Here is a 72,089-nt window from a genome sequence, read left to right as displayed (position 1 = left end):
TCAAAAAGTCGTTTTTTGATGCTTATTGCTTTTAAATTGACTAACTCGAATCTACGGGCGTAGACTCTAAAGGTGGTTGGGGGGTTGGTGAAAGTAAATGAATCTCATTAATCCATGCAGATGTGGCACCAAGTGGACTCAGTAACGAGTATGTGTTTGACTCATAAGCTTAATTGGCATATGACGACACAGAGTTACCTCCTAAAATAGGTAAATGTACATTTTAAAACGGTGAAACACAAGCTCGTGTCCTTAAAATATGAAAAATAGTCACGAAGGACCTTTTTAAACCAATATACTAAACATTGTTGGGCTACCGTGAAAATAACCCTTAATTTTATTCATGAATAACCCGCAGGTAGAGGTCATTGAGACAATTGAGATAATATAATTTTAAAAGATGTTTACATTATCATATAATTCAAAACAAACAATTTATATATCAACTTATTATAATATTTATTATATAATAGCTAACAACTACATCATTGATGTATTTAAAAAAACATATATTTGTAAAGATTTCAAATATATTGTTTTATTTTGCACAACGCGCAGAAATTCGTCTAGTTTAATATAAAGCTGCAACTAATAGTCCTAATCCTTACATCATAAAATACAACAGATAAACTTAAAACTTACAACTTGTAAACAATAATGACCAAGAACAAAACTCAAATACAAACTAATCATATTAGATTTCTTTTGATAGTTGCTAAATGAGAAAGTACTAACTGGGAATGATCTGTCAACGTAATAAATTCTGACCGAGTAAGAAACCATGTTTGATTTTACATCTAATTGAATGTGTTAACTGATGAAAAATTACTATTTTACCTTGCTGCTCCATATAGTGATGGATGGAGTTGTTGAATAATTATAAAAACATATAAATTGTCAATACAAAATGTAAATTACAAACAAATCATTTAAAATTTCAAATAAAGATTGTCATCTGTCATATTAAATTTATTTTTATAGAATCATGTATATTTGCGGTTTTGTTTTTCAGTTTCACCCAAGCAAGATACTTTAATTTGTTATAGTCAAAGTGGTTTCTCATTTGCCTAAGATCAACCTCTTTACCGTGTTCATTTATCAATTTTCCGCGTATTGTCTTTCATGTACTTGCTTTAAGCCCATAACCCCCTCACGACTGTTAGTGGTTAGTTCGTGGATACATGCATCAAGAAAGGTTTTGTCCTCGCACTCGTTCCAAACTAACATCCTAAAACATAAATATTCAATAATTTATCAAGATATCAATATCAACAGCTAAAGTTATGTATGAATTCAATTAAATGACTAGCAAATCAATGCAGTAAATGAGTGAGATAACACAACAACTAGCTTAACAATAACAAATCAATTAGCTTAACAATAACATATATTGATTAGAAAATCAATTAGGTCTCATATTTACAATTTCAGTTATGAATAGAATACCCATTAACAATCAATTATTCCATAAGTTTAGATGTTGTGATTTTCGTAATCTATTATTCTTTTCAGTTTAGGTAATATGACTTGGAACAAATCTCATGTTAGAGCAAATCAATTCTTACCCATATTTAAAAATGTCATAATGCAAAACTAATTTACCTAGATTTAACAATAAAAAAAACATTAAAGCATCAACATATCAAAAAAAATCGAAAAATCTTCATTAACAACAAACATCAACATAGCAGAAACAAATCAGAACAAAAAAATAGCAAACACAAGTGAAAGATGAGAAGATCACCGTACCTGATGAGTGATAAGAAGAAGGGTGTCGATCGGAGTGGGGGTGTGTGTGTTGGGGGGGGGGGGGGGGGGGGGAGGGTGGCGGCTCAAATCGTCAGTCTCAAACTTAGCTTATATCGTCGTTGTCGCTGAAATTGGATGAGAAGGTATATTTTTGGAGGCACTAAAAAGGAAAGGTAAGGTAAGGGAATATTAGGAAACGCTTCTCAGTCAACCGACTGTCCTTAGCTTTCCCACTCATATCTCTCTTACCAAGGCAAGCATCCAAATTCGAATTAACAAACAACTTCAGTTGACGGAGTCAACCAAAAAACGTGTGACCCGTTTTGTCAGACGCATATCAAACAGCCCCTTAGTTGGTCAACATGCTAGAAAAATATATTTTTGCCAACAATCCCTCTATACTTGTATGTCGGTGATATGTTCTCATTCATACTAAAGAGAAAACAATTTCCGGGTCGACTTAGGTTTTTAATGACAATCAACAAATATCAAGGATAAAAATTCCACACGTGAGTGTTTATCTATCGGATTCAATATTATCTTATGACTAACTTTATGTGACATTGCCCAAAGGCACATCACGCGACAATACAAAAGTATTAATAAAGCCCGTCAAAAAAGTCAATCTTGATGGAGTCTACACGTCAAACATGATGTATAAAGAAGTTTTACGTGATTAATAAGGTAGGAAAACCAACTAATTATTTTAGGGATATTAAAACATGTCTCAAATATAAGAATATGACATTTCTCTTTTACAAATCGATCAATCCATTATTTTCGTGATATGTTCGATGTTGTCTATCTTTTTAAATCCTCTATTCTAATAAATAGGTAGAATTTATACACGTGACAGTCAAATCCACCCCCCCCCCCCCCCCCCCCCCCCAACCCAATTGAAATTTCCCACTCTTTTACATAATGTGAATTTTCGGTTATGCCCCTCATTAAACACGTCCGTTCCTTTATTCTTGCATTCAATTCAATTAGTCAATTTCCTGCAATTATTAAAAAAAGGAAGGTAAATAATCATAATTTTATTAAATACGATAAATAAATCTATCAAATATTTGATGCTTATCAATTCCTTAATTACCGTAACTTACCTAATCTTATTTTTTTAAATACATTATCACGATTTTTTTTCATTCACAGCGAATCCAAATTCCAGAGCAAAAGAGAAAGCAAAATCAAATATTCAATTCAGTTCGCCGTCTATTCTTCTTCAAGGTATCTGTTTCATTCATCTTAATCTTCCTTCTACTGCTTTTTTTTTTTATCAATTTCTTTGTATATGTATATGTTAGCGTGTCTATATGTCATGTTTGTGTGTGTACCTTTTTTCTTTTTTTAATGAATGGAGTATTCTGTTATTTGCTCGCATGCTTATGAGTTCCAAGAAAGTGGTATTCGTTTTGATTGTAATGTTATTATTTAAACAAATAATTAAGATGATATAACATGATCAAAGCATATATCAATTAAGTCGCATACATGGGTTATATAATGACTGATTTCAAGGCTTCCTAATCGAAATATGTGAATGTGTATGTAACTGTTACTTTATGTATATAACATGCTTATCAAACTTCATTTGAATACAAGGTCAGTCTGTGTCATTATTCATTACACAACAATTTTATTCCTCAAGTTTTTTTCTTTGTATATGTATTTGTTAGCATGTTTATATGTAAATGTTTGTGTGTGTACCTTTTTTCTTTTTTTAATGAATGGAGTCTTCTATTGTTTGCTTGCATGCTTCTTAGTTCCAAGAAAGTGGTATTCGTTTTGATTGTAATGATAATATTTAAACAAATGATTAAGATGATATAACATGATCAAAGCATATATCAATTAAGTCGCATACATGGGTTATATAATGACAAATTTCAAGGCTTCCTAATCGTAATATGTGAATGTGTATGTAACTGTTACTGTATGTATATAACATGCTTATCAAACTTAATTTTAATACAAGGGCAGTCTTGTCATTATTCATTACACAACAATTTTTTTCCCTCAAAATGAATGAATATATAAACAAGGATCAAAATTGTTAGCATATATATATATATATATATATATATATATATATATATATATATATATATATATATATATATATATATATTTTGTATTATTCTTAATAGCAACTAATAACAATGTCCCATGTACTAATAAGATTGTCACATTGAACCTTTGTAGGATTTGCATTAAATTTGTGACATCAGGTACACATATAGTTCATTATTAGAATCCTACTTCTAAAAAAATAACTTTTTCAATTTCTTGATTTTTTAATTTAAGTTGCAAATTTCCTACTATAAATCAATATAATTGTTTTCATTTTTGTTTGTGTGTATATGTTTCTGTTTGTGTGTATATGTATTAATTAAGTCTGCAACTAATACTAATTATTTTATTATAAAAAAAGTTAATACTAATTATTTTTCTTAATGGTTTAAACGGTATCCGCAAAATTTTTATAATATATTGTTATTTTCTTATTTCTTATGCTATCAATTGTTTGCAGGAAATAAATATAGGTAATAAAGTATACTTAAAAGACATTGAAAGTTTTGCTAACGATTCACATCTCAAACTACGGGTTTTAAAGATGTGGAATTTCATAAAGAATAATATGGTTTTATCGATTGAAATGATCGTCATGGACGAGGAGGTTTGTTATATATATATATATATATATATATATATATATATATATATATATATATATATATATATATATATATATATATTTTAAAACTACTAAATATTACATATGTTTCAATCAATAAAAATATCTTTTTTAATTTGATTTAACAGGGTATATAATACCAGTCTCGTGTATTCAACCAAAATTTTTCCAGATTTGGTAATCTTTTAAAGGAAGATTAAAGTTACATCATTTTAAAACCCAACATGGCGGTTGTGAGAAATGGTTTTAGTGTTATCGATCAGAAACAAATCATAACTTTGGATTGGAAAACTATTTTAAAAAAATATGAGGATTTTTCAGGTGCAGTTAATGGTTTTGTATTTGTTGATTTTAATTCTATCATCGAACAAAGTTGCCCAAGTGATTCATTCTTTGGTTAGTTGTTTAATTTTATTCATTCACTTTTATAATTTGTGTAATTTATTATACATGTTACTATGTTAGTATTTAACTTAATATTATTTATTATATTTTATTAAACTTGTGTAGATGTTATTTCCATTGTTGTTCAAACAAAAACTTGATTTTTACAGCATATTAGTGAATTGCATTCTTCATACCTTCCTCTTCGATATCCAATGCTATTTCCATATGGGGATGATGATTACAGTGTTGACATTCTTCATAGAGGTGTGACATTTACGACCAACAACAAACGGACGAAATGTACAATGAGAGAATATTTCGCAAAGATCATTCGTTCTCGCTCATTCTTAATTCAAAAAGGTTGTTTCAACAGTTTCTGGTAGATGCCTATACTATGACGGAAACGGAGAGATTGCATTACATATGTAGGCAACAACATGTTCTTAGATGCGAGTCTTATGAGAATTTACGTAACCAAAAAGCTCAAGGAACCACTAATATCTCCAGTGTCGGCCAGCGTGTCATGTTACCTTCATCCTTTACTGGTGGCGCACGATATATGTTGCAAAACTATTTGGATGCCATGTTACTATGTAAATGGTTTGGATATCCATATTTTTTTCATAACCTTTACATGTAATTCCAAATTGCCATAGATTAAAAGGCTTCTTAAGGATACTTCACTTCAACCAGAAGACAGACTTGATATATTATGTAGGTTGTTCAAGATCAAGCTCGATGCATTAATTAAAGACTTAAGGGAGAATCAAATTTTCGGCAAAGTTCAAGCATGTAATTAAAATCATATTTTTTTCATTATTGATAAAACATTACTTTTATTATAGTATATTTTTATTGTCTAATCATATTTTGTTTTTTTGCCAAATATTTTGCAGATGTTTATACCATTGAATTTCAAAAGCGAGGTTTGCCGCATAGTCATATATGTTTATTTATGCATTCTGACAACAAGTTACCTACTGTTGAATTTATCGATCTGATAATTTCCGTCGAGATACCAGACAAAATTAAAGAGCAAGAATTGTATTCACTTGTCAATGAGTTCATGATTCATGGTCTATGTGGAGCTGAAAATATCAATTGTCCATGCATGGTGGATAAGAAGTGCTCTAAAAGCTTTCCAAAACAATTATGTAATCATTCATCTGTTGATCAAAATGGATTTCCATTATATAGGAGAAGAAATGATGGTCATTTTGTAGAAAAGTCGGGTGTCAAGTTGGATAATAGAAATGTTGTTACATACAACAAATATCTATTAAAAAGATATCAGACACATATTAATGTTGAATTATACAATTAGGGATCTTTGTGACATCCCCAAAATCTCGGTCAGAAAAGACCGATTTCATTTATGTTTTTTAAACATTTCAGAGTAAATCTTTTTAATTTTAAAAGAGATGCGGAATTTGTTCCCAAAAACAAAACATGATAAAATAGATATCTATCAAAACATTTCATATAGAAATATGATTTTATTTCATAATCAAAAGTCGGGATGTCATGTTCTGATACAGATCATAAAGCATAAACGATAACATTACAAGTCATTCAACAAATATATACATATACAGACTTGTAAACAAAACAACTTGATGATTCACCCATCTTAAGCTCTTGCACCACTTCCTGTAATACAAATAAACTGAGTGGGTCAGGCTTGGGAGCCTGGTGAGCATATAGGGTTTTCAACCCACAATAATTATATTTAATTTCAATAATCCACAATAAACCCGATTACACATTCCCGTTATCCTCACTTTACGTCCCTAAAATAACATCTATTATAAGGAGCCTAATTCGGGATTTTCATCCGGACGGACATTACTGCAGAGGGGCTTCCTCAACAGTAAGTGCCCTAAAGGCAACCATGTGGGGGATAGAGTACACCGGTGAACACGTCGTTCACAACACCTACAGGTAATGAGCCTGCTAGTGTTCCACAGGACAGTCTAGAATAGTCTGTGGTCGTCATCCATACTCTGCTGAATGACTAGAATAACACCAATAACACCGAGGCCTCTCATCTGTTTATTTCACACCAATTATCTACCCATGTTCTACCCAACATATTAGTAGATAAAAATATACATTTTTATACATTGTTTAAAAACCTGTATAGCATGCTTTAATCAATACAGATTTCACATAACATATGAGGCATACACACATAACACATATTTCATAGAGAATATATCAGATCTATGAGATAGAAAAGAGTGAATATACATTCACACATATAACAACAAAATATATACACATAGCATGTATTTTATATAGAATACTTCATAATATTGCGTTGGAATGAAAATGACTACACACTCACATCCCGTATTCTTAAATACGTTTAACGATTACTTGTATAATATCGCGTATTGAAAAGGGACTATACATTCACTTGATCGGAAGACGATCGGGCAGCACTACGGCTTGCAGAAGTAGTGTTTCTCCGTAGATCTGGAAGATCTTCACAAAAAACCGGGCTCCTCGCGGGCAGGGCTTCGGCTCAGAAGTAACGCTCTTCGGGATCCTCGGGACTTCGGATCTTACTTCGGGGCTCGGGAATAATACCGGGGCTTCGGAATATGATTGGCACGCAAATCGAGGCAAAAACTAGAGAGAAAGTAAGAAAAATCGCAAGGAAAATGGCTGATCTCGAGTTCTATTTATAGGCTGCTGGGTATGGGATTACGCTGGGCGTACTCGGGTTACGCTGGGCATACTTTGACGTCACTGCGTGCGTCGACTGGTGGCACTCGAGTATTGGTCAGACAAGTTGCATCCGACTGAGTACGCTGGGCATACTCAAATTACGCTCGGCGTAATTTGACTCGTCAACTTCTAAATTGCGTAACTTTCACATACGAGCTCCGTTTTCGACGTTCTTTATATTCACGGGTAGGTCACACCATACTTTACAACTTTCATTTAGACTCCATCGGCTAATTTTGACTTTATTTTTATTATTTATTTTTAGAAGGCTGGGACAAAAAAACTTCGTTATAAATTCATAACTTCTTCGTCTGACGTCCGTTCTCGCCTAACTTTTCATCGTTTCGCTACTAACAACGAGATCTTCGATTCTCGTTTAGATTGTTTCGACTAAAAACCGCTCGATCTCAAATTGAGTATTCGGGCTGCATACTACCCAGTCGAAACTTCAGAAAATCATAAGTTCCTCATACGAAGTCAGATTTGGGCGTTCTATATATATATTCGGAAACCTCGTTTCGGCCACTACAACTTTATGCAAAGATATCGGGCATATCTAATACTTTAATTTTGACTCTTATTTTATTCTTAGTTCATTAAATTAAAATAATTAAGAAAATAAATACATAAATCACATAATTCACATAATTCACAAATAATACATTTTTATTATTTCAAATTGGGTTACAAAGGTTAACCTAGACTATTACATTGCTAAAAATGGCAAGCCCAGAAACACGGGCGTTACAATCTTCTATAAAGTATCTGTTTAAATACATAAACAAGGGTCCTGATAGAGCTACAGTTGTTATTGTACCAATAAACAATGAATGTGAAAATAATGATGTGGTCGATGAAATAGCTGAATATTACATTTGTAGATATTTATCTGCATGTGAAGCATCATGGCGAATATTTAAATATGGTGTTCATTGCAGGTATCCTACTGTGGTTAGACTACATTTTCATCTTCCTAATCAACAACAGATTGTATATGGCGAAGACGATGATATCGACGATGTTCTGGACAAACCTTCTGTTGCTGCTTCATAGTTCACATCTTGGATGGAGTGTAATGTAATTAATAGTGAAGCACGAGATCTTACATATGTTGAATTTCCTACAAAGTTTGTTTGGGTATTAAATGGTAGGTTTTGGAAGCGAAGGAAAGTAGGAAAAGTCATTGGTAGAATTCATTCGGTTTCACCTAATCTTGGTAAAACTTATTTTTTAAGGATTCTTTTAAATAAAGTTAAAGGTCCAACATCATTTGATGAAATTCGCATGGTAAACCGTCAAACATTTGCTTCTTTTAGAGATGCTTGTTTTGCACTCGAGCTATTAGATGATGACAAGGAATACATCAATGAAATTAAAGAAGCAAGTCATTCTGGAACTGGTTTTTATCTACGCTTCTTATTTGCCACATTGTTGATGTGTTATAATATGTCTAAACCAGAGGCCATTTGGGAAAAATACATTGGAATATTTGGTGGATGAAATTCTATATAACCAACAATAAAGGTTCAAATCCCCGGGTATTTCAATTATTTTCTTCGTTTCGATTTAAAATAATTTATTTTTCTTATCAACACCCATTAAATAATTATTATAAATATTATTAAATATTGTATTTTATATTTTGAAATTAATTTAAAATGTATGGTGCAGACTTATCACTCAGTGAAGATGAAGTTAAGAACTTAACTTTGTTCGAAATAGAACAAATTTTACTTCGAAATAACTCCACTTTCAAAAAATTTACAAATATGCCTTACCCAAATGTTGAATTAGCTTCTTCTTCGAACAATCGACTTATCATTGAAGAGCCAGATTACGACATTCCCGTTATAAAAAATGACTTTGATTGTATGTTTTTTGCATTAACAAATGAGCAACGTAACATTTTCCTTAACATCATGAGTGTTGTTAAAGAAAATAAAGGAGGTGTTTTCTTCATTTATGGTTATGGTGGAACGGGTAAAACTTTTCTCTGGAAGACAATATCAGCAACAATTAGATCTAACGGTAATATTGTTTTAAATGTTACTCCAAGCGGTATTGCTTCGTTATTATTGCCCGATGGTAGAACAACACACTCTCGATTTATACTTCCATTTGAACTTATAGAGGATTCTTTTTGTAAAATAAATCCCGATGGTGAGTTGGCTAGCTTATTAAGAAAAACGTCTTTGATAATTTGGGATGAAGTACCTATGATCCATAAGCATGCATTTGAAGCTTGAGATCGAACTTTGAAAGATGTATTAAGGTGTGGAAATTCTAGCATCTCAAATATTCCTTTTGGAGGGAGAGTTATTGTCTTTGGAGGAGATTTAAGACAGATTCTACATGTTGTTTCGGGTGGCGGCAGACAAAACATTGTTAACGCTTCTTTGAGTTGTTCATATTTATGGCAACATTGCAGAGTGTATAGATTAACCAAAAACATGAGGCTAAAATAAGAGATTTTACAAATTGGTTATTGGATATAGAAGACGGCAAACTCGGTGGTCCGAACGACGGCGAAACGATTATCGATATTTTGGATGATATTCTCATTAATGATCCAGATAATCCTATAGGTTCATTAATTAAGTTTGTATATCCTTCAATTTTGGAGAAGTATAGCAGTATAAATTATTTCCAAAAAAAGAGCGATACTTGCTCCAAAGAATGAAGTTGTTCAGGAAATAAACGACCGTTTGCTTAAAAAGTTACCAGGAGATGAGGTTGAATATCTAAGTTCACATAGCATATGTGAGTCCGAATTTTTCCATGACCAGTTTGATGCAAATTTATACTCTCCTGATGTATTAAATGGTCTTAAAGTATTCGGTCTACCAAATCATAAGTTACTTTTAAAAATTGGTGTTCCAGTAATGTTACTGAGAAATATTGATCAGAAAACGACTTATATAATGTCACAAGACTACAGGTGATATCATTGGGCAAACGTGTTATCAAGGCACGTATAATAACTAGAACTAATATTGGAAACCATACTTTTATTCCAAGAATATCTTTAACTCCATTAGAAAAAAAATCCCTTCAAATTGACAAGAAGACAGTTTCCTTTGGCGGTATGTTTTGCAATGACTATTAATAAGAATTAAGGACAATCATTATCGAATGTTGGTTTCTTTCTCAAAGATCCGGTTTTTTTTCACATGGGCAATTGTATGTTGCATTATGTAGAGTTCAAAGCAGAGAGGGATTGAAATTATTAATTTTAAATAAAAATGGTAGACTCACAAATAAAACTTCTAATGTCGTTTATAAGGAAGTTTTTCGCAATCTATAACCACCTTTTTTTGTAGCATCTTTTACTCATTTTTAGCAAAGCACATTTCATCCATCATAATAATTTATTTATTTATAATTACGTATTGTTTTTTATGTTAATTTCATTACAAACATCTTTTTTTTTGTTTTGTATGAAATCAATTTCAATGTTTTTTTTTGGTTTTTTTTTAAAGTTACTTAAACGTATGTTGCATTATATAAAGTAATGACTTTTATGAAATATGTGGATTTACATTTGTAATTAAATATTTAAAGTTTACAAATTTATTAAAAATAGAAAACATGTCCTAACAAAAACATCAACATTGAACGGATTTCAAGGTTACAGACAGTAAACCTAAAAAACTAACACATAACACAGTAAATCAATTTAAAATTTTGAAAAAAACAGGCGAAAACAGCAACATTTTTTATTAATGTAACATGCAATCGCCATGAACGATAAAGCAAAAGTAAAAAATAAGGGTTTTAAAAATCTCAATTTGTAGTTAAACACTTACCATTTATTATGTAATTAAATACTTACAAATAAAAACGTTTTAAAAAAATACAATATAAGTCTTCTAACTTAATGATATATTACTACCTCCGTTTCAATTCGATAGTCCATTTTTGACTTTTGAAATTTTTTTTCTTTAATTTTGACCTTAAATATTTTTGTTTTTGATAGTTAAAACTTGATGCAAAATATATGAATGGGTTGTATTTTAAATGTTTTTTCATTGTTATAAGTTTTATCAAATAATATATGACACAAATAAAAATATGTACGGTCCAAGTTCAAGAAAAAAGACTTTAAAAGTCAAAAGTGAACTATCAATTTGGGACGGAGGGAGTATTTATTACATACTTAAACTAGATGTAAAATCCGTGTATTACACGGATTGATTAAACAAAAGATTAAATATTAAAATGTAAACGTTAAATATTTTTTAAATAAAATTTTGAAATAATGAATGAAGAAACTTATTAATTATAATTACTATCACATTTATTATATTTAATATTTTACATATATATAAATATAGAACTATTATGTGGATTTTTAATATAAATTGAAAAAATCAACAATTAACATGTGGATATTATTTATTTCAAAAATATAATAAAATAAAAAATGTCAAAACTAATAAGAGTTTGACAAGTGTCAAAATGAATCCTCATTTATTATAGTATTTAACATTAACACCTGTGGGTTCCACCGGTGAAAAACACATCTTCTTGAATGTAACGATGCAATTCTACAACACTGAGTTGTATATTAAAGTATTTTGTATGTGGTATGCATATATGTTTATCGAATCAAATGGTTATACATATAAAACCAAAACTTGAATCGGAAAAACTTTTATCGAACAAAAAACGGCGCAAATACCGCGGAAATGAACTGATCAACCGAAGGGAACCAAAAAAAAAAAAAAAAACTTTACAAAACCGACCCGATACTACTTTTGCTCTGGTCTAAATTTGAATATGGGCCACATTAACGAAGTAAGCAACGAATATGGACTAATGAAATGAAGTCTTGATTGATAAAATCCAAAACGTAGAACGAACGAGGCCCAGTATAAACGCATTACGACTTACAATTTACGGCCTTCGAAGCCCAGTCTTTTAGGGTTTACAAGATTGCATTTCATATAAGAGCATCTTTTGCTTCTTTACGTCTCCTTCACTAGGGTTTCAGGGTCTTCATTCCTTTGCCGACGTCTCTCAATCTCCAAGATGGTATGTCCTCATTTGCTCTTTCTTAATATTTCGTTTTCTTTTTTACGATTAAATGGAAGATTGTTGTTTGTTGAATCTCTAATATGATATATTTTATTCTCTCGGTTCCTTCTCAACATTAATGATATCCTGATTTCAATCGCATCGAGGCATATGAATGTGAAATAGTTTAAACCGGATAATCAAGCCGCAGTTAAACATTATATGCATCCAACTATCCATACTGTTATTGATTTAGGACAACCACTGTCGCTGTTTAGTTTTTGGCTCTCCAATTGCTGATGAACCATTCGATTGTGTTGTCCGACTTAAAATCGACCTTTTTCTTATTTAATTCAATGAACCTGGGCATAATCTTTTACTATATGTTGCTAATATAACAGAAAAAATGTATTTTTTATTCTTATTTTATCACAAACTATGCATATAAAATTCAAAGTGAAACTGTTTCACTTGTTTTAAGGTGAATCATTATGTTTCAATGTTTAGATTGCTAGACTATAGTTATTCTGGATGTTATTTTGCTTACTCTGTTGTTTTATATCGCAGCCTAAGCAAATTCACGAGATTAAGGACTTCCTTCTGACTGCAAGAAGGAAGGATGCACGATCTGTGAAAATCAAGAGAAGCAAGGATGTTGTCAAGTTCAAGGTTAGGTGCTCAAAGTATCTATACACTTTGTGTGTATTTGATGCCGAGAAGGCCAATAAGTTGAAACAATCACTTCCCCCAGGTTTGTATACCTTTTTACAACTCTCTGCAACTTTTAGTGGTCTGTTTATGTTGATTTCCATTTTAATGGATACTAGTACTTATTGATTGCATTTCTGCTGCAGGTTTGAGCGTACAGGATCTTTGAATTAAATCTTTTCTTGGTTAGTTGATTTGATTTCAGGATCTGAGTTTTGCTTTATGGAAAGGATTTTTGGTTGAAATTATATTTCTGGATGTTATTCAATTGTTAGTTATGGCTTCTTGTATGAACTTATCACCGTTTTGGTCCTCTGGTTATGAGACTTTTTATTCTGGAACTGGTTACCTGTTGTTATTTCGTCACATTGAGTATGATCTAATTATGAATGGGCAAAAGGTTTTGGATCAAAACTTATGAGAATGATATGGCATTTTAGGTCAATTATTAAAAAAGTAATCACAATTATTTTTCAACAGCCAAGGGATTTTGTTCGCATGTCTCTAAAATTTAATGATATTTCTAATAAGGATTGATTTACAAATAATTCTAATCGATCCACAAAACCGATGATAAAATATGTTTTGTTGTTTTTGGTCGATCATATACATTTTGCATTGACGTATCCATCTTGACGTCTCATTACATTTGTTAAAATCTTTACCTAGAATGAACATTTAAGAATTTATATTATATTAACTTTAATAAAATTGATAACGCCTCTTTATTCTTCAACGTGTTTTCATGATTTCAAACCCATCATAAACAAACGCACGTACTGACATGATTTTTTGGGGTTCTTGAAAACTTTAAAATCTGGAAAAAAAATGAGCCTGGAATCTAATGAAGAAACCTGCAATAAAACTCTAGTTCAGGTGAACAATATTCAATTGTATGTGGGTGTTCTTGAACACAAACGGAGGAAATTGAACACAAACCAAAAGTCGATGTATAAATAAGATGGCAGTGTGAGTGCGTGCCCTTGAAATTGTTTTTTGATCTGAATTTTTTTTCTAAATTGTTTGGATCTTTGAAGATGTGTGTGTAAACCAAAGTGTTTATTAAAATCGTTCCCAAATGAAGATGAATAACTTACACACACATTTATGAGCTTTTAAAACAAACCCATATATTCATCTACATTTGGCTGAGAAACTTCCTAGATAAGTAGATAACTCATGTTGACCGGAAACTCACCGGAAAAAGTGATCGGAGATTCTTTGGAAACCATTAGTAATTGGTAATGATGATATTTTTTGAACACCTAATACAAGTTCGATGGTAAATATGGTGCAAAATAAACGACTTATTATAAAGCCTCTTAAACTTGGTTGGTAACATCTCCAACTAAATTTTAATAACTTTAAAATCACAATGCATTCTTCTTTCAACTATGTAAATAATAATAATAACCAAATGATAATATTTTCAAGAATTCTAAAAAACGCACAATGGGAGCAAGACACGACTTCATTGTTCTGAAAACCCTTATGTCATTGACGATGTCATTATGTGTGACGTGTGCAAAGGCGAATCAACACTCACCTCATGTTTGTCGGTGATGTTATATTTTTAGGAGAATGGTCTGATGTCAATTTCATTAATTTGAATAAGCTTCTTAGATGCTTATTTATTGTCTTTCATTTTGAGAGTCAACCTTCTTGAAAGTGAAGTTTTTGGAATTGGGGTTGAGGAGTTGGAGATTAATCATCTTGCTAACATTTTACATTGTGAACCCATGTTTTTTCCTTTTATTTGTCTTGGTATATGAAGCTTTCTAAGCATTGGAATCCAGTTGAGAAATTTAAGTCTAAATTGTCCATTTGGAAAGCAAATAAATTTTCTTTAGTTGGGAGAATTACGCTCATCAAATCCGTTTTGGGAGTCTCCCCTTTTATTAGTTTTCTCTCTTCAAATCTCCTAAGAAAGTTATTGATTTATTGGAAGGTATCAGGAAAAAGTTCATTTGGGGAGGTAGGTAGGAGAAATAAAAATTAATCGGGTTGTTTGGGATATGGTGAGAAAACCTAATGTGGTCTTGGAGTGGTAAGCCTTAGATCTTTAAATATTGATCTTCTTGCTAAATGGTGGTGACATTTGGAAGTTGATTAGTTGAACGAAATCCCTTTTGGTCTTCTAATATTAAAGCTTTACATAATCTTATTTGCATTGAGTGGAAGCCTTTTAACTAGTGTGGTATATTGGGTACTTTGGTTTCTATTTATCAAATAAATAGAGAGCTCGAAGAATGGGATTTTTCACCCACATGAGTCCTTTTCGAATGGTAGGGAGACAACTTTTCAAGGGTAGTGAAATAGATTTCCGAGGAGGGGTAGAGAGACAAAAGAGCTTGGAAATTTAGTTCATGGTGTAGTTGATATCAAGTTGTCCATGACAACATATACATGGTTGTGAAAGATGATAGTTCGGGGTGATGTTTGATAAAATCCTTAAAATGCTTACGAATGATAAATTTGCATGTATTGTTTTCAATGGATTTCAATGGGGAAATAGATTACTTATTTTATTCTATTTATCATTTTTTATTTAATATTTTCTCATATCGCGTATTATAGTTAGTTTGTCTTTACAAATATGTTTTCTAACTTTTTTTTATTTATGCGTTTCATGCATGTAAGGTTGTAAGAAGTCATTTTTTAAAGGATAGTGAAATATATTTCCGAGGAAGGGTAAGGGTAGTTCATGGTGTAGTTGATATCAAGTTGTCCATGACAACATATACGTGGTTGTGAGGGGTGATAGTTCGGGGTGATTTTCGATTACATCCATAAAGATGCTTACGAATGATAAATTTGCATGTATTGTTTTCAATGGGGGAAATGGATTACGTATTTTATTTAATTTAATATTTTTTCATATCACATATTATAGTTAGTTTGTCTTCACAAATATGTTTTCTAACTTTTTTTTATTTATGTGTTTCATGCATGCAAGGTTGTAAAAAGTCATTTTTTACGTATTTGTTTTTACAAAATTGTAAAAATTGTATTGATTTTGCAAAAGAAAAATTATAAAAAACATTTGGACTCCCACTTATCTATTCTTTACAAATCGGAAAAGGATAAGCAAACTGCCAACGCTCTATCCAGGATTTATGAGGAAAACAAGCTAAATTTCATGATCTATTTCTCCCAACACATCGAAAGTCTCATTTTTTTATTATAAAATTACGTTTTTCATAACATTAGACAATTTAACTGTAAAACTTTCTTCAGAAAAATTACGTTTTTGAAAAAAATACAATTTGGTGTTTTTATAATTTTATAAAACAAATATGTAAAAAATGAGTTTCTACAATGTTGCATGCATTAAAATGAATAAATATAAAAAGTTATAAATTGGATTTGTAAACAAAATTTAAAAAAACATAAAAACATATATAACATGACATAGGTGAACATGTGTAAAAAAGTTATGTAAATTCTAAAAAAATTATACAAAATAAAATAATATATTGGCTTAATTTAATATTAATATAAATTTATTGGTCAAATATTTATAACCAAAGAGTTTTTAGCCCAACGGTATTTAGTGTTGGATTCACTTCTTGAGATCAAAAGTTCAAGTCTATCTTAGCAATTGCAAATTTTGGAATGCATTCTGTTATCATTTTCAATTGGACAATGGATCAATATTTTTGATTTCCGTTGGAAATTAGGAATAGATTGAATGTGTATAAGACCCGTTTTATTAGCAGGATTTATCATTACTTTAGCAGCTTGGCCTGTTACTCGGGATTCTCGATTATTCCATTTATTGAGGTTAGCAATTACAAATTTAGTATATAATTTGTCGTTTAAAAAAATGTCAAATATTTATAAAAAGAGCGATGTGTGCATTCGTAAAACTTTATTACCCTTATAAGTTTAATGGTTGTTGGAAAAGTTATCAAACCAGATAAGTTTTAATTATTAGAGATTATAATGGTATTTTTAAAATTTATAAATGACTTTTATGATAAATGTAGAGAAATATCCAGAAAAGTCCTAAAATTTTAGTATAATTTATGAAAAAGTCCCGAACTAATTTTTGTTTATAGAAAAATATAGAATATTTGCTAAAACTTCGAAAAAACCCTTTTTGGCCGGTTTTATAGATTTAGCCGATATTTTGTTCTTTTTCGTTAGTTTGCTCAAAATATTAGGACTTTTCTGAAAATTACCCGATAACCAAAATATTGGGATTTTTTTGAAATTTACTATGGAATTAATGGATATTATTATTAACAAATCATTTATCAACATAAAAAAATATTTTTTATTATAAACAAAGGAAATACATTTGTTGCTAATTTCTAGGAATAGAATGGTCGATTATGTACTTCTCTATTATTTGTTGATCGCTTCAAAGTCTCTATGTTATTCCTATGTATCGTTGTGGATGTCATAATGAGAAGTACTCTGTTAGGCATGACCAATATAAGAGTTAATCATATTTATTGATACACAATCAATAAATGTCTACTTACTATTAGACATGATGCTATATGATCACATGTTATTAAAAATTATCATTACACGAACATATAGATATTTCATTATGTTCTTTAACCTAACTACCACCTAACCTCAAAACATTACCCGATAACAACCATAAAATTACACGCATCTATCGAGAGTGAAAAGTAAATTTCGAATGACATTTTAAATAGATAATCACCTCTTCACTTGTTTCCATATAAATTATCATTCATGGTTCACTTTTCACATTTTATAGATGTGTGTTAGCCGATGGATGTTAACATGTGAGGTATGAATGTTGGTTGGTAGTTAGGTTAAACAACATAAGAGGAGCACCGACATTAGATGAATGCTAACTAAGTACATCTCACCATCATACCCACAACAACGCATAGGAAAAATATAGTGAGTTTGAGTGGTCAGGAAGCAATAGAGGAATACTTAGACCACCAATTTATTCATAGAAATTAACAACAAATGTATTTCCTTTTTTTTTATAATAAAAATATTTTTTATGTTTAAAAATGATTTGTTAATAAAAATATCCATTAATTTCATGGTAATTTTCAAAAAAGTCTCAATATTTTGGTTATCAAGTAATTTTTGGAAAAGTCCCAAAATTTTGAGTAAACTAACGAAAAATGACAGAATACCGGCAAAATCTGCGAAACCGGCCGAAAAATGTTTTTTCAAAGTTTTAACCGGTATTTTTTCCTAAATTAGACTAAAATTTTAAGATTTTTTTTTATGATTTCTCATCTCATAAATATACGAAGAAAAACAATCAAATAAAATTAAAAATGTTAGTCGGTTATCTTTGTCATTTTTCTATTTATGAATAGAAATGAAAAAGGAAAAAGAAATTTCTTCGCTCCATAACGTGTGGCCAAAAATGGTGATCCAACACTAGAAGCGAAAGACCTTTCCTTCTCTCCCTCCTCAAAATGCCTTCCACTTTTGTTCCCCAAATCATTCTGATTTCTGAACCATCGCTCAAATGGCTCTCCTGCTCCAACACCCATCACTCTTCCACACCACTTCGTTTCTCTCCACATACAAAACCCCTTTGATCACCCTCTCGCAGACCCCAAAATCAATAGCCTCCAGGAAACCCAGAAACTGGGCAGTGAAGTGTACTACGGTGGCCGCGCCCGAAATCGGAAGTGGCAGCAACGAAGATGTTCTTGTTGTCGAGGAGAAAGGAAGGGTTAATGTGGTGGATTATGATTGGACAGAGGAATGGTACCCACTGTATCTAGCTAAGAACATACCAGAAGATGCGCCTTTGGGTTTGACAGTTTTCGATAAACAAGTTGTGTTGTATCGCGATGGTAAAGGCGAGCTTCAATGTTACGAGGATCGCTGTCCTCATAGGTAACTCAAAAAACTCTACTCTAACTGAATTTGCTCTCATTTGCTTATAGCAATTCATTGCGATTTATGATTAGGGTTTAGTATACTCCTGTGATATAATCCAATTTTGCTCAATTGGGGTCAGTTTTATGAGTTCTTTTCTCTTAGAAATGCGTACTAATCAGGGTGTGTTTGGATACGTGTTGCTCATAATCACATAGTGATAAAGCTAAGTAGATAATTTTGTGGTACCTTAATATCTAGTCTATCATCTCTCTAAATACAAAAATCCACAATAACTTTCCCAGTAATGCAACATTAACTTCTTGCATTCAATAACTCTAGTGATTGATCATGAGTGCTACTGCTTCAGGTTAGCAAAACTTTCTGAAGGCCAGTTGGTTGACGGAAGACTAGAATGTCTGTACCATGGGTGGCAGTTTGAAGGTGATGGAAAATGTGTCAAAATTCCTCAGGTATTTTTTATTTTTATTTTTATTTGTTTTTTAAATAATAATTTAGGGTTTAATGCAAGAAATAACAACAAACTTTCATTGATTTGTGTCTTATAATATTCTACAGTAATTTCATCCTATCACAACATTGTACTTTGAAAACTCTACCCAATTATAACAATGTCATCCAAATACAAAACAATGTTTACAGTATAAATTTATAATAGGGTATAGATAGTTCAAGTACAATGTCCTAATAAGAAAAAAAATGAAAGTAGAATGTTATAATTGGTGGATTTTTCAGAGTAAGATGTCTAAATAAGAAAAAGAATATTCAAAGTACAATGTTGTAATGGAAATTATGGAACGAAATGAAAGTAAGATGCTATAATATACAAATAAATGAAGTATATTGATGTTTCTTGCATTTAGCCTTCTAACTTTATGTCTGAATGCAAGAAATAGCATCGTGATTTCACTTATTAGTTATTTGTATTCGAATCTTCTTACTTTCTTTTACTTACATTAAAATATTGTACTTTATAATATTTACCATTTACACAATTATAGCATTATACTTTTACTTTTATCTTATTAGGATATTATAGTTTGAAAAAGCTACTCAGTTATAGCATTGAAAATCACTTTCGGGATGACAACATTGCTATTATTGGGTAGATTTGACAAAGTACAATGTTGTAATAGGAAGAAATGAAAATATGATGCCATAATAAACAAATAAATAAAAGTACGTTGCTAATTATTACATTTACAACAAACCTTAGATGTATCATTATATTTATCCGTCATTAATCCACAATCACATGCTACATGCATACAGCTTCCCGCAGATGCAAAAATCCCTCGGTCAGCATGCACCAAGACATACGAGGTAAAAGACTCCCAAGGTGTCGTGTGGATATGGATGTCACACAAAACCCCACCAAATCCCACCAAAATCCCGTGGTTTGAAAACTTCGCCCGACCCGGATTCCGTGATTTCTCAACCACTCATGAGCTTCCATATGATCACTCCATTCTTCTAGAAAACCTAATGGACCCCGCCCATGTCCCCATCTCACACGATCGAACCGATTGGAGCGCCAAACGTGAAGACGCCCAACCGCTTCGTTTCAAAGTAACTGAACGAACCGACCGCGGGTTCGCCGGTTGGTGGGGCCGCGAAGCGGACAATTCCACCCCGAACTTTCTAAAATTCGAGGCCCCGTGTAATCTACAAAATAACCGGGAAATCATCGATAAAGACGGTGTGACAAATTATTTCTCCGGGCTTTTTTTATGTCGGCCTACGGGGCAAGGAAAATCGATGCTTATTGTTAGATTCGGAAGCACGAAAAGATCGCCATTAGCGAATCTTTTCCCCGAATGGTATTTCCATCAAAATGCGGGTAAAGTATTTGAACAAGATATGGGATTTTTATCGTCTCAAAATGAGATTTTGATGAGAGAGAAAAAACCGACCAAGGAACTTTATATTAATTTAAGATCCTCGGATACATGGGTGGCTGAGTATAGAAAATGGATGGATAAAGCTGGGCACGGGATGCCGTATCATTTCGGTCATAGTACGATTTCGATGCCGGAAGTGGCGGCGGTGGTGGAGCATGCTCCGGCGGGGCTGGTGGCGAGTATTGCCGCTTCGTCTCCGGCGAAGGGCGGAATTGGAACAAAACATGCACCGAATCTTGCGAATAGGTATTTTCGGCATGTTGTTCATTGTAAAGAGTGTCGGAGTGTGGTGAAGGCTTTTGAAGCGTGGAAGAATGGGTTGTCGGTGGTGGCTGCTGTGGCGGTGACTTTTGCGATTTTGGTGTCTGGGCGGCAGTGGAAGGCTGCTCTGTTGCTGGCGACGGCGGTTTCTGTGGCGGGAGCTTACGCGTGCTCGACTGTTGTGGCGATGAACACGACCAATTTCATTAGAACTCATCGGAGATTGTAGAAATAAGAAAATTTGTTCAATTATACTTGTAATGTTGTTGTACAAAGATTCATAGCGATAGCTCCATGAAAGGGTCGGAGTGAAATTGAGTGTTGGTTTATCGATAGAAGTGTGCTACATTCATGAATCATGATCCCAATTTCAATACCAACAAATGGTTCTCACTATCCAAATTGTTTTCTATAATTGTTGCCTGTTTTTAGGTTGTATGTATGATTACTCTGAAAGGTCTAAAAGATAAAGATGATGTTTTTGGCAATGTATGAATTAGTATGAAGACTCAAAAAAATGAAAATGAGACTAATTTTTAGAAGACAAAAATCTAAACATGGTTTTGTTTTTCTAAATTTTCTTTATTAATTAGCTATATTTTTTTAAGAATTAAATAAAAAAGCTCATACAGTATATACCTTGATGAATTAAGTACTGTTTCCGTAAAAAATAAAAATCAGTGTATTTTGGATTATAAATATAAGAAACATGATATGTGGGTTAAAGATGCAAACTGACGAATAGTACAACGAAAACATTTGTAAATATTACAAGTTCCAATAATTTTCGGGACTTTCAAAACCCTTGGCGGCGTCGCATCTTCCCGCTCCCATTCGAGAACACACACAGACACATAGGGGTGATCCAGTCGCCGCCGCCGCCATTCTCTCTCTCGCCGCCGTCATTCGTCCGCCTCTGACCAGTGACCGCCATACAGGTATTGTGTTATCACACCTCCTCGATTAGTGTCTTTTTTATTATTCTGATCGCGTAACAGAAATTGGGAGAAACCCTTGAATTTTTCAAGGTTTATTTTCTGGTTTCTCTTTAAGTGTTTAACGGATTCGGATTTTGTTGGACTTCTTCAAGCTGCATCGATTTTGTTTTGCGATTAATTATCGATATAATCACTTGAGTTGTTGGAATTGTTCACTCCCCCTATCGATCTTCAAGTAATAGACCACCTTTTCATTCGTAGTATGGCATAGCATTTTACAATTGAAATTCAACACTATTCTCATTCGTATACAACTTTCCATTTTCCTGATCAGGTACAAGTTTGAAATGGGGCACCAACTCCACCATCACCACCAAGCCGTGGATGGTCTGGTGAACCTGTTTACCAAGGCCAACAACGACCTCATTATAGTCCAAAACCGCCTAGAGAAGGAGTTTCGAGAAACATATCCTGATAACGTACCCCCCCTTCCCTCCCTATTTGCTAATGCTATTTGTTGTTTTGAAACGATTTAATTGTATAATTACTCTATCGAATATTCAATTTCTGCAGGCAAATCCCATGAAGCTTGTGTCTAGGATCAAGAAGATCCAAGAAGAATTGCCCTCCCTAAAAGAGCAATGCCGTGAGTTACTCTCAGCCAAGCAGGTTAGCTGAAAAACAAATCTAGCTGAGTTTCTGGTTTGTTCAGATCATGAGATATATCATTTCTGTTGATTGTGATGTAGGATTTAATTGATAAAGCAAGGACAACTATCGTTGGGAACAGAGCATCATTGCAGAGGTTGCAATCTTCCATGGGCATCCCTGTCACTAGTGATTCTGACGATCCTTCTTTTACAAATTTTAATCAGGTGATTTTTGATGTCTAAATTTTCCTTGTTTCTTGGCATGGATACATTTCAGTTATGAACAAAATGTAAAATAGTTGCGAAATTTTTAACTATCCAGTTTACTCCTCTGTTGCAAATTGAAGAGTGCATAGTTATTTTATGACATTTTCCCTAAAAACAAAGAGGGAAATAAGAAGATTGTTATCTGTATTAAGTTTCCATGGTTGTGAGTTTTCCAAATGGTGCTTCTAGATTCTACACCATTTGCCAGTGAACAACCTATATTTATGATGGCAAGAAAGATATCCCATGACTGGCTGCAACATAGTGATGGTAAAATTTTAGGTGGATTTAGTTTTTTTTTTTTTTTTTTCCCCTAAACTTTCAAAACCAAAAGTTACTAGTAAAAATTATGTTTTTCAATGAAAATACTTAAAAGTCCATCTAAAATCTTCCCAACCTGTTATGCTTATGTGTGGTTTGGTCATTGGGGCTTATGCTCTATATTCATACCATGCTACATTTGTCTCATTTATATTCTTTTGAGGATCTTGAACTGTGTTCTCCCATGGAGTATTAGGAGATTGTAGTTTGAAAAATCTACCTAATAGGAAAAATGGAAGTAGGATGCTATTGTAAATAAATTAATGAAAGTGTGCTGTTATTTCTTGCATTGAACATTTTATTTACCCTTATTATACTTAATGTGATAAACAGGTTATTGATGAATGGGCAGTACAAGTGAGATCTAGAACAGGTAATGATCTATATGCTCAGATGAAGTTAAATTCATATCTTGCTCCTTTCAATCCAAAACAAGAGCTACTGGTTTTAACTTCAAAAGTGATTTTTTTTTTTGTCCTGTGAAATTGGAATAATCTTCCCTGATATATGTTAGAAGTATTGCAGGAGATGAGGGACATGAAGGTTCTGAGGATATTAACAAGATGCTATTCTCAGCAATTGTTCAAGGTAACTAAACCACTGATCATGATTCATGAATCTGTGTTTTAGGTTGAGTCCCAATTGGATGATAATCAGAAAGTTTGTTAAAAGCATTGCTTCAAGCTCTTTAACAATATGTGTTTGAGTCGTGTAAACTAAAAGATGACTACTCACCCAACAAAATCTAGAAATGATGATGCATGGGTTTGTATATAACTAGCGAGAGTTCTGAATTCTTTCCTTGAAACATTGAATGAGGATCTGTGAAGCTTCATATATGATCAGAGTTTTTGTATTTTGTATTATAGATTGGATCTGTTTATCTTTTATTTAATAAGGTTAATGAGTTCATCACTTAATATCAATGACTATGTATGTTTTTTTTTTTGAGAAAAAGACAAACAACTAAGCTTTTACCAAGATTTAAGCTTACTTCAAGGGTCTTCAATAAATAACCATCAATTTTGCACATCTTGCCTGTTAAATTGGCATGGTATACCTGTGTAATCACAATCACCATAAAATAACAATGTTGGAAAAAACTTGTTCTAAAGCATTTTGTGTAATGAATTTTGAAAAACCTTTTTCGTAGTAAAAAAACGAGCTTTATGTTGCTAAAAAAATGGTAGATTGAGATATTTTACCAAAAAAATATGAAGTAAAAATGAATGAAAAAAATGCATTATATAGGTGATCAATAAGGGGTAGACTAGATTCATTCTGCAGCCCATATAGTCATTTCGCATAAAACACCTCCGAAATTCATGTCTAATTCTAAAAAACCTTAATATTTCGCCTGATTCTTAAAAAAAAACTGGTGGATTAGATTCATTAAAGCCTAAAGCCTGCATAGTGTACTTCGTAATTGTTTTATCCCTAAAATTAAGTTTACATACAAAGTAAATTAGTTTTAAACTAATCATGGAATATGTCATAATTTTATTTAAAAGATTGATAAAATATAGAGTAAATAAAAAGTTATAATCAAGATGCAATATTAAGTTAGACTAGGGGTGACAATTTATGACACGACACGACAGAAATACACGACACAAAACGAAATTAGAACGAAATTGAATTTCGATTTCGTGTCTGTGTCTTGTTCATGTTAAGTATAAAAAACACGATGACATTTCATGTTCGTGTTTAAAATTAGACACGAAATAAGACATGATTTACCATTTATTTGTCGTGTTTGTCGTATTATATTTGATTAAATATGATTAAGTATTAATTAAATAAAATAGTTTTTAGTTTATGTTATATTTGTCGTGTTGTGTCGTATTTGTCGTTTTTTAATTCGTTCGTTTTCGTGTTAGTTCAAAAGGCACGACATTGTGTCGTGTCGTGTTCATGTTACCTAAAACTTTGTCTTCTTGTTTCGTGTCAGATAGAAACACGGAACAAATACATGATTTGTCACCCCTACGTTAGACCTTCCAGAATACCAACGATGAAGGGGCCCATGGTCTACGTGACCACGAGCATTGTTCGTGCACACCACCCCGGTCATTCGTGGTCGGGCGTTTTCGTAGTCCTCCGTGTTGCCTTCGACGGTCGATCATGACCAATAAAACTCATTTTTTCTCTTTTAGCCGTTCAACGATTAAAAAATTGAATTTATTAATTTTTAATATATATATATATATATATATATATATATATATATATATATATATATATATATATATTAAAAAATAAATTAATTTGCGTACAGGCCAAATGTCATTTCATGACATTTGAGAAACCACAGGGACCATTTTTGAAATTTGTTTGAAAAAATAAATTAATTTGCGTACAGGCCAAATGATGCTTATGTTGGGCGTAGTTGCACGTACGCTCATCGTAATCCCCTGTTATCCCATTAAGTGCTTAATACTCTACTCCAAAAGCTACAAACACCGATCTAAGTCCTTTTTAACGTCTTAAACCATAAAGTTGCTTACTTGACGGCTTTGCATGACCTTCATAAGCTCAAACTCCAAAAATGATAATGTACTTCCAAGGAAATAGTCTTAAATCATGCATGAGCCCATTAAGACTTCCAAGATGACAACTTTCTGCCTTAGGGACTCATTTAACACTGAGAGTGGCAACTCAAAGCCTAAGAATCGGATTTCAACCATAAAGTTCCATCCTTGAGACCAAAATGAACTAAAACTCACAATGGTAGATCTACATGAAAGAGTTGACAAGGTTGAGACTTTATACCTCCAAAAGTTTGCAAAGTTGATGAAGGTTCTGGATCTAGAAGCTTGACTCCAACCATAGCTTGATCACCAAGTTCCTTCTTCTTCAAGGTCCAAACATAACAAGTCATAACCCAACTAGATCCACATGAGAAAGCCACCAAGATCCAAACTTTATACTTTCTGAAGTTTGATCAATATGATTAGAGCTTGGATCCACAAGCTTCAAGCCAAGCAATGCTTCCTCAAGGAACTCCTTCTTCCACAATAAGCACCAAAAACACACTAAATCACCAAAAAGCTCAAGAATCACTCAAATTGAGGCTAATGGTCGATTTCTAGGGTTTAGAGGGATGGAGGCTGAAGATATTAGGGTTAGGTTAAGAGATAAGGAGCTTAAATAGGGTCCAAGACCCTAAAATAGGGTTCTGATCTGACTGGAGTACGCCCAACGTACATATGGTACGCCCAGCGTACTCCTGGGAACCTTCGCGACCATCCTGGTCAGTACGCCCAACGTACTACCCTCTTTAATAGTACTCCCCGCGTACTCGGCTAAGCCTGAATTCCGAAGGTCATAACTTCTTCGTTACAAGCCCGATTCCGATGATCCTTATATCCACGGAAAGGTGACGAGAAGCTCTACACATCTATCAACTCATATATTCCTTTAGACCTTCCGAACAAAAATTCATTTTCCACAAAAGCCCGAACTAACACTATACCGAAATACCCCTAAGCTCCAAAACACAAACTGAACACCCGAATCACTTCCAATACGTCACCCGCACCCACATGGGTCTAGATTTTACCTTCTCTAGAGCCATACTCCTTATGATGACCAACCTTCGGCACAACCTCAAACTAGAAGTCAATTCGGAACAGAGCATTATATATGGGTCTTTTTTCCCTGGATAAACCGTTTAAAATGTAATAAAAAACAAATTAATATGTTTTTTGAACTACAAATACATACTTTTATGTATTTAAAAATACACATATCAATAACAAAACTTGTTCAATCATAAACGTGTTTATATATAATATTAAAAAACTATAAATACAACATTTAATTAAATATTTTTTTCGTATATAAACACGATTTTTTTTGCATGAACAAGTATATTATGAAAAAAAATACTTAGGGTAAAAGTGTACAAAAATTATATATCTAAGGGTAAAAACGTAAAAAACTGTAAATTTAAGGGTTTTTTGCGAAGTTAATATAATGGTAACCTAGAAAACCTGTTATCACCATTAAAAAGGTAAATCCAAACATTTTTTGGAAAATGTGAGGGTAAAAACGGACATAAAATCCAATTTTAGGTAAAACCGATAAAACCCTAAAAAGCTGAGGGTTTTTATGTCATTAACCCTTGTTTGTTTTCTTTTTTATTCTAGCCTTTTCTTTAAGCAATGTAGTGTTTTTAAATTAATTTAATGTTTTTTTATTGAATGAAGAAATAAAAAATTATATGGTTTTACTGTATTTTCGAATTAAAAAATAAATAAATAAATGATATGGAACGGAGTGTCATAATTTTAACGGTTGAATGAGAAGATCATATGACATCCATCATTATATTTTAGTGGTTACATTATATTTTAGTGGTTAGTTGTGGATATTTTCTACCAAGTTAAAACAAACTTCTAATATAACTATGACATTCTTTAATAACTTTTGAAAGATTTAAAAATTAAGCCGATTCATAACGAAGCTTAAATAATAATAATAAAAGAAAAGACTATTATAAAGACAATTTACAATAACGTGCGACAAATTTGAACGAAACTAACTTCTTAAACTCAAACCGTTAAACATCAACAATCTTGTATTCTTCAATACTGAATAAAGAAAAAACCTTCAAGTAATTGCAGGAATTCTAATGATGGAAAACTAATCACTGGCCGGCGGCAGATGGTTGAATCCTGTCGACAGAAACCCAAAACGGTCCGCAGGCTCGGGTAGCCAGCTCCGGATAACCTTCTGCAACAAGCATATCCCCCAATAGGCCTATCGGCGACGGAGAGTAGTCGGAGTTCGAAGGCGGCAGTGGGCGGAGATGAAAATTCAGATAGAAGACATGAGTGTCGCTTGACTGCTGCCGGGTTCTTAATTGCATATAATAACGATTCGACTGTTGCACCGGGAAGACATGGCGGCAGAGGGGGCAGGTGTTGTTTATTGAGAACCATGGGAGGATACACTTACGGTGGAAGAGGTGGTGGCAGTTTGGTAGCCGGATAAGCTTATCTTGGCAGATGAAATCGTCCGTGCAGATGGCACAGGTGGTGGTCGGAAGTGCTTTTAGAAGGGAACAGCGGGCGATAATTTTCGGTAAACGACGGATGAAGTCGGTGGAGGCTGGCGACATATTGGTTCTGATTTATGTAATATTCCCAAGTTTACTTGGACAGAGCGCGATGGTTTATCGTGAGGCTTGAGACTTACACTTTGGAAGATGGAGAACGATTATTTATGTAGCGAAAGTTGGAGGATTAAAAAGGAAAGTAACAAAGTAGATTTATACTAAATTTATGTATATAGATTATAGATATCACTATTCACAGAAGTATAGTTGGAAAACAATTCCTAAATTATTTTCAACAACAAGAAGAAGAAAATATTGTTATCTACCGTGTCATCAAGTCTGATCAGTTGCCTTAATTCTAAATCATATTTTTAAAATCATATAGCATAATACAACACACCAAACAATTTAACTTAGGGTTAACTAACAATAACCCATGAAAACTCTTTGAAAATTTTAATCTCACTATTATCACTAATGCATCCCATGACTAAATTAAGGCCCACATGGAAATAATAACTAATAATAATTTTCTTATGATTCGGTAAGTTTGTCTTTGATAATCCAAGGGTAAATAATAACTAAAAAAACCTATCGATTTTTTTTTCAAACAAAACAATCTTTTCATGAACCACAATTGCATTATGTTGGTGATAATATTAGGGAATATGACATTAAATGTTGAATCTGAAAAAATGATATGTCAAATTTAAGAGACATAAAATTATATTTTTTATTTGTAATTATATAAAACGTCTTTCAATCTTAACTTATCCAAATCATCAAGGTGATAAAAGTAGACTATTATATATCAAAATTGGACCATATCAACTTAAAAAATCAAAGTATCTTTTTGTTCCTTGTTGTTCTAACGGTTGTATGCATAGTTTTCAACAACTTCGTTTTATGATGATCATGAATCGATGCTTATGGTTTTCTGAAGACGATACTACAAAGATCATTGCAGTTTCTATTTAGACAATTTTTCTCGGTCAACTTATCTTTCAATGTGCAGACTATTATGTTATTTGGATATAAAATAATTTTTTATTATCTTATTATGAGGTAAGCCTCATCTATTATTGAATCATAGTTCCTCGCAACAACAAAGAATAAAGAAGTTCCAAGAAGTAACCCACACATTTGGTGTTTTTATGGAGCAATCAAGGTTCCTTCGGTGTTGATGAGGAATGAGGTGTCATCAAGCTAGTTTGGAATCAAAGCTTTACTTGCTCTTGTTGTGGATTAAACCTTAGAAACTTAGAAAATTTGTCTTGTGATGCGTACATAGGATGGTGATGAGCATGAGAGGAAACAGGTACTGAGTCAGGGAACATGTTCCGAATACCAAATTGGGTGGAAAGTTGATACCGAACAACGAACCGAACTAACATTACGGGTACCGGTACCAGTACCGGGAATGGGACCGATTTTCGGTACTAGCATCGATACTGACAATATCGAATCCCGAATTTCATGATTTTAGAGTACCGAGTATTGTCTCATATTAACATAAACAATGTTGGGTCGGTACTGATTCAGATTGGAAATTTTGATACTCTTGCTAACCCATATTTTAAGATAGATTCATATTGGTTCTAACTTTTAAAGGCTTTAAGATAAATTCATATTGCTTCTAGATTATAAAAGTTTTATGATTATAGGAAGTAGTGGAGGGAGACCCACCAAAGCATGAAAATAAATTCATATTTATTCGAAGAGTGCACAACCGCATGGATAAGCTCGTATTAACCCGACCTAAAGTGTAAATACTTTTAGTTAAATATTGCGCTGAAATTTGAAATTATATTATTCAATAATTGATAAAATTTGTCATGAAAATATTGGGTTGTCACCATCTAATTTTGGAAGTTCAGATCTTGCTAATTATAAAGTTTTGCAAATTTATCGATTTAGCCATTGGAACATGTTATAACATGTTCTTATCGGTCTACGTGGCATGCTACACAAATAATTTCTTATGTTCATCGACATAATTTCTCGCCATATCTTGTTCCCACTCAAACTCACATTATCAGACAAGGCCTCCAAATCATCATTGTCGTTCTGGTCAATAGGTTCAAAAACAAAAGGCAATCATAAATGGAATTCATTACGTGGATGTATATAATAACGATGCAATGTCAAAATAATAAAGTGATGTGGTTCTCTTGATTTTATAGCAATACAACGCATGAATAATTAAAGGAAATAATAGCACAACATTACACCCTAACGCCTAATATATTTAAGAAATTCTTTAATAATTTTTTAAAGATTCGCAAATTTACCCGATTCATAATGAATATAAAATGATATGAAAAGCTAACAAAAATGAAGAATCTGAAAGGCAATCTTTCATTAACCAGTTAAACTCAAACATCAACAATCTTGTATTCTTCAAGAATCAATAAAGAAAAAAACCCTCAAGATTCTTAACACGCATTTGTATTATATCCCACAAGATACCAACTACGAAACAACATGAGTGATTCGGTATCTTGTGGGACGGGAAGACCTAGGATGTAGAAGATCATAACATGAGTGATTCGGCAGATTTTGATTCCTATATAAGATCCATCTGTATAGATATCACCATCTACATCCAGAAAGCCGTATGCTTTGGAAGAAGCTTGTACAGTTTGGGAAGGGGTTTTGATTGATAAAAAAGAAGAATCTACTTCAACCGATATGCCCTTAGGCACGGCCATACATAACATAGAAATCACACTTGGAAAGGGTGGACAATTAGCTAGAGCAGCGGGTGCTGTAGCGAAACTGATTGCAAAAGAAGGGAAATCGGCCACATTAAAATTACCTTATGGGGAGGTCCGTTTGATATTCAAAAACTGCTCAGCAACAGTCGGACAAGTGGGGAATGTTGGGGTGAACCAGAAAAGTTTGGGTAGAGCCGGATCTAAGCGTTGGCTAGGTAAGCGCCCTGTAGTAAGAGGAGTAGTTATGAACCCTGTAGACCATCCACATGGGGGTGGTGAAGGGAGGGCCCCAATTGGTAGAAAACAACCCACAACCCCTTGGGGTTATCCTGCACTTGGAAAAAGAAGTAGAAAAAGGAATAAATATAGTGATAATTTGATTCTTCGTCGCCATAGTAAATAAGAGAGAAAATAGAATTTCTTTCTTCGTCTTTACAAAACAAAAAAAATAGGAGGAAGCTGTGACACGTTCACTAAAAAAAAATCCGTTTGTAGCGAATAATTTATTAAAAAAAATAAATAAGCTTAACACAAAAGCAGAAAAAGAAATAATAATAACCTGGTCCCGGGCATCTACCATTATACCCATAATGGTCGGCCATACTATTGCTATCAATAATGGAAAGGAACATTTAGCTATTTATATAACAGATCGTATGGTAGGACACAAATTGGGAGAATTTGCACCTACTTTAAATTTCCGAGGCCATGCAAAAAGCGATAATAGATCGCGTCGTTAAAAAACGTTTGTTTATGTATAATAATATATATAGATATTTATCATTGATTAGTAGGAGGCGAACTTTATGTTAAATAAGAGAACAACAGAAGTATATGCTTTAGGTCAACATATATCTATGTCTGCTCACAAAGCGCGAAGGGTAATTGATCAAATTCGTGGGCGTTCCTACGAAGAAACACTTATGATATTAGAACTCATGCCTTATCGAGCATGTTATCCAATTTTTAAATTAGTTTATTCTGCAGCAGCAAATGCTAGTTTCAATATGGGTTCGAATGAAGTAAATTTAGTCATTAGTAAAGCTGAAGTCAATGAAGGTACTATTGTGAAGAGATTAAAACCTCGCACTCGAGGGCGTAGTTTTGCGATACAAAAACCTATCTGCCATATAACTATTGTAATGAAAGATATATCCTTAGATGAATATATAGATACCGACTCTATTACATGGTCACAAAAACCTAAATTGAAAAAAAAGCATACAACTATGTCGTATTATGATATGTATAGTAATGGGGGAACATGGGACAAAAAATAAATCCAATTGGTTTCAGACTTGGTACAACCCAAGGTCATCATTCCCTTTGGTTCGCACAACCAAAAAATTATTCTGAGGGTCTGCAAGAAGATAAAAAAATAAGAACTTATATCCAGAATTATGTACAAAAAAATATGAAAACATCTTCTGGCGTCAAGGGAATTGCACGTATAGAGATTCAAAAAAGAATCGACCTGATCCAAATCATAATCTATATGGGATTTCCAAAAATCTTAATTGAAAGTCGACCCCGAGGAATCGAAGAATTACAGATGAATTTACAAAAAGAATTTCATTCTGTAAATAGAAAACTTAACATTGTTATCACACGAATTGAAAAGCCTTACGGAAACCCTAATATTCTTGCAGAATTTATAACGGGCCAATTAAAAAATAGAGTTTCTTTTCGCAAAGCAATGAAAAAGGCTATAGAATTAACTGAACAAGCAGATACAAAAGGAATTCAAGTGCAAATTGCAGGACGTATCGACGGAAAAGAAATTGCGCGTGTTGAATGGATCAGAGAGGGGAGGGTTCCTCTACAAACCATTCGAGCTAAAATTGATTATTGTTGCTATACAGTTCGAACGATCTATGGGGTATTAGGCATCAAAATTTGGATATTTATAGACGGGGAATAATAAACCTTTATTCCTTTTGCATTCTATCCAGCGATGGAACAAAAAATGAGAAATTCGTTTCTTCTTTTTATTTTGTGTTCAATAAAAAAAATGAACAATTATAATTCTATAGGGTTGAATAAAAATTCAATTAATCTTTTGATTCGCACAACCAAAATGGATACCAACTACGAAACAAAATGGATCCTAAAACCTTTTAAAGAGCACCCATGACCCATCCATGATCATCCAATCAAATCAAAATACACAGAATCATCAAAGATCATACTGTCAATTATCCCAACTTGAGATTTTATCTGCAACAAAATAATTAACAATGCCCCAAAATATAATGCAATTTCTGTAACTTTCTGCAGCAACATACTTTAACAATACTATTTTTCCAATCAACATTCCAAGGTAAAAATAAAATCATCATTTCCACCATTTCACATACAGGGTAAACTAGTCATTGTGGGGACAAGAGTTAAACAGACAAATACACACAATTACACAAACAATAATACTTTATCCAACCAAAACTCGAGAGTAAAACAATCGTTTTTGACACGTCATAGGGATATATACGTAAAATTCAAATTTATAGGGTAAAATGGTCTTTTGACGAACTTATGGACTCTTCAGCCGGAAATAGGTCAAAAGGTTTCAGGATGACAAAAAATCATGCGAGGGGCTTAATTTGACCATGGTCAAACAATATTTAAGAGTTAAGACAGACGGCCGAATTTACACTATTTTTGAGATGGAGGAACCAATGTAGTAAGAAATGAGAAATGGGAGGAGATGTAATACCATGTTCTTGAAACTTCTGATAGTTTCACTTAATAGTGTGAAGAGAAGATTGTTTTATAGATAGGTCCTTCTCCTTCCACTTCTTAGCAATCCTTTTTAGAATCACAACACTTTGCTTCTAAACTATCCTCATAAAGTAAACCTTCTCCTGCAAAAATATATATATTTGGATGAATAAATAAAATTTAAAAATCTTTTTGTTGTGTGAAATAATAGTGAAAAACAATATATGTACAAAACCCACGCATTGTTTATAAGAATCAGGATTTTGAGTTAAGCACCAGATAAAAATGCCAGATGGCTTCAATGGGTAGCTCCAAGATTCCTGCCAAAAAAAGTGTTTGGTATGATGTAACTAGGAAAAGGAATGGAATGGTTTATTACAACGGAATGAGAAAATGGTTTCCGTTTTGTCTCATTGATTGAATGTAATGGACATAGGTTACATAAAATGGATGCTCAAGTAAAGATAGAGATGCAAATTGGGTCAAATATATTATATTCCATGTTCAAATTCCCATATACAGGGCCTGTGTGCCCAAATCTTTCAACAGAGTTCATAGATTTGGAATCAAATGGATTCGAGTTTAACCTAACAGCCCCTAAAACCAAAAACCAAACGATTTGAATAATGAACAATAAAAAAAAATAAGTCATAATCTTTTCCAATAATACCAAATGCATAATGAAAATGGCCATTCGAGGAAACCCCAGTTGAATTTTGGAAAAATCAAATAACTGAAATCTTCAAACATCATTGCACATGGAGATATGGGAGAAGGATTATCTTTTGAGACATCACCAGTTGCAAGAGTACGTGTCCCATTACAATAACAGTAAAAAGTACAGTGGATTTTTTCAACCTCCTGTTTGATTCCATAATCAACAACAGAAAACAGATTAGGCTCAAATAATCAAACTCGAAGACAGAGATAGGGGGGCTGTACTTTGCATCCCATGTACAGTATATTTAAAACTTACAAACAAAAGCGGCACAGATCAAAACTTGTTAACCAATCAAATTTATCCCCAGTAACTATATAACAATCCCTTTTACATGATCTCAGCAATTGTGCTTCAACATCAATGCATCACAATCATCTTTGTTCTTGAAGAAGATTCTTCTAATTTCTTCTTGCTACTGCTACTAGCATCTGAAAACCTGTCAACATCATAGATTTGGCACGAAATTCTCCTCCCCCAATTACAAATCCCACTCTTCAAATCAACCCCAAACGTCATGTCAGTTTCATTCTTACCACCGCCAATCTTAAAACTTATCTTTTTCCTTTTCTCTGGCAACTTGCTGATTTCCTTATCTGATTCGGTAGGTTGCATCTTCTTCTCCCATGCGGTTTCACCTTCATTTGATGCAGTAACGATCGGTTGTTCTCTCGCGTCACTGATTTTAGGGAAATCCGGTAACCATCTCGGAACGTGATTCCATTTGGTATTCTGATTGGGAAAACATGGTGAATTTGATGGAAGTGTAGGGCTTCGACGAGGCAAGGGTTTTGCAAAGGGGATTTCGCGACTCCGATAGACAAACTTCATCGTGTCACGGAGGATCGATGAACCGCTGAGTATATATAATCTTCTTTTAGGATCTGAGTTTCCATGGAATCCAATGTCGGAATGAAGATCTTCCAATGCACGGACGATGTCGTAAAGGTTGCACTGCGTCCGGCCGGTGGATCCAGCGGAGGTAGTAGAGTACTTCGCCAGTGATCGAATGTGCCTGACGGCAACGTCCGTTAGGGTTTTGAGTGCTGAGATTTGAGCGCCTTGATATCCGACGGACTGACACATCTGTGCGACGGCGATTCTCATGACTGCCGTGTTGAAATCCGAATTTTCCAAATCACTTTTATTGGATGATCGGGATGAATCTTTGATTTTCTTCTTCTTCATTGTAATCAAATAAAAAACACACACACACTCAAGTAACTAGTCCAATCTGTTTTCAAGGAGAGATTTCTCTGTATTTAAGCTTACGATTGATCTTCACTCTTCACGATGACCTAACCCAACCCAAGAAGAAATGGAAGAGTTTAAAATAATTTGGGCCCAATTACTTATGTCCATATATATACTAAATGGAATTGTCGGCGGAGTTGTCCATCTGCACTTGTCGCCATCAAGTTTTTGAAATAAGATTTTGTAACCTTTTACTTTGTATAATAGTATATTCAATCCTTCAGCTTTAAATTTTTTAAAACATGGCTATCATCTTACACTCCGTAGAATGTCATTTTTATCTCTTTAATTTTTAACTTTCTAAATCGTTACTTTCATCTTTTCATTTTTTAAACTTTTGAGTTAAACCCCGGTAAGATATATAACATGTTTTCCTATAATTGCTTCCCCTAACCTTGTAAAATGTCATTTTAAGATAATTGGTTTTGAACACTATAAAATTCGTTAACTTAAGAAAAAAATGTGTTTATTTTTATGTATGTGTCAAACATAAATTCGAGATAATTAATGTTTTGTCTTAAATTTAGTAATTTCGTTCGTTAATTAAAAAAAAAAAAACCTTACTTGGTTTCTTATGTACATTTCAATATAAATTCGAGTTTGTTTACGTTTCGATGTAATTTTTTTTCTTCAGATTTTCATGCTTTTATTTTTATATACACCTTTTACGTATGAGTCATCTAGGATGAAAGTGGGTCCAAATCCAGTCCGGATAGACCTGGACCCAGAAAACCCGAAAACCAGTTAACGGGATTTTGTATGATCGAAAATCACACCGGTATATATGAACTGGTTTTGGTTCGGTTCCAGATAAAATACTGGGTAAAGTGGGTCTAAAATCGGGAAAACCATAATTTTTTCATAATTACTTAATGTGTTGAACTTTGAAATTTTTAAACATTGATATTCTGATATTGACAAACTGTAAGTCATTGAATATTAAACCGAAAATAAAAAAATATATATAATTTAAAATCATATATCTAAACTATATGTTCGAAAAAACCTCATAATAATCTGACTTCAAACAAATAATATACGTACGATTTTATGAAATTTTGTATATTAATTATGAGTTAAACAAAATAAAGGCTTTTTTTATTTTATATTTTACATGTTTTTTATGTTTTCTTGTTTATTTGATAAATTATGAAGATAGTTCATTTTAAAAAGGGGGAAAAAGACAAAATTACAAAAAAAAAAAACTACGAATGGTTTTTATTTTATTAGGTTAAAATCTAAATTTTGGAAAAATTATGGATTTTGTCCTTTTCACTTGCAAATTTGGTTCATGATAAAATTTGAAAGTTTGTTTTACCCTTTATAAAATTATTTTCGACAAAATTACGTAAATGCTCGTTGTGGTTGACACAATTGATCAAGTATGGTCTTTATGACAAATTTTATGTATAAATGATCCTTGTGGTTTCAAAATCTTACAAAGACAGTCATTTTGGCTAACAACGTTAACCTTTTCAGTTAGGCCCTTGTGAAATGACATATTTATCCTTCCCACCATAGGGACCATTTATGTACTTTGTTCCCGCCATAGGAACCATTTATGTAACCTCATATATTACTTACTATTATTTTTTTATTTTATTTATTTATATTACTATGATTTAGATTTTTTTTACTTTTTTTTCGAATATATTATTTAATGTTTTTTTTTTCACTTACACTTTTTGATATTTTATTCGTATATTTTATTTTTCTAAGTTTTTGACATTTTTTTAACACATTTACTAATATTTGTTTTAATTTTTTGTTTGAATAATTTTTTCTTTATTTTTTTTACTTTTTGTTTGAGTATATTTTTTAATGTTTTTTTTCTACAATTTGTTTGTTTGTATTTATTGAAGATTTCATAGTCACTATAATCATAGTTCCTAGCTTAATTCACTTATAATCATATTTTCCGTTTTTTTTGTTCTTTTAATATAGATAAGGTGTCATAAGTATTATTTTATAATTCAAATATATAACTATATAATACATATAAGGTTGTATAATTATTATGTTTGTAAAGTTTTTTATAAACATTTTTAATAAAAAATTGTTAAACGTGAATATGATTAATATAAATTAGGTACACATAGGCTAACCTAAGAATGTCTCATAGTATTGACGAGAGCGTCCATGTCATTTTACATTGAACTTAACTTTAGTATTTTCAAATTATTTAATTCTTTTAGACATTTTTTATTAGCATATATGTTTCAATTAGCCTATCTATACTAACCATATTCACATTTAACAAAAAAAATTATATGTTTTAAAAAATATTTATAAAAAACTTTACATAAATAATAATTATACAACCTGATGTGTTATATAGTTATATATTTGAATTAAAAAAAATATTATATAACCTTATATACATACATACATACATACATACATACATATATATATATATATATATATATATATTAAAAGAATAAAAAATAGAAAAATATGATTGTAAGTGCATTAAGTTACAAATTGTGACTATAGTGACAATGAAATCTTTAACAAACATAAACAACCAAAATGTAAAAAGATCATTAAAAATATATATTTGAACAAATAATAAAAAAATATAAGAAATTATTCAAGAAAAAAGTCAAAAGAAATATTAATAAATGTATTCGAATAAAACGTTAAAAAAAATAGTCGAACAAAATATCAGGAAATGCAAGCGAAAAAATTAAAAAAAAAACTTCAAAAGTATATTCGAACAAAATGTCAAAAAAAATTCTAAATCATAGAAATATAATTAAATTAAATAAAAATAATAATATACAAAGTTACATAAATCGTACCCGTGGCGTGAACAAATTACATAAATGGTCCTTATGGCATGAAGGGCACATGGGTCATTTCACAAAGGACTTGACTGAAAAAGTTAAAACCGTGAGCCAAGAGGACTGCTTTTGCAAGGTTTTAAAACCACATGGACCACAAAATTTGTCATAAAGACCAAGGTTGGTCAAGTGTATCAACCACAAGGACCATTTATGTAATTTTGTCTTTATATAACCTACATCTCTCTCTCTCTCTCTCTCTCTCTATATATATATATATATATATATATATATATATATATATAGAGAGAGAGAGAGAGAGAAAGAAGAGACAGAAAGAAGAGACATAGGTTCATCTGAAAGCTAGTTTTACTATGTAAACAAAACAACCAAATCCAACATTTGATCATATTAATCTATCATTGAGGTTAAGATACAATTTCTAAATTTCTTGATTTAAATTAGACAAATCTGCAAAAATAGTCCTTGTGGTTTGTATTTTTTTGGGTTTTGGTCCAAACCCTAATTTTTTGCTTTGTGGTCCTTTTCACCATATTTCATTATAAAATTGATCTATGTTAAATTTGGAAAGACTAATCTACCATTTTAATTTTTTTCTATTTACTTAAACATTTTTTCTTTAATTAAAGTATAAAAATTAAATCAAATAAAGAAGGAAGTTCTCTCTCTCTCTCTCTCTCTCTCTCTCTCTCTCCCTTTCTCTTTCAAAACATACACAAATACACTCTCTTTTTCAAACAAACCAAAACATTCTCAAGAATATATACTCGTATCCTAGAACATACACATCCATCTTCACCAGCCACCACCTTCAACAATCTCCATTTCGGCCCATATTTATTCTGCCACTTCCACCTTCGCTAGAAATAGTTCCAGATCTCCTCTGCAACCACCATGATTTCACAACTCAAACACACAAAGGTTGTCAGAGAGAAAGAAAGAGAGAGAGAGAGAGAGAGAGAGAGAGAGAGAGACAGTGTTGCGAAAGTTCGGTCGTCTTCTCCGATTACCTACTACCAACACCCATGGGCGGATCTTTTATCGGGCTAGGGGGATGTGCCCCCCTGATTTTTTGGCATAAGTAGTCCTTATACTTTAATTTTATACATATTAGGCCCACAAATATAAAATTTTGACTATGCCCCCCCATGTTCATCAATTACTATACAAATTATATTCCCCCCCCCCCTCCAAAGGAAAGATTGAAGTTCCGTCACTACCAACACCACCACTTTTATCGTGATGTCATACCCTTTTTCATTCACAATCCCCTTTTTAATCTTACTTAACACAGAATCCATCCTGTAATTTGGTTTATGTGGGTGTCAAACATGATTAGCCCCACCATGTTCAAGTAAGCCCTAAGTTTTCAAAGTTCAAGCTCAATTTTCATCAGATTGCCATTATTGTCCGATTATCAGATGTTTAATTGATTTTTGTGTGGGTAGAGGAAGAAACTCGACCATATGTTTAATTAATTGTAATTTCCTTCTCCAAGAACAAAGAGTGACGAGAGAGGTAAGGGTTGCTATGGTGCCCTAATTTTCCGGTGACGTCTCCGATGAATTTTTGAGCAAAAAGGCATTATGAGGCCAATATGCCTACTACTAGGACCTCAATAATGACATATGGAGAACAAGAACTTATAGGAGAGATTGCTCCCTATTTGATCACTTTAATAGGTAATGAAAGGGATTCCAAGGGGCCCTTGTCATCACAAATGAGTAAGTACCAGGTAAATTGTTGGCTTGTACCATAACCACCATATATAAGATAGCACACATGTTGGAAATTAAGAACAAAGGACATATGCATTCCAAAAGGACTAGATGTAAGTTTAAGTGGAAGCCCCATATGGAATTCCATCATGGATGTATGTGATTTGATCTCCAGATGTATGTGTATGTATGTGATAATTTTTGTAGGTATATCGTTTTACATATCTCGTGGTGGTGGTGTATGATTGAAAGTTGAGTTCAAGATAAACCATAAGCAATTAATTTTGATTTGTGGGGTGTCTTCGTGCAACACAAAGAGAGAGAATATATATAGACAGAGAGAGAGAGAGAGGCCCTCTTTTATTATTTTAATTACTAAAATGAATAAATAAATATTAAATTTTAAAAAATGAAAGAAAAACGAAAAATAAATAAATCAAAGGTATTATAGTCATTTCAGTTTACCGATGGACCAAAACCACAACCAAAGTTGTTCAAAAGGACCACTTGATCTAAAAAAGTCAGAGTTTGGATCAAATCCCAAAAAAATGCATATCACATGGACCATTTTTGTAGTTTTGTCTTTGAATTAAATTCGTTTTTAATTAATACAAGGGTAATTTGGTAAAAGAAATTGTCAGTTTTTAAAAGAAAGTTGCAATTTTAATCCAAGAATCAGATTAATGCAAATGTGTTTTCTCTCCCTACATTTAAATCCCTACTATACTTTTCCCCTTACAGGAACTTCATATGCATCGTCTCTCTTTTTTTTCTCTACTCTCATTTATGGAACGTTTGGGATTACTTTTTAACCGCAAAATTCCTTTTTGTAAAAAGTCATTTTTGACTCTTTTTTTGATGGGGCAAATGCCGAAATTTATTTTTAAAAAAGTGTTTGCCTTAGAATTTCTTGACTTTTAAATGTAATTTACCTTTTAAGTTGCTGAAAGTCACAAAAAGACAATATTTGTTGACTTTTGAAAAACCATCATTTCCTTCTTAGCAAAAAGTTAGTTTCAAAATGACTTTTCTAATTGCCAAACATCATTTTGAATTTTTTAACTTTTTCAAAAAGCCAAAAGTCAAAAGTTCATTTGAATGCAATCACAAACACCCTCTTATTCTCACTTCCATGTGGTTTTTTGACCTTTTGTGCCTATGGGTAAACGGGAGGACATTGCAATGGATTTTGTCACTAAACTGCCCAGAACAAAGAATGGTCACGACATGGTTTGGGTAGTCGTTGATCGCTTCACTAAGAGTGCGCACTTCATAGCAGCCAATGAGAAAAGATCTATGGATAAGCTTGCGAATTCTTACGTGAAGGAAATTGTGAGGCTTCACGGTGTTCCATTAACGATTGTGTCAGATCATGACTGTCATTTCACCTCGCGATTTTGGAGAAGTCTACATGAGGAATTGGGTGCCAAGTTGTGTTTGAGTACAACTTACCATCCACAGACTGATGGTTAGAGCGAAAGAACGATACAAACACTTGAAGATATGTTGAGAGCATGTTCCCTGAAATTCCAAGGTAACTGGGATGAACATTTACCTTTGGTATAGTTTTCTTACAATAATAGTTTCCACCCGAGCATAAATATGGCACCTTATCAGGCTTTGTATGGACAGAAGTGTCGTACGCCGTCTTTTTGGCTTGAGGCTGGAGAAAAGCAGTTTATGGGACCCGAGATAGTCCATCAAACTGCTGAAAAGTTGAAAATAATTAGGGAGAGAATGTTAGCAGCTCAGGATCGTCAAAAGAGCTATGCTGACAACAAGCGAAGACCGATGAATTTTGAAGTTGGAGATTCGGTTTTGCTTATGGTCTCACCGTGGAAGGGACTTATAAGATTTTGTAAAAGGGGAAAATTAAGTCCAAGGTTTATTGGACCATTTAAAGTTCTTCAGAGGATTGGGAACCAAGCTTACAAGCTCGAACTACCCGAAGAACTGAATGGAATTCATAACACTTTCCATGTGTGTTAGTTGAGGAAGTTCACGGGAGAAGTTCCCGACATGATTCCACTTTCGGAGTTGATAATCGATGAAAACAAATGGTTGATTGAAGAACCAGAGGCAATCGTTGACCGAAAGACTAAGAAGTTGCGATGCAAGATGGTCGAGTTAGTGCTTGTCCGATGGAAACACACGAACGGGCCAAATCTCACCTGGGAGACGAAGAGTGACTTGATGAGTCACTACCCACATTTGTTTGTTGATGTGTGATTCCGGGGACGAAATCATTCTAAGGTGGAGAGAATTGTAACGCCTATGTTTCTGTGCTTGTCATTAATATTAATGTAATAGTCTAGGCTAACCCGTTTTGAAATAATAGAAGTGTATTATATGAGTATATTATGTGTTTTGTGCTTAATTGTGTGTCTTAATTGAATTAAGTATGAAAATAAACGTCAAAATGAAATGTTAGATAAAGCTGATATCTACGGATAATGTTGTAGTAGTTTAAACGAGGTTTCTAAATATATATAGAATGCTGAAATCCGAGTTATAACGAAGAAGTTATGATCTGTCGAAGTTTCGCGACAGAACCGACACGATGCTGAATGACGTAAAATACGAAATTAAGATAGAGCGATATTTAGCCATAGTGATCTAAACAAATGTTGTAGAGTTCGTTAAACCGAGAGCGTGCATAAAAAGAATGCCCAAATCTGACTTCGTATGAGGAAGTTATGATTTTTCTAAGTTTCGACTTAGAAATGTGCAACCCGAATACTCGATTTGAGATCGAGCGGATTTTAGCCGAAACAATCTAAACGAGAATCGAAGAACTCGTCAATGGTAGTGCAACGGAAAAAAGACAGACGAAAACGAACGTCGGATGAAGAAGTTATGAATTTATTGATGGTTTTTGGTCCTAAGAACATCCTATGTGCTCATACAAACCCTAATGCTTGGATCTAGGTTTCTCTATTGTAGATGCAAGTTATCCAAGGCTATAAACCCTAATTCTAGCATATGGGAATCAATATTAACATATAGTTATGTTTAAGATATTACCTTGATTGTTATGTAGTAATAACAATCCCAATTCCTCCTTGTATTGGCTATAGAAAGCTGAGAGTCACAAGTGTCACTCCTTTAATGGTTCACAAACACCATAAGGAAGAGGATGAAGAGGATAGAGGTTAGAGGCTGCCCAAAAACGTGTGAAACCCTAGAAGGTTGCTTGTCCACGTTTTTGGTCCTTAAGGGATCTTTATATAGTGAGGCAATTAGGGTTATCTAACATGGAAACCCTAATTTGGATGCTTAAGCCCTAAGTAGCCCATGAAGCCCTTTCCTTAAGGCCTTGGACGATTTCATATGGGCTTCCCCCATAGAATTCGTCCACCTTATAATAAAAGGCAATCCATGGCCCAAATTGCAATTATCTTATAATTACAATTCCAATCCCTTAAGTTTAATTAATCTCTTTTAGTAACGAAACTAATTACCAATTAATTATTGACTAATATTAATTAAACAATATGATTTCATAATATATTAATAAATCATATTTAATCCTTTCTCTCCATAATTCATCCTATCAAGTTGCTTTGGTGAAGGCAACCCAAAAGGACCGTGCACCATCGGGTCAAGTACATACCAAAATAGTTATGGACTTAGACACTAATCCAACAGTCTCCCACTTGGATAAGTCTAATAACTATTTTGCGTTTGACTTCAGATCCTGATCTACAATCGTAGCTTTCCAAAGCCGCTGTCAACTCTGATCATATCAGATACGCGTGTCCTTAGATAAGGGATGATATATTCCTCCATTCTAGATATCATATGAGATATGATTTCAAATCATTCTCTTTGTACTATATCTCGATTTTCGATTTATGACGACTGACTAATTGAACAAATCAAATTAGCCCTAGCCCGGCCGAGCATTTACGTTTGTCATCACTAAATCATCGAGGGGCCCAAAGATATCGCTTTTATCCTGCTTTGGATAAAAGGACCAGATAAACTCTGATACAATGCTCGCTTGCACTTACTAACCGAATCACACACAACAATATGTTTTATAACACCAAGTTACTAGTGCGTTTACATATTATCAATGTGCAACCAATTTGCAAGATACAACTCACACATCTCGGTTTCAAGAATATAAGATGTTATCGTCTCACCAATCACCCGTGATACAATTCATGGAGCGATCCAAGTGAGCGTGGGTTTAATCCAATGCTCAAATCATATTCATAAGCACTCATGAACGTTGCAGCAAACATTTGCTTATGTCTAATACTATTTTAGACAATCCACACACCAATTCACGACAGTCTTCATTCATACCTACTTCCAACATATGAACGACTGTGGCCCGTTCGAATAATTCGATTATTCTTAATAAATTCAATTATTCTGGAAGTCAAAACATGCAAATGTGAAACACAAGAATAATACTAATCCCATATGGCCTCAAACCTTTGAGTATAAATAAAGCTCCTTTTATTTATCACCATATTGATTACTCATTATTTGTCGTTTCGGGTAATCAACTTCTTACTTGAATTATTACACTTGTCCCATGCTCCTAGCATGCACACAATGTTTACCTATGGTTCTTACTTTGTGAAATAGATCACATTGAACACATTTCCAATCATTCTCATTTCGCAACTCCAAATCCTTATTCCATTAGTGAAAGAATATCAAATTCTTGCTACTTATAGAATATGCTAGATTCTAACATTTTATGCAATGACCCTTTCGTAATATCACTGCACCAAAGTCACAAAGACTATTGCCAATGATATTACAAAGTCCTCTATCGGAGATTGTTACAAGACAATTCCTTAGATATGATGTCTCACACTCAAAGTACATTCCTTTGAACATCCTTTTGCATAAAAGTTTCTAATCTAGACATAGATTTTCAATATTCAATTCCCAATATGGACACGCTTCCATATTTTCCATATGACAACTCATTCTTAATAGAATCTTATCTATTCGTAATGATGTCGATATGGTCCATCCAATATGGAAACATTTCCATAATTTCCATATGACAACTCATTCTTAATAGAATCTTTTCTATTCATAATAATGCCGATATGGTCCATTCAATATCATGCTTCCAACTACTCACAAGCAACCAATCCTCGTCGAAATTTGGATTGTCCTTTGATAGTTGTTTAATTATTTTAGTCAAAACCAATTCTAGTCCCTTTTCCCTCTAAATGCGCTCGACATTTGGAAAATTTTAGAATGGTGAAACATTTAAAGCATTTGCAATCGATCCTATACCCGAAGCGTATGGGACACGATGCATAATGTTTTATTTGCTATGTTCTCAAAATTCGAATTGTGAAGAGGAATGCCGTAATCATAATCGAAATTTTAAGAACACACTATGTACCTTTGACTAAATTTTATTAACATTCCACAACTTAAGCCTTTAGATTTGAAATGAAGCATAATATTCTCTCCCTTAATTATAGCAAAACAACTTTACAACACTTACGACTTTGCAAGGTATAACTCTTGTTTTCTATAATTAATATTGCCAACTTGCAATACGTGCCTTAATAATCATACAATCATAACATTTATGCTCCCACTATCATGATGATTATTATAAAATATAACACTTATGCTCCCACTAGCTTTGACATGTATTCACGAACAGCTTAACTTTCAGAAAAACAATACTTATTGAATTTCTTAAGTTCATGTTTCCAATACCTAATGCTTTGATAATCTTCTATCAAGGCTTCTTGAACTTATACACCTTTGCCTTAGATAGTTCATATGTGTGTCTAGACAATTGCCAAACCTCACAATTCAAATTATGGAAAGGGATACCGTAACCATAATTGAATTCGAGAATGCAATTTTACAATCACTATCTTCTTAAAATCTTTCTTAGTGAAAGCATTTCCTCACAATCATTTTCATGAAGGAGGAAATCTTATGACACTTAGATTTATACGGTGTATTTGTTCCTATCCATGTGAATTTGTCAAAAACAAAGTTTACGACAAATTCAAACTCATATGGATCGAACTTTCTTGATCTCAATTTCTTGCCTTTATGGTAGCACAACTGCCCACCATGTCTCCCAAGTAGTTAAGCAGCTCACCTTTTCTTATCAATGTACTTTCCATTTATCAAGGTCCTTGCCTTTTATGCATTCAAATGAGAACTTATAGGACTCACATGTATAATTAACTCAAGTGGAACGGCACATAAACAAAATAATGTCAACACGATAGGTTGTAAACCTCAAATCGTGTGCTAGTGATGATCGATAAGGTCTATTTGATTTGTTCTTGAAGCCTTTCAAGACCAATAAGACTCCCACTGACTCCTTGACATATAAGATTCTCTTGTCAAAACTTTTATTGACAAACAAATATTCAAGATTTAGTGTAGCTTTTATCAAAACTCTTCATAAATTGGTCCTATTTGGTCTTTGTCTTATCCAAGACATCACAACTTTCCACATTTGATGAATGTTATAAACCTTTTTAATACTTGTCACTCATTATCACAATCTTAACTTTAAGACTTGTTATTGGAACGATGTATGATTGACTTCTTGATTTAACCATTTCTTCAATTCTTGATTCCTCTTCTTAGACATACAATTGTACTAAGACTCACTTAGAGGATCAATTGAGATATGGTTCTTAATCATTAAGACCTATCATAAAGCATAAAAGTTACTCTCCCTTCTTCTTAGAATGGAGAAACTTTTATCTTTCTGCCTACTTGATTCTTCTTATTCGTTTCGCTATTGATTTAAACCTTTTCGATCAATTCATAATTACACTTAATCTTGTAAGTATAATCACATTTACTAAACTTTTAGTAAAACATGACGAATATCTTTGTTACTCTTATGATGGACTTGATCAACACGCAACTTTGTGTGCTCGATCTCCTAGTCCTTCACTTGACACTAAAAAGACAGACGAAAACGGACGAAAACGAACGTCGGATGAAGAAGTTATGAATTTATAACGGAGTTTTTCTGTCCCGGCCTACTAAAAATAAATAATAAAAATAAATTCGAAATCAGCCGACGGAGTCTAAATGAAAGTTGTAGAGTATAGTCTCACCTAAGTGTGGATATAAAGAACGTCGAAAACGGAGATCATATGCGAGCGTTATGATTTTCAGAAGTTCGAGGCATGCACCCCAAGGAGGGAACGCCCCGCGTTCGGAAGCTTGGCCTCGGATTGGCCACGTCGTTGCTGACTCAGCTGGCATCGGATAAGACCCTCACCCCCGCTCCCGCGCGCTGCGTCCGAAGGAACGCCCAGCGTTCGGCGAACGCGCTGCGTTTGCAAGGCCAGCCTCCCCTATAAATAAGATGTGAGTCCAGTCATCCATGGTTGCCAAATTTCTTCCTTTCACTCCATTTTGCCTCGTTTTGCGTGCTAGTCATACCCCCGAAGCCCCGGTATCATTCCCGAGCCCCAAAGCAAGTCCCGAAGCCTCGAAGATCCCGAGAAGTGCAATTCCCAAGCCGAAGCTCTTCCCGCGAGAAGCCAATTTTTGTGAAGATCTTCCATATCTACCGAAAAATACTACTTCTATAAGTCGTAGTGTTGTCCGATCATTTTCTGATCAAGTGAATGTGTAGTTACTTTCTTCTAACGCATAATTATGAAGTATTTTATACGAGATATGTGTTATGTGTATATTTTGTTGTTATATGTGTGAATGTATATTCACTTTCTTCTATCTCATAGATATGATTTATTCTCTATGAAATACGTGTTATATGTATGTGTCTCATCTGTTGTTTGGAATATGTATTGAATGAGAATGTTATAAAGGTTTTAAACTATGTATAAAAATATATAGTTTGATCTACTAATATGTTGGGTAAAACATGGGTAGATAGTTGATGTGTGATAAACAGATGAGAGGCCTCGATGTTGTTGTTGTTGATCTAGTTATTCAGCGGAGTAAGAATAACGACCACAGACTCTTTCTAGACAGTCATGTGGAACGCTAGCAGGCTCATAACTTGTAGGTGTTGTGAACGATGTGTTCACTGGTGTACTCTATCCCCCTCATGGTTGCCTTTAGGAAATTTACTGTTACGGAAACCCCTTTGCAGTAATGTCCGTCCCGATGAAAATCCTAGATTAGGTCCCTTGAGATAGATGTTGTTTTAGGGACGTAAAGTGGGGATAACGGGAATGGGTAATCGGGTTATTGTTGGTTGGTGAAATTAAATATAATTATTTATTGCGGGTTGAAAACCCTATATGCTCACCAGGCTCCCAAGCCTAACCCACTAAGTTTATTTGTATTACAGGTAGTGGTGCGAGGGCATAAGATGGATGAATCACCAAGTTATTTTGTTTATTAGACCAATTGTTATATGTAACTGTTGTATGGTCTATCTTTTGTTGTTTATGCTTTTGTGTCTGTATCGGAACATGACATCCTGAGTTATGATTTTATAATGAAAATACATTTCTTTATGAAATGCTTTGGTAAATACTATTTTTATCAAATTTTGTTTTTGGGAAAAAATTCCGCAACTCTTTTAAATCAAAAAGATTTACTCTGAAATTATTTTAAAAGCATAAATGAAACCAGTCTTTTCTGGCCGTAATTTTGGGGATGTCACACTTTATGTTAACAGTTTAGACACACAATGATTTGTATTTTATTGGTTATTTATCTATTTACTGTTTTAAAGAGAACCCTCATTGGAACGGTGAGGAGAAGAATGTTGGATTAGGCGTATAAAGTCATAACTAAATTGGTATGACCTTATATAATTATATCAAAGTCTTTTTGGGTTGCCCTGAATAACTAGAAATAGTTGGAAACGATTTTAGGAGAGTAAGAAAATGATTTAACAATTTATTATATGATTCATAAGTTAGAAATGGTTAAATATTAATTTAGAATTAATCACAATTAATTGGACATTAATTTTGAATTAATTAGAATTAATTAAAGATGCAAGGTTTGAATTGCAATTGTTCAATTTTTGAGCAATGGAGGCAATTCTAGAACCTCCTTAGCTTGGATGGTTTCACAGTGGATCCAGAAAGTTCATGGAAGCCTCCTATAACTGATAAGGAAACTGATTTGAATAGGTTTAAAATATTGTTATTTTATTATCCAAATTAGGGTTTTTTCACAAACTATAAATAGGGACCTAGGTTAGCCATTTTGAACCATAGCCTTCATAAGCAAGAAATTGAAATATCTTCCTCCCTCCTCTCCATATTTTCATTTCTAGTGTTTTTAGGGTTTTAGGTGTAAGCTATTAGAGGCATTCACAATATTGGTGTTTGCTTTCCAAAGGAAGACTTGAAGAAATAACTTGTTATGTTCGATTATAACAAAGATATGTATTCTAATCCTTGTGAATTTGGATTATACACAGATTAGTTGGTTGTTTCATAAGTATGTTGCTATAATGAGAAAATTCATAGATATCTAGGTTGCATGTACCCATAAATTGTTTTATGTGAATTTCATTGTGCAAATCTTTATCTTGTAACCTAGAAAACTCATCAAAGAAGAATTTAGTTATCATGTATGGTTGGAACTTGTTCTTATATGGATGACTCCATAAGACCCCACTTTCAAGCACAATGTACAAGGTCTGTAATAGTTGACTTTTAATAAATTCTATCATCTTTTTAGTGGTTTCAGAAAAAGGAAGCATGATGGATTTCACAAAGGTTACTATGCTAATTGGTAATTGTTACATTGAAGTTATATATATATATATATATATATATATATATATATATATCTCTTTATTGATTGTTATATCTTATCTTCAAGTGTTGCCTAATAAGTGTAAGGTGGCTGCAGTTTTAAGTTGCAGGTTTATATATTCAAGATGGTATCATAAAGAATGCAACTTCATTGCTTGATGACAATGATACAACAAAAGTGGACTTTAAGGAAAAATCAGTGATCTACAATAACATGTGTTCATCTTAGAATTGCATGTTTTCATCTTAGAATAACATGTGTTCATATTAGAATAGGTTGTGTAATATTGTAATATATCTTGTTTATTTTAGAATATATGGTTTTCATATCAAAATATATTATTTTCATATTGAATTACATTATTTTTAACAGTGTTGTAAAAATCAGTCTAGGCGTCCGATTAATCGGCGCCTTGGCGCTTAGCAGCCTCCAACCGCCTACGAATAGGTGTTAGAGGGTTAACTAATTGCACTTGGTCAATATCGGTCAAATACGATCCAAATCGGACTAATTCAACCAAAAATCAGACCAAAATGGGTCAATCCCACCAGCTCAAAGGAGCCTGCTTGCCTAAAATATAGTTGGGTTGGGTTTTCTTATATGGATATATGCTCCCTTTTGTAAAAAAAAAATTGCCCTTGTAGAATGATCATGTTGGTAATGTGGGATGTTGAAACTTGTTTTTTCTTCTTTGTAAGCATAAATCTTAGTGAGTTCCCCAATATACCACATATTCCACCATATATACAATGCATCCACACAATCTTTCGGCTCTTTCGCTGACCTGACCACTCTCCTATCAACATACTTAAACATACATACCAATCATATATGAAGTAACGGGTCCACTCCAACCCAAAGTGAATTCTATGAGACAAATCATAGTCGTACTGTCACATCTTTCCATGGGCCAAATCATGGTCCATCACTTCCTGCCATGGTCCAGATCATGGTCTTTACTTGTACGATTGCTAGGGACCAGATCCTGGTCTTTCAAACAATTCAGGAAGTCATATGTGGTTAGGTATCAAATAGACAGACAAACAGATGATCCACCCAAGAGTGAACAATCAGACAAGAACATCACAATAAGGCATCAGACCAAGAGTTTTTAGGCTATCCAACTTAAGCTACATAGAACCAATGCTATCATTACCACATAATCATGTAACGTAACACATAACATAAACTAGCATATTACATTACCTTGGAAACTAGCCTCCCCTAGTTACTGGGACATTGACCACTTCTCATATAAGTCTTTCGTAGTCATACTTACATATTAATGATAATTGGCCTTCCCCGATTACCCTAACCAAACATAACTTCTAATAGTATCATACAATCAATAGTCAAGACCCTACTAATCTAACATACCATGACACCAAGTGTCCTATATTACACATGAGTAACAAGGAGTTATACTTGTGCTTTATAGTACCTCTATCCTATCATGCAAAGGATATACAATGGAATATGTGACATAGTGAAAAACTCAAACGAACTGAAGAATCGGAGAAGCACAACAACACTCTTACACCTTGCACTGCTCAATCCTGCAAATCGGCTAACACCAAAAAAGATAAATCCTTAATCAACAATCCAAATCCTCCAAGTTTGACCCTAAGTCAAACTAGTCAAAAGTCAATGGTCAAAAAAGTCAATGGTCAACCAAATCATCAGCCACCACGGCGTAGAGAACTCTTGGCCATGTTGTGGGCATGAAATGGACAAAATGGACGACATGTAGGACATCGCCACATCATGGAACCTCCTTGGCCATGTCATGGGAATATCCGAACAAAACAATTGTGGAGCTAGACTCCACTCTGCCTTGATCGTTCCTTGGCCACGTCGTGGTCGTTGTTAGATTCCTCAATTCTTCATTAAGAGCTTAATCCTTACAGATCAAGGCTCAAAACATCATATTCAATCCTTTTCAAGGACTTAATGGATAAAGTTCCAAATTTATCCATTAGGACCTCTCATCAAAGGAAGATCTACAACCCTAAGTCCAAAATAACATAAATCCTTTACAAAACATGCATGTGTCCAAGGACAAGATCAAGCTAACAACTTTCCATCAAGAAAAGGTCCAAAGTAGCATTCGGATCCTTGAGTTTGAAGAGAAGAAGGAGGTCTTCTGGTTGTGCATCTAGCAAGGGAAGATCATCATCATCATATTGTGCTCGTTTTGGACCCTTGTAAGTGGCAAAGCTTCAACCTTTATTGTTTAAATGTTGCTAGATCTAGGTTTTGTCCTATTTTCTCCATATTTAAGCAAGCTTGAATGGAATGAAACCATAAAGTTGGCAACTTTATGGGTTCTAAGGGTCCCTTGAGTTTTATAAAGTTCAGATCTAGTAGTAGGTTGAGTTTTCAATCCTTGCATGAGAACTTTAGTGCTTTTTCTACATTTTGACCCAATATGAGATCTAGAAATGTATTATACATGAATATCCATAAAGCATCGATTTTTAAGGTAATTTTGGAGTTATATGACCTTCTGAAAAGTTGGAATGCATGAGTATAAGTGATAGGTATTGATGCATTAAGATGTCCATTTTGCGTAAGTCACGACGTGACAAAGGAATTCCTCGTTCATTTTGGCCAGACGTTGTCATGACGTGATGAATTGATCCTCATGACATGATAGTGATCCGAATGGTTTAGGGTTGAATCCGAGCTTATTTGAATCATGACTGAGTTAGGGACCGAGGGGAATCAGTTTTCACGACCTGACCATAAGTTGGTTATGATGTGAGGGACAATTAGGGTAAGGGTTGACCATTTACTTTTTGACCAATTTGAATTTTGTTCAACTATGAGGGTTAAGGAATTAGAAGGGAAAAATGGTATTTTTCCCAAATGTGGATTTATCTCGGTATTTGAACATGTTGAGTTGTGGTATTTACCTTAATTGCTAATTAGGGTTTGGTTTTGGATATGTTTAGTAGGAGAGACTTTAGCACCAGCGGCTCGTGCGTGAGATCTTTTTGTTTACCGATCAATGTGTGTCTTCTCACTGTACTGTAGGACATTTGGTGTCGTGATGTGCTTGCTATCTTTGTGACTACTGTTGATAGGCGTATATGGTATATGTATGTGGGGGTGAAATAGACGTTTTCAGTTGAAAACATCGATTGAGTTGAAATAGAATCGGGGGTGAATTACACCCGGGGGTGAAATAGACCCGTCCGGTTGAAAAATGTTGATAGAGTTCAAATAGAATCGAAGGTGAAATAGACCCGTTACAACTTTGAGTTGATATGTATGTATGGTATGCGGTATTTTGGGGAACTCACTAAGCTTTATGCTTACAGTTTCATGTTTATGGTTTCAGGTAATTCTGGTTCTAATGGGAAGAGCTCGACATGATTGCACCTTATCCACCAGTGTTCCGCATTACTTAACTTGTTTTATACTGTAATAACTATATGACATGTTTTTATACTCTGATGGGATTTCAAATTGAATGAATGGTTGTTTTTGATTGATTTAATGAAAATTTTTCACTTAGTATTTTTGGGACACTACAAGTTGGTATCAGAGCCTTGGTTTGAGGGATTTGGACACACTCTCGTGTGTGTCTAAACTCAAAATAAGGAATTGGTAAATTTTTTGAAAGAAAATAACTTTCTAAGAATATTCCTACAAAGAAAAAGGGGTGTGATTTGTGCAACCGTCTGAGCTCAAGATAGTACTTTCCATGTGTTATGTTTATTGTTCTGATATGAGTATATGAGAATTGCATGCTAGATTAGGGCTAAGGATCTGCTCATGATTGCATGATTGAATGCTATGAGAGATGCCTTTATATGTCTGTTGTTTGAGCTTGTAGAACTGCATGCTAGTATGGATTTCAGATATTGGATAAAATAACTTGATTAGGTGATGCACTGGTTTGGAGTATTCGATTCTCAAATGTTGCTTGCTTTGTGCTTTTAGAGACCCCAATGATGTCAACTAACTATTAATCCAATACGTTAAGTTACATGTTAGGAGGACTAGATAATTTTAGAAGGTTAGGTTTAACCCTATTGTGCATCTCTTGTTTGATTCCAACCGTTTTAGGGTGAGATCTAGCAGTCGAAGAATTATCCAGTGTCAGTGACATGTAATGGTTTTCGCGAGGAAGTTCGATGGAATTAGAAGAGGTCTCTTCTGCCGATGATGGTTGTAACGCTCCGTTCTAAGAGTAATTATTCATGGATCCCCGGGATCAAGAGTAAGGGCGTTTTGGTCTTTTATGGGCAATGAGTTTTATTCGAGAAGGTTACGGACCGGTGTATGTTGATAGAAGCATAGGGCTTCTCGCCACCTTCGCGTGGATATAAAGTTTGTCAGGAACGGACTTAGAATAAAGGAGTTATGACATTTTGAAGATATTGACATTTATAGCCCTTAATGGGAAAAGTTGATGAGGATGGCCATGCATGAGAATGGGACACGCATGGGTACACCCAGCGTAGGCTGGGTTACGCCCAGCGTAATCGGGTAAATAAACGCGGGTCTGTAGGGCATACACCCAACGTACGTCCAAAGTCTTTAAACCCTAATTTGAGGGTGAGCCACTATATATAGAACATTATGGCTTCAACCCTAGCCCCCATATCAGCCTCCCTAACCTCAGAAGAAACCCTAGAATGTTCCAACCTCCATTTCTAGAGATCTTGGGCTTGGAAAGCTCATCTTGGTGGTTTAAGCTTGGAAGAGGAAAAGAGGAAGTTGTCAAGGAAGGAGTTAGGTGGCTGGAGCTCGTAGATCTGGGAAGGCATCATCTTCTGGAGCCCTTTTGAGGTATAAAGTCTCTTGCTTGACATTTATTTTGTGTGGATCTTGGTGTTATGAAGTTTTGACATCATTTTTTGTCCCACAAACCCCAAAATGATGCATGATGTGAGTTGGTCGAGATTAACTGTCCTTTCAGACCTTAGGAGAGGTCTTGAGCAAGAAAAATGAGGTCCCAATGGCTTTGGTTGTCTCATGTGTGATGCAAGTGGGTCTTAATGGATTAAGACCTTGAGTTAAGAGCTTTATGGACGTCCCAAGTGATAAAGTTTGAGACTTTATGGATCTTAGGCATGTTTGGTCGATGGATTTGAAGTTTGGGCTTAAGAGCTTAAGCCATTAAGGACTTATGAAGACTTTTAGTTCAGCGAGTTTACGCCCCGCGTAAAGGGATGTACGCCCAGCGTACTCACCATTCTGGCTGTACGCTTAGCGTACATGGGGGGGGGGGGGTACACCCTACATACTCTGTCTGCATGGATCATGAGTTTTTGGGCCGTGGTTTGGGTCATGCTTGGGTATTTGGGCCTTAGTGGGCCATCAGAAATCATATTATATGGACCAAGGAATATATTGTGGGCTTAGGATGAGGCCCATTAAGGGATTGGGCCCAATGTAGCAAATTGGGCCATTAGTGGGTCACTAGAGGGCTTGAGAAGCTTACCTAGTGTTAGGCCCTTCATATTCTGGTGTTGGGCCGTAGTCATGGACTAGTTTGGATTAAGGGTAAAATGGTCAATTTACCCTTGGAAGGATATTGTGCTTGAGCTAATGGTTATTTTGCTACTTTGGATAGTTCGGGAATCTTGGTGAGACGGTGGTTCGGGCATCTGCTTCTTCAGTTCAGAGTTTCGGTAGTTCCAAGGTGAGTTATCCTCACTATATCGACAGGGTCTACGACACCAAGGTTGGCCCTTTATCGGATGGAAATCTGGGTAGTTGTTTGTTATGTTATTGCTTTGTTATGTTTGCATCCTGGTAGTTAGGATGGTATATGTTAGAGACCTGGTTAGGGTCGGTATCCTGGTTTATAGGATGATGCTATGCTAGTGACCGGTTAGGTCGGAATCCTGGTAAGGATGTGCTACGTATGTTATCTGCTAGATTGGTTGAATTGTTATATGATTATATGTTTATGTGCACATGGTTGTTTGACTGGGGTTGGGTTGAGGCGGGTCCTGCTTTGTGCTGTAGGCCAACATACCCAGGGCATGCCGGTTATCTCGAAGACCCAGCAAGTGGCCCGGATAGGCTGTAGGCCCCAAGAGGACGGACCAGACGTGCCGAGGCTCGGAGAGTCGACCAGGCCGACTGAAGGCCCGGTGCGAGCGGACCAATCATACTATAGACTCGGAGAGTGGACCAGGTGGATTGAAGGCCTGGTGCAGATGGACCAATCACACTGTAGACTCGAGGTATATGGTTAGACTCGGAGGGTGGACCAGGTAGACTGTAGGACCGGTGCGGCGGACCAGTCACACAGTAGACCCGAAGTGCATGGTTGTTCTGAGTTCTGTTGTGATATGGCATGTTATGTGTATGGTATATGTGGTTGGTATTTTGGGGGTATCTCACTAAGCTTTCAGGCTTACAGTTGTGGTTTAAATGTTTCATGTACTTCAGGAGACCGTGGCAAGGCAAAGGCATGATCGTACCGCTCCTCATGGTTTATGTGTTTATGATGTGGTTCTGGGAAATACTCTGAAAATAAATGTATTGAAAACCTTTTTGTAATAACTTTATGAAATTGGGTTGTTTTTGAAAAGTTTAAATTGGTTGGAATTTTTAGAGTGTTACAATGGGGAAGAGTGGTGGGAAGGGAACCCTAGGAAAGCTTAGGAGATGTTTTAGCACACAGGACGCTCTGCAGAGCAAGTGAAGTATCCTGATAGTAGGGAAGTGACTTAGAGGATTTGAGACGATCCTTGAGGAAGGTATAGGTAGGTGTGGAAGGTAGTATTGGGCCCGTACTATTAAAAGCACAAGATTTGTACCCGAGTCAAGGAAACTCATGATGATTCTAAGAAACTTCTAGACAGTGAACCTTTTCGAGTGTATATTGATTGTTTATGTGTTGTGTTTCGGTATGGTGATGACATGTGGTGGAGAAGGAGGTTCAAGATTTGGTTCCAGTTCGAGATCTAGTACCGAACCAATTATTGAGGGCATACGCGGAGTTCATTGCATCAGATATTACACAAGGTATCCTTGATGTGACCCTATTGATGTTCGAGACAATAAAGGAAGGGATCGATGAGATGATGGAGGAGCGATTCTGGGTTTTTCAAGCTGAGATGTCTGCAAGGTAGTATGGAGCTCGTACCCTCACGTTCAAGGATTTTCAGGGATGTGGGGCACTAGAGTTCTTCGGGATGAAAAACCCCACTATCGTCAGGCGGTGGATAACATACATGGAGTGTGCCCATATGATGAGCTTCTACCACGAGGGGTCGAAGGTGAGTTTTGTAGTAGACTGTTTGAGGGAGCGATCCCGGGATTAGTGGGAGGAGGTTGTATATGCTATGGGAGCACAAACTATTGAGGCCATGACCTAGTCTGACTTTGAGTCTCGATTTCGAGAAGACTGCACTGGCTTTCGATGTGTAACAGCTACCGAGGGAGTTCCAGGACATACGCCAGACGACTAATACTATAGCGCAGATCATCACAAAGTTTTGGAAGAGAGCTTTATTGGTTCCACAATATGCTGTAGATGAGGAGATGAAGAATACTCGGTACCAAGATATGCTGAGAGCGGATATCAGGGAGTTTGTTAGCTTCTTAGCTTGTTAGACATTGGAGGATATGATAGGCGGAGTCTAGGAATGGGAGATTGACTTGAAGCACCTTAGGAATAGAAAGACAGAGCAGGTACAAACAATCGGGGGTTCAACGAAGAAGCCCATTAATTTTGATTCTAGATCGAGGGGATAGTATGGTCGAGGACATTATGGAAAGTGCAGCAAGACACATGATGGGGCTTGTAGGGCGGGTGGTTCGGGCTTCTATAAGTGCGGCAAGATTGGTCACTTTAGCAGGGATTGCACACCACCACCCATGTTTCGAGTATGATTTTATTCCATTACAATAAGAGGGGCCATAAGAAGGCCGATTGTCCGTGCTGGACACTAGGAATGGTGGCAGCACCCACTCCAATGACATTGAGGATCATTGAAGGCCATCAGGGCCAGGCAGAGGCGCTCGTCATGAGGAGTCGAAACTTCCATCTGATAGCCAAGGAGGCTCGTGCAACATCAAATGTGGTTAATGATGGGTTTCGAGCAATACATCATTCCTATGGTGTACATGCAAACCCTAATAGCTTTTGGATCTAGTTTTTCTAATGAACATGCAATTGAATATTCAAAGCTATAAACCCTAGATCTATCATAAATTAATCATATTAACATAAAAATAGGGTTTAGATCTAACCTTTGATTGTTATATAGCAATAACAATCAATCCTTGGCTTCATAAAGCTTATTGCCTCAAGTGTTGCACCTCTAATGGAGTCACAAACATCACTAAGCAACAAGATGAAGAAGAGACGAGAGAGGAAGCACCAAAAATGGATGGAAACCCTAATTCATGTGTTCACCACGTTTTTGGTGCCTAAGGGCTCCTTATATACTTAGGCAATTAGGGGTATCTAACAAGGAAACCCTAATTTGACTGCTTAAGCCCTAAGCAGGCCATGGACTCTTTCTTTAGAAGCCTTGGAAGATTTCTAATGAGTTTCCCCATAGAATTCGTGCACTCCTCCTTCTATGGAGTCCATAAGCCCGTCTATGTAATTATCTTATAATTACACAATAAGTCCCTTAAGTTTAATTAATCTCTTTTAGCCACAAAATTAATTCTTAATTAATTCTTGACTAATATTAATTAAACATTATGATTTCTCCTTTAATATATTATTCTTATAATATATTAATAAATCATATTTAAACCTTTCTCTCCTTAATTCATCCTACATATTGCTATGGTGAAGGCAACCCAAAAGGACCATGCTCATAATCGGGTCAAGTACATACCAAAATAGTTATGGACTTAGACACTAATCCAACAGTCTCCCACTTGGATAAGTCTAATAACTATTTTCCGTATGACTTCAGAACCTGATCAGCAATCGTAGCTTTCAAAAGCCGCTGTCAACTATGATCTTATTAGATACGCGTGTCCTTTAGATAAGGGATCATATATTCCTCCATTCTCAAGATATCATATAGACACAAGACATGAATTTCGATCATTCTCTCTATACTGTTTCCCGACTTTCGATTTATGATGACTGACAACAGACTACAATTGAACACATCAACTTAGTCCCGGCATAGCCAAGCTCTTAGGTGTCATCACTAAATCATCGAGGGGCCAACATATATTGCTTTTATCCCACTTTGGGTAAAAGGAATGGATAAACTTCGACTCATATGCTTGCTTGCATTCACTCATCGAATCACACACAACAATAAGTTTTATAACACCAAGTTACTGGTGCGTTTACTTATCATCAATGTGTAACCGACCAGCAAATAACAACTCACACGTCTCGGTTTAAAAAACATACAATATTATCGTCTCATAATCACTCGTGATAAAATCCATGAAGTGATTCTCGTGAGCGTGGGTTTAATCCAATACTCTAATCTTATCAAAGCACTCATGAACTCCACAACAAACTTGTGCTATGTCTAAACACTTTAGACAATCTACAGACTGTTCATGACAGTCTTGCTTCATACCTACTTCCAAAGTATGACCGACTGTGGAGGTTTGAATAACCCAATTATTCTGGAAGTCAAAAAATGCAAACTGAAACACAACAATAATACTTAATCCTATATGACCCCAAACTTGTGGGAGTAAATAAAACACTTTTGTTTAAACACCATATTGATTACTCATTATTCATTGTTTGTTGTTTCAGAAAATCAACTCATTACTCAAATTACAACAATAGTTGTCCCATGCACAAAGCATGCACACTATGTTTCCTATGGTCCTTTGTGAAATAGATCAATTGAAAACCTTTTCCAATGATGCTCATTTCACAATTCCCAATCCTTATCATTAGTGTTAGAACATAAGGTTCTCGCCACCACTAGAATATGCTAGATTCTAACATTTTATGCAACGATCCTTTCGCAAAGTCATAGCACAAAAGTCACCAAGACTTTCCCAATGAAATTATAAAGTACTATATCGGAAATTGTTACAAGACAATTCCATAGACGTGAAGTCTCATATTTAAAGTACATTCCTTTGAACATCTTTCTTGCATAGAATTTTCTAATCTAGACATAGACTCTTAATATCCAACTCCCAATATGGAAACATTTCCATATTTGTCATATGACAACTCATTCTTAATAGAATCTTATCTATTCATAATAATGTCGATATGGTCTATCCAATACCATACTTCTAACTACTCACAAGCGACCAATCCTCAGCGAACTTTGGACCATCCTTTGATAGTTGTTTAATTATTTTAGTCAAAACTGATTTTAGTCCTTTTCCCCTCTTAATGCGCTAGACATTTGGAAAATTTTAGAATGGTCAAATATTATAGCATTTGCAATCGATCCTATACCCGAAGCGTATGGGACACGATGCATAAAGTCTTACATAAAGATATGATACTTTATCAATCTTCTGCCATAATATTTTCTGTGTCACGTTCTCACAGTTCGAACTATGAAGAGGGATGCCATAATCATAATCGAAATTTAAGAACACACTATGTATCCTTTGACTAAATTTATTAAAATTTCTCAATCTAAGCTTTAGAATTTGAAACTAAGTATAATATTCTCTCCTTTAATTATAGTAAAACAAATTTTCAACCCTTGCGACTTTGCAAAGTATAACTCTTCTTCTCTATAATTAATATTGCTAACTTGCAATACTTACCTTAATAATCATACAAGCATAACATTTATGCTCCCACTATCATGATGATTATTATCATATAAGCATAACACTTATGCTCCCACTAGCTTTGACATGTATTCAGAAAACAACTAAACTTCCAGAAAACAATGCCTATTGAATTTCTAAAATTCATATTTCTAATACCACATGCTTCGATAAGCCTTTATCTAAGCTTCTTAAACTTATACACATTTGCCTTAGATGCCTCATATGTGTGTCTAAACACTTCAGAACTTATATCAATAAGTCCCAAATGTTAGACTAATCACCAAATCTCCCAATTCGAACTATGGAAATGGATGTCGTAACCATAATCGAATTTGAGAATACAATTTCACAATTGCTATCTTCTTAAAATCTCTCTTAGTTAAAGCATTTCCTCACAGTCATTTTCATGAAGGATGGAATCTTATGACACTTAGATTTTATGGTGTATATGTTCCTATCCATGTGAATTTTCCAAAACCAAGTTTGCGACAAATCCAAACTCATATGGATTGAACTTTCTTGATTTCTAGCCTTATGGTAACACGAGTGCCCACCATGTCTTCCAAGTAGTTTAGCACATTATCCTTACACATAAATGTACTTTCCATCGATCAAGGCACTTTGTTTTTATTCAAATGAGAACTCATAGAACTCACATACATAATTAACTCAATTAGAATGGCACAGAAACAAAATAATGTCAACACGATAGGCTGCAAACCTCAAGTCGTGTGCTAGTGATGATCGATAAGGTTTATTATTGATTTGTTCTTGAAACCTTTTTCAAGATCATTAAAACTCCCACTGACCTCTTGACATATATGATTCTCTTGTCAGGAAACTTTCCTAGAAAAACAAATATTCAAGAGTTAGTGTAGTTCTTATCAAGACAAAACACTTCAGATAATTGGTCCTTAGTTGATCTTTGTCTTATCCAATACATCACAACTTACCAATTTTAAATGTGCAAGAATAAGAAAACTTTTCCAAATTCCACATTTGTTGAGTGTTATAAACCTACTAAAGACTTTTCACTCAAGTCACAATCTTGACTCTAAGACTTGATAATGGAACGAAGTAAGATTGACTTCTTGATTTAACCATTTCTACAATTTTCGATTCCTCTTCTTAGACATGCAATTGCACTAAGATTCACTTAGAGGATCAATTGAGACATGGTTCTTAATCATTAAGACCTATCATAAAACACAATAAAAGTTACTCTCCCTTCTTCTTAGAACAGAGAAAATTTTATCTTTATGCCTTCTTGATTCTTCTTATTCATTCTGCCATCCATTGAAACTTTTTCAATTAACTCAGAGTTACACTTATTCTTATAAGTATAATCATATTTACTAAACTTTATTAAATCATGACGAATATCTTTATGACTCTTGTGGTGGAGTTGATTGATGTACAACATTGTGAACTCGATCTCCTAGTCCTTCACTTGACTCGTTGTCAATGAATTGGTTTTGAATTTCCAATTATAAAGTTTCTCATTCATCACACAACCAAGTTGTATGATTCCAAGTTTCTGTTCAATTGAAACTTGGGCGATGAGAAACTCTCCCTATTTGGTAAATTCTCGACATTTCACAAATAACATAATTAAGAATCAAATCCATTATTGCTAATAATATAAACCTTCAAACATCATTTTTTTCATACATGCCATTGCAAGGATAAATAAATAAGATAAACTCAAAATTTATTTTATTGCGGAAAAACTTGTCCTTACAATGCAATTCAACTGAAAAACTATGTTATTACACATTTCTTAGCAATCTACCCTAAATCTAAAGTAGCAACTAAAAAATCTGATCTTTGAATCCATGTGATCGAAATCCATTTCTTCGTGATCAGATTCAGCACGCTTCTTCCTTAAGCTTCCTTTCTTTTCTTTGATCCTACAAAACATCAAAATGTAATTATCACATCATGTATTAAGAATCAAAAAAATAGGAACTTATAGAGTTAGTTAATGGATTTTACCTGAAGTAGAGTCATACGTCTTGACTCTCCCATCTCTTAGATCTCTAAGGTAAACAAGGCAACTTCGTCTCCAATGCCCCTTCTCTTGGCAATAAAAGCAAATGGACTCCTTTGGCACAACACATGGGACAATCTCATGCTTAGTCCTTTATGGACTTCCAATCTTGCCAATGTCCATTGAAGTTTGGGAATTTGATTCACCAGACAAATGTGCTTGACCAGCACGCCAAATCATTGCTGATTCAGCAGCTATAAGCAAATAAGTGAGAACAATTAGGGTCACGTCGTGTTCCATCATATAGTATTCTCTTACGAACTCACTATATGATTCAGGAAGTGACTGAAGAACCCAGTCAACATCCAACATCTCTGAGATATCGACACCCAACATCCTTAACCTATCAATGTGTGACTTCATCTCTAAGACGTGTGCACACACAGGTTTCTCATCTTCGTGTTTACTTGCCAAAAGGGCTTGAGTGAGCTTGAACTTTTCAAGCCTTTGAACTTGTGGGTTATGGAGAACAATTGGAGGAGGTGGAGGAAGTGAAGCATGACTCTCATTTCCTTGATCGTATCTTGGAACGTCATCTTCATTTGGAAGGCTTGTTCCAAAGGATTTGGGAAGACCATTGTAAGATACAGACATCCACAAAACGGGAGAAAATTCAAGTCAGGTGATAAGAATCCTTGATGTAACACCCAAAATGAAACATCAAGGCTAGGATCCAACACAATACTCTACAACCTAGAAAAGGGATGTCGTAATCTAGTTGCAAAATATTTGAAGGTAGGTAAATGACGATTTACCAATTTCCACCATGAAAAACGAAAATGAAGTTTAAGTTTTAAATGAATTGAAACTCCTAGATCTTTTGAGATTCATTGAACTTTTCAATGACATGTTTAATCTCAATTATGCCCTTCAAGTTTGCGACTGGGATGTCGGGGATCACAAGCAAGGTGTGAATAACCATACGAATCTACGTGGTGCACTCAATGCTACTATCAACTAATCAATGTGCCGGTTAGCCACACACGCTCCATTGATCTATGATAAACATCGAGCCACACTTCGCAACCAATGTCTTCCACAAATTAGTGTGCCGGTTAACCACACACGCTCCACTAACGTTTGACAAGTGTACGAAGTGTAATTCCATGGATTAGCATACAATTTCACATTTTTCCTAAAGTAACTATGATATGGGTATTTGTAAAAGCATTTAGTTACTTTGTATTTCATTATACTTATAATGGAAGGTTTCTGTCCTATCCTACCCATTCAGCTAACGACCCTCCACTAGTCAAGAGTGCGGTGGGTAAGAGTGGATACCCATTCAACCGCTATTTTATAGGCAATTTCCTTAAACACCCCTTATAGACCAGCTTCGTGAATGACGTCTACTAACGGTAAGACTGACTGTTTACTCATACATATATATAATATTAGACTTTTAATGTTATATATAGTATAGGGTGTATTTTACACTTTTAAAATACTAGGTGGTCTAATTTAGCAAATTATACTTTTAATTTATTTAAATGTAAACCAAAACTTTATGGGTTTATTAAATCTCCTTTAATTATACACTTTAATTAATTAATAAAACCATAAGGGTGTAAATTGAACTTTTCAAATTACTTGGGTTTTAGAATTTAAAATTTCAAATTAAGACTTTTAATTAATTTTAAAAGCCAAAACTTGAGGGCAAGTTTTGAAACTTTTCAAAACATTAGGGTTTAACTTATTTAAATTTCAAAAACAAAACTTTTAAGTTCAAATTTAAACTATAAAACCTAAAGGGTGAAATTGAAACTTTTTCACAAGATAATTCAAATCTAAATTACAAATAATCAATATTTATCTTATAAAACAAAAGATTATCTAAATTTGACAATTATCTTTAATTTTGGCAAGGATAGACTCCAAATGTTGATAAAAAAAAATTTGATTATATTAATATAAAACGTTTTAGGTAATTATCTACAACCAAAACAGGAAGAAAATTGCGAAATATAACTGTCAGACTCGCTAACTCGTCGAGTCAGCACTGGACTCGTCGAGTACCCAGTGGACTCGACGAGTTCAGTCATGGACTCGGCGAGTCCAGCCCCAAAAAAGTCAAAAAATTCGAATTTTCATTCAAATAAGCATCAAGTTCACTAACAAACAGCCCTAGGCTCTGATACCACTGATGGGTTTCGAGCAATACATCATTCCTACGGTGTACATGCAAACCCTAATAGCTTTTGGATCTAGTTTGTCTAATGAACATGCAATTGAATATCCAAAGCTATAAACCCTAGATCTATCATACAATTAATCATATTAACATAAAATAGGGTTTAGATCTAACATTTAATTGTTATATAGCAATAACAATCCATCCTTGGCTTCAGAAAGCTTAGTGCCTCAAGTGTTGCACCTCTAATGGAGTCACAAACACCACTAAGCAACAAGATGAAGAAGAGAGGAGAGAGGAGGCACCAAAAAAAGTTGGAAACCCTAATCCAAGTATTTGCCACGTTTTTGGTGCCTAAGGGCTCCTTATATACGTAGGCAATTAGGGTTATCTAACAAGGAAACCCTAATTTGACTGCTTAAGCCCTAAGGACCATGCTCATAATCGGGTCAAGTACATACCAAAATACTTGTCGACTTAGACACTAATCCAACAGTTACTAGTATGTATCTATTCCTTACCCCATTTATTGTTTTATTGTTTATGCTTAATGTGTATATGATTGTTTAAGGACGTTCTAGGTGAACAGTGTTTCAGCCTTGGTTCTTTCGAATCGGTCGCCACCCGATTGTTTGTATCTCTTGTACTTAGCCAGAGATTTGGTGACGCTCTTGGGGAGCTTGATTATCTGTTAGAGGTGGAGTTCTTCAAAAACCGTACAATAATATTATTAAGGGTTCATCAGGGTTGTACTCTTGAGCTATTTTGGGTGAGGTGCCCAGTCAATTTGGCTCCTATTCCTTTGCGTGAGAGCAAGGTCATTGTGGGGATGAATTGGTTGAACCCTAATGGGGCAATGATTGACTGTGAGCACCAGTTGGTACGGGTTCAAACATCAAGTGTGGGAGAACTAGGTATTCATGGTACAAGTGCTCAACATGGACCAACTCTCTGTTAAGCTGCGAGAGCTAGGAGGAGGTCTCTTCAGCAGGGTTGTTCTGGTTTTGTGCCCTATATGTTGGATACTAGAGATGAGGGAAAGAAGATGATTGATGATCTTCCGGTTGTCCAGGAGTATCCCGATGTATTTCCTAAGGATTTTCCTGGATTGACTCCCGTGAGGCAAGTCGAGTTTCAGATTGATTTGGTACCAGGTGCGACTCTGATAGGTAATGCATCCTATTAGTTAGCACCACCTGACATGCATGAGTTATCTACATAGCTACAAGATCTATTCGGAAAAGGTTTTATTAGGAAGAGTAGTTCACCCTGGGGAGCACTGATTCTATTTATGAAGAAGAGGGATGGTTCTGATAGGATGTGTATCGACTACCGGGAGGTGAAAAAGTTAATGGTGAAGAACTGTTACCCCCTTCCGAGAATTGATGATATGTTCAACCACCTGTAGGGTGTATCTTAGTTTTCGAAGATTGATTTGTGTTCAGGCTACCATCATATGAGGGTTCGAGATGAGGATGTTTAGAAGACAGCTTTTAGAACCCGGTACAGCCGTTACGAGTTCGTGGTGATACTTTTTGGGCTCACCAATGCACCGACAATGTTCATGGACCTCGTGAAGAGGGTTTATAGGTCTGATGTTGGATCAGTCAGTGATCATATTCATTGATGATATTGTGGTCTATTCTAAGACCAAGGATCAACATGAGGATGACTTGCGAGAGGTTCTGAAAACTTTGAGGATGGAGAGGTTTTATGCCAAATTCTACAAATATGAGTTTTGGTTGCACAAGGTTAATTTCTTGGGGCACCTCATCAATCATAAGGGTATATTGGTCGATCTGGCCATTATCGAGGTTGTGATGTAGTAGGAGGTTCCGAGGTCTCCATCTGAGATTCGGAGTTTCCTTGGTTTAATAGGCTATTATCGGATGTTTATTTATAATTTCTCTAGGATCGCAGTTTCGTTGACCATATTGACAAAGAAGACATTTACCTTTCGTTAGGGGCCTGAGAAGCAGGCGACATTTGAGACACCGAGGAAGAGATTATGCGAGACTCTGATTCTGACCTTGCCCGAGGGTGTTGACGACTTCCTGATTTAATGAAATGATTCTATCCTAGGATTGGGTGCAGTGCTTATGCAACAGGGTCATGTGATCACTGATGTGTCGAGGCAACTAAAGCCTCATGAAGTGAATTATACTATGCATGATCTGGAGTTGGGGGTGTGGTTTTTGCCCTTTAGATTTGGTGACATTACCTTTATCAGTTCCATTGCACCATTTGTATGTATCACAATAGTTTGAGGTACTTGATGGATCATCCAAATCTGAATATGAGGCAACGTAGGTGTTGGATTAGGTGTCTAAGCCCATAACTATATTTGGTATGTACTTGACCTAGTTGTAGCATGGTCATTTTGGGTTGCCTTACCTAAAGTAACTTGATTGGATGAATAATGGAGAAAAAAGGTTATTATGGTTTATTAATATATTATTTGAATAATATATTAAAGGAGAAATCATATTAATTAATTAACATTGGTTAAGAATTAATTTAGAATTAATTTTATGGACAAAAGATGTTAATTGAAATAAAGGGACTGAACTTGTAATTATAATATAATTGAAAAATGGGTTGAGGAACCCTTGGAAGGAGGTTGGACGAAATCTTATGGCAGCCCATAAGGATTTCGTCCAAGGGGCCAAGTTCTGGAAGGTTCTTGTGGGCTGCTTAAAGCCTAAGCAGCCGGATGAGGACTTTGACTGAAACCCAAATTCTTCAGCTATATATAGATCCCTTTGGCTTCACAAAACCGACCACTTGAACCCTAGAGATCATAGAGCCAATTTTGAGCCTCCTTCCCCTCTCTCCAAGGTCATCCAATTGATTTTGGTGTTTGTGATTCCTTAGAGGCATCGTGTAACGACCCGTCTCCGGTATGTGGTTTCCATGTTATTTATTTAGGAGTTTTCAAGAGGGACTCGGCGAGTCTATAGCCCGACTCGTCGAGTAGATACGAGATTTCGAGCACGTGTAAGTCGGTGACTCGACGAGTCCATATTCGGGACTCGGCGAGTCCGCTTGCCAGAAAGAAACCCTAAATCCCCGGGTTTGCTCACTATTTAAGCAATGTTATGTGCCCCAAACTCGCCTCCTTCACCCTCAGAGATCTTGTGAGAAACCCTAAACCATTCCTTGTATGATCTAAGTGTTTTTGGGTGGATTCTTGAAGGATTGAAGAAGAAAAAGAAGAAAGGACCAAAAAGAGGAAGTGTAGAGCAAAGATCCAAGGCCAAAGTCAGAGTTCATTGAGGTATGTCTCGGAATTATCCTGTTTTATGCTTAAAACCTCCATCAGAACACCTCTAAGGCTAGTTTAATGTATTTTCCAAGCTTTATAGTTGTATGGATGCCTTGTTGGGTCGAGATATCCCTAGATATGTTCATTTAGGAGTGTTAGAGCCCTGATCTAGTGCCTTTTCGAAGTTTCTTTGCTTGAAACCCTAGATCTAGCCTTTATTATGCTTTTTGAGCCTCTTAATCTTCATGGGTGCATATGGGCACGTAAAGATAGAACCTTTACGTGTTAATCGAGCTTAGGGAGCCTAGATCTATAAGTTTTATGCGCTGGATTCAAGCAGAATCGAGTTTAGAGTAGTTGCATGCATGCGACCCGGCGAGTTGGAAGAACGACTCGGCGAGTCGAGTCGCGAGTCCCCGATTTTTCCCCTTTTGAGTGATGCCGAGTGGGGACCAGTGAGTAGTAGAGTGGACTCAGTGAGTTGGAGGTCAGACTCAGTAATGGAGGGACTCGACGAGTTGTTCATACAACTCGGCGAGTCCAAGGCAATCTTCTTAGCTCAAGAACAACTCGTCGAGTTGTTCATACGACTCGGCGAGTCGGATGCAGATAGCCTGAGTTCTAGAATCGAAAGGGAACTCGTCGAGTTGATGCCATACTCGACGAGTAGCCGCGAGTAGGGTTGAGAAGTGAGAATAGAGACTCGATGAGTTGGCGGCCCAACTCGGCGAGTCAGGTCAACTGTAGGTTGACTTTGACCGGGAGAGTTGACTTTGACCAGGGGTAAAAGAGTCATTTTACCCCAATTCAGTTATTAATATTTGATTGAGTGTGTTTATGGAATTGTAGCCGGGGAGATATCGGAGCAGCAACAGATAGCTTCCAGAGCCATACACTCAGCAGCCAGTTCACGAGGTGAGTTTCCTTCCAGTAGGAACGGGTCTAAGGCCACAATGCCGACCCGTTTAGCTAGCAGTAGTTTCCGGATTTTGATCCGATGCAGTAGTTAGTATGTTTGATGCCTTCGTGGCTCAGACAGGATTTATGTGTTATGTGTTCCGGGCTACGGCCCGATGCAGTATGCAGTATATGTGTGTTCATGCTAATTGATATGTTCATGTTATGTGATGTCCAGTTAGTCCGGACTTCGGACCGATGCAGGGGACAAGGTCTCAGTCAGTTTCCGGACTTCGGTCCGATGCAGGGGGCAAGGCCCCAGTTAGTCCGGACTTTGGTCCGATGCAGGGGACAAGGTCCCAGTCAGTTTCCGGACTTCGGTCCGATGCAGGGGGTAAGGCCCCAGTTAGTCCGGACTTCGGTCCCATGCAGGGGACAAAGTCCCAGTCAGTTTTCGGACTTCGGTCCGATGCAGGGGGCAAGGCCCTAGTTAGTCCAGACTTCGGTCCGATGCAGTGGGCAAGGCCCAGTATGTGCTTTATATGTTATTGTATGGTATGTGGTAGATTGGGGGAGCTCACTAAGCTTTGTGTTTACGGTTTTCAGTTTTGGTTTCAGGTACTCAGTTTTCAAAAGAGGAGCTCGGGAAGATTGCAGTGCACACACCATAGTCAGTTAGCCAGGGAATGTTTGACTCTGATAATGAGATTATGTTTTGAATTAATACTCGAAAAACTATGTTATGACTTATGATACGATTTTTAAAAATATGGTTTTAGTAATGTTTTTAAAGAAATTTTTAGTCGTGATTTTTGGGTCGTTACACATCGCATTTGAGGTGCTAGGTTTTTCAAAAGCTCAAGATCGTCAAACAAGAATCAAAGGTAACATTCTTACTAGTTTATTTATGTTGATTTTGATATCAATATGCTAGATCTAGGGTTTGAGAGATTTGGATGATTATTGCATGTACAAATAGAAAAACCTATATCCAAAGCTTTAGGGTTTGCATGTGCACCCTAGGAATGATGATTTGCTCATAACCCAACAGTAGGTAGGTTGATGTAGTGAAGGACTACGACTGCAAAATTTTATACCACCCCAAGAAGGCCAATGTGGTGGATGATGCGTTAAATCGCAAGGTGACTAGCGCACCTATTCGGGATTTATGTTTGAGGATGATGGTGGTCACCCCATTACTGGAGCAGATTTGTGAGGCTCAGGTCGAGGCTATGAAAGAGGAGCACCGCAAGAGTGAGCGCATCATGGGTAGGGTGTACTCTTTTGATTTAGTAAGGGATTGCTGACCTTTCATCGGAGGGTTTGGGTCCTATATTGGTGCAATGTACAATATATAATGATAGAGGAGGCACATAAGTCTAAGTTTTCTATTCACCCGGTGGCATATGTACAGAGACCTTCGACCTGATTATTAGTGGCCTTGCATGAAGCGGGATGTAGCTTGGTATTGGTATGTGGAGAGGTGCTTGACTTGCAGGAAGGTCAAAGTCGAGCATCATCGGCCTCACGGCAAGATGTAGTCGTTGGACATTCCCATTTACAAGTGGGAAAATATCACGATAGACTTCATCGTGATGTTACCACAAACTATGCGAGGGGTGGATTCGATTTGGGTCATCGTGTATCAATTGACCAAGAGTGCACATTTTATCCCCATTCAAGATAGCATCTCTGCCAAGAAATTGACAGATGTTTATATCTGAGATGTTGTGTCATGTCATGGAGTCCCTATATCAATGGTTTCAGATAGGGATGTTCGATTCAATTCCAGATTCTTCAAGAAATTCCATGAGGAATTGGGTACTCGACCACACTTTAGCATGGCATTCCACCCACAGATCGATGATCATAGTGAGAGAAATATCTAGACATTGGAGGATATGCTTGAGGCATGCATATTTTAGTGGGAATTGGAATACATATCTTCCGTTGGATGAGTTCTCCTATAACAACAATTATCATGCCAACATCGATCGACCTCTATTGAGATGCTTTATAGGAGGAAATTTCGATCCTCGATTTCTTGGGCGATGTTGGAAAACGATTCATGTGGAGTATCAAAGTGTTGGATTAGTGTCTAAGTCCATAACTATTTTGGGATGTACTTGACCCGATTGTGAGCATGGTCCTTTTTGGTTGTCTTCACCAAAGCAACTTGATAGGATGAATTATCGAGAGAGAGGATTAATTATGATTTATTAATATATTATGAGAATAATATATTAAAGGAGAAATCATATTGTTTAATTAATATTAGTCAAGAATTAATAAGAATTAATTTTGTGGCTAAAAGACATTAATTAAACTTAGGGGATTGGTATTGTAATTATAAGATAGTTTCAATTGGGCTATGGATCATCTTGGAACATAGGTTGGACGAATTCTATGGGAAGCCCATAAAGAAATCGTCCAAGGGGTGTTCTAAAGGGAGTCCATGGGTTGCTAAGGGCCTAAGCAGTCAAATTAGGGTTTCCTGGTTGAAAACCCTAATAGCCTACCTATATATGGAACCCCTAAGGCCCCAAAAATGTGGCTAACTGATTCCTTAGGGTTTCTAGATGTTTTTTGAGTGCCTCTCCTCTTCTCCTTCTTCATCCTCTTGCTCTTGGTGTTTGTGAGCCATTAGAGGAGTGACACTTGTGACTCTAAGCTTTCTGAAGCCATTACAAGGAGGATTTGAGTTTGTTATTGCTACATAACAATCAAGGTAATGATTCTAACCCTAAGCATATGTCAATTTCTGATTTGTATGCTATTCAATTAGGGTTTATTGCTTTGGTATTCAATGTTGTATGTTT

General features: G+C 34.9%; 6 protein-coding genes across 10 annotated transcripts; 5 read left to right on the top strand and 1 right to left on the bottom strand.

The window, feature by feature from the left end:
• The first annotated feature begins 12,444 nt into the window (after window positions 1-12,444).
• On the top strand, window positions 12,445-13,632 carry LOC111917281 (60S ribosomal protein L38). The gene is made up of 3 exons (XM_023912965.2): window positions 12,445-12,601; window positions 13,151-13,334; window positions 13,438-13,632. The coding sequence occupies exons 1-3, from the start codon at window positions 12,599-12,601 to the stop codon at window positions 13,458-13,460; spliced, it is 210 nt and encodes a 69-aa protein (XP_023768733.1). The 5' UTR covers window positions 12,445-12,598; the 3' UTR covers window positions 13,461-13,632.
• A 5,020-nt stretch (window positions 13,633-18,652) lies between these two features.
• LOC111917282 (protein TIC 55, chloroplastic) lies at window positions 18,653-21,708 on the top strand. The gene is made up of 3 exons (XM_023912966.3): window positions 18,653-19,147; window positions 19,500-19,602; window positions 20,423-21,708. The coding sequence occupies exons 1-3, from the start codon at window positions 18,771-18,773 to the stop codon at window positions 21,539-21,541; spliced, it is 1,599 nt and encodes a 532-aa protein (XP_023768734.2). The 5' UTR covers window positions 18,653-18,770; the 3' UTR covers window positions 21,542-21,708.
• A 346-nt stretch (window positions 21,709-22,054) lies between these two features.
• On the top strand, window positions 22,055-24,414 carry LOC111917283 (uncharacterized). The gene is made up of 6 exons (XM_023912969.3): window positions 22,055-22,250; window positions 22,585-22,729; window positions 22,824-22,919; window positions 23,000-23,125; window positions 23,822-23,861; window positions 24,014-24,414. Exons 2-6 carry the CDS (start codon window positions 22,598-22,600, stop codon window positions 24,082-24,084), a joined length of 465 nt encoding a protein of 154 aa, XP_023768737.1. The 5' UTR covers window positions 22,055-22,250; window positions 22,585-22,597; the 3' UTR covers window positions 24,085-24,414.
• A 6,620-nt stretch (window positions 24,415-31,034) lies between these two features.
• LOC122197094 (50S ribosomal protein L2, chloroplastic) lies at window positions 31,035-31,725 on the top strand. The gene is made up of 2 exons (XM_042900559.2): window positions 31,035-31,046; window positions 31,140-31,725. The coding sequence occupies exons 1-2, from the start codon at window positions 31,035-31,037 to the stop codon at window positions 31,668-31,670; spliced, it is 543 nt and encodes a 180-aa protein (XP_042756493.1). The 3' UTR covers window positions 31,671-31,725.
• Window positions 31,726-32,392: 667 nt separating this feature from the next.
• Window positions 32,393-33,290, top strand: LOC122196837 (30S ribosomal protein S3, chloroplastic). Its single transcript, XM_042900035.2, has one exon. The coding sequence runs from the start codon at window positions 32,532-32,534 to the stop codon at window positions 33,186-33,188; it is 657 nt and encodes a 218-aa protein (XP_042755969.2). The 5' UTR covers window positions 32,393-32,531; the 3' UTR covers window positions 33,189-33,290.
• Window positions 33,291-33,676: 386 nt separating this feature from the next.
• On the bottom strand, window positions 33,677-36,029 carry LOC111917284 (transcription initiation factor TFIID subunit 8). 5 transcript variants are annotated; one of them, XM_023912971.3, is made up of 3 exons: window positions 34,656-36,029; window positions 34,225-34,305; window positions 33,677-34,128 (listed from the first exon to the last, which is right to left on the bottom strand). In XM_023912971.3, the coding sequence occupies exon 1, from the start codon at window positions 35,889-35,891 to the stop codon at window positions 35,064-35,066; it is 828 nt and encodes a 275-aa protein (XP_023768739.1). In that variant the 5' UTR covers window positions 35,892-36,029; the 3' UTR covers window positions 33,677-34,128; window positions 34,225-34,305; window positions 34,656-35,063. The 5 variants fall into 5 exon arrangements, with proteins under 5 accessions (XP_023768739.1, XP_023768743.1, XP_023768742.1 ...); XM_023912975.3 differs by having other exon boundaries at window positions 34,262-34,305; XM_023912974.3 differs by having other exon boundaries at window positions 34,225-34,846; window positions 34,962-36,029.
• Between the last annotated feature and the right edge of the window lie 36,060 nt (window positions 36,030-72,089).

Source organism: Lactuca sativa, chromosome 3 (genome assembly GCF_002870075.4).
Source record: "Lactuca sativa cultivar Salinas chromosome 3, Lsat_Salinas_v11, whole genome shotgun sequence".
Lineage (NCBI taxonomy): Eukaryota > Viridiplantae > Streptophyta > Magnoliopsida > Asterales > Asteraceae > Lactuca > Lactuca sativa.
This window is presented reverse-complemented; position numbering and strand designations above follow the sequence as displayed.

Excerpts from the sequence above, each read along its gene's own strand:
- LOC111917281 (XM_023912965.2), top strand. Across the intron at positions 13,335-13,437 it reads GAAACAATCACTTCCCCCAG|GTTTGAGCGTACAGGATCTT; the intron begins GTTTGTATACCT and ends TTTCTGCTGCAG.
- LOC111917282 (XM_023912966.3), top strand. The coding sequence starts at position 18,771 with ATGGCTCTCCTGCTCCAACACCCATCACTCTTCCACACCACTTCGTTT. Across the intron at positions 19,148-19,499 it reads GAGGATCGCTGTCCTCATAG|GTTAGCAAAACTTTCTGAAG; the intron begins GTAACTCAAAAA and ends CTACTGCTTCAG. Across the intron at positions 19,603-20,422 it reads AATGTGTCAAAATTCCTCAG|CTTCCCGCAGATGCAAAAAT; the intron begins GTATTTTTTATT and ends ACATGCATACAG.
- LOC111917283 (XM_023912969.3), top strand. The coding sequence starts at position 22,598 with ATGGGGCACCAACTCCACCATCACCACCAAGCCGTGGATGGTCTGGTG. Across the intron at positions 22,730-22,823 it reads GAGAAACATATCCTGATAAC|GCAAATCCCATGAAGCTTGT; the intron begins GTACCCCCCCTT and ends CAATTTCTGCAG. Across the intron at positions 23,126-23,821 it reads CTTTTACAAATTTTAATCAG|GTTATTGATGAATGGGCAGT; the intron begins GTGATTTTTGAT and ends TGTGATAAACAG.
- LOC122196837 (XM_042900035.2), top strand. The coding sequence starts at position 32,532 with ATGGGACAAAAAATAAATCCAATTGGTTTCAGACTTGGTACAACCCAA.
- LOC111917284 (XM_023912970.3), bottom strand. The coding sequence starts at position 35,891 with ATGAAGAAGAAGAAAATCAAAGATTCATCCCGATCATCCAATAAAAGT.